Source organism: Platalea leucorodia, assembly GCF_965183815.1.
Source record: "Platalea leucorodia genome assembly, chromosome: 2".
Lineage (NCBI taxonomy): Eukaryota > Metazoa > Chordata > Aves > Pelecaniformes > Threskiornithidae > Platalea > Platalea leucorodia.
Window position 1 is genome coordinate 394,297 of NC_138824.1, and position 71,446 is coordinate 465,742.

The window sequence follows — 71,446 nt, forward strand, 5'->3', positions numbered from 1 at the left end:
AACTTCTTCCCCCAAAGGGCTGTCAGGGCCTGGCCCAGGCTGCCCAGGGCAGGGGCTGAGTCCCCGTCCCTGGGGGGATTTAAAGGACGGATAGACGTGGTGCTTGGGGCCATGGTTTAGTGGTGGCCTTGGCAGTGCTGGGTTAACGGTTGGACTTGATGATCTTAAGGGTCTTTTCCAACCTTAATGATTCTTTCATTCTGTGATTCTATGATTCTATGATTCTATGATCCTTCTGATTTTCATCCCAGATTTATTTATCTCCTGACTCATTAGAGGAGAGGCACTACCTAGGCACACATTGATACAGGCATCAGAAATAAATCTGGCCTGCAAATCAGAAGAAATTTCCCAACTGTTAGGTAACTTGGTTGCTCCGGGTAGTGCAGCAGGGGTGAGCTGGGCAAGCTCTTTTTAACATGGGGCTGTGTTGCAAACAGGAATATACGTGTGCCGGTAAGGCAGGGTGAGTGTCCGTGCCTGGGAGAGCCTTGCCACCCCGTGCTCCTGATGGGTGGCGAGTGGCACACAGCCCTGAATAGCAAGTGCTGCGCAGAGCTGGGTCCCCTCTGTGGGTCCCCCATGCCTGTACATTTGGGTGCAGCACACACGGTAAAGGATCTCTGCTTACTGCAGTACGCCTGTGAAATCTCACAGCAGTGTTGACTCCAAGGCGTCAGTTTTCCCCAGATCCCACTGATGTCCACACTGGAGCAGGAGGACCATTCCTGTTTCTCGTGCCCATACTCTGAGACTCGACCAGCAGAGAAAATAGTGATCAAACCCACCATCGCTGTATTTAGGACTGTTTTTGCATCACTTCTCAGTGAACTGGAGCCAGAGCTGCAGGCAGTGACGATGAGAGGGCTGTGGGGTCAGCAGGCAGAGGGACGGGTGCCCTGCGCGACCGCCGCTGCACCCCGCAGGGAGAGGGGGTGTTGGTGGCAGTGACGGAGGGACGAATCATGGGGGCAGGGAGCGATCTGGCGTTGGTGCACCGGCAGGGGTGTGCGTGCCAGTGCATTCTGTCGAAACAAATAATTGCAGAGGAGCTCTTTGTTATTGCAAACAAGAGTGCTGGGGATTTGGAAGTGCTCTTTTCTTGGCATGCTGTCTGCAAACAGAAACCATACCACATCCTTTGGGGAGTTACCATGTGGCATGATTAGCGGATAGGAAATAAGCACTCTGCAAATGTATCAGAAGATTTTTGATTAAAAGAAAACTTTTGTAATTTAGAAAATTAATATCAACATCAAATAACCTGAAAGCTATGAAAAAAGGTTAAACAAATGAAGTTGTTGTTCTGGTATGCACCTGGATTTTTATATTGGCTCCATGAAAGTTAGTCTTTGAATTTTGCAGGTGAAGAAAATGAGCACCAACCTGGGGACCGTGAAAACTTTTTCCAAGCATCACACAAACAAGAAATAAAACATGGGATGCTAAGACAAACTTAACTCCTTTTGGCTTTGTTTTGAAACAAACATCAGCTTTCTCAGCTGGATGAAGGAGAGATTTGTTCTGCTAATGGTGCTGGAGTGTGTTTACTTTGTGACCATGGAATTAAATGTTTTAACAGTATTCACAAGGATGGTGCAAAGTGTATTGAAATTGCACAGCCTGCGTAACCCTTACCTGGGTTTTTCCCCATCGGGGAAATCTTGGGGATAAAACTAAGATAGCTCTGTGGTGCTGGTGTTTCTGAGTTGAAAAGGTGAGGGGGCTGGGGCTGAAGAAGGGGGATATTTCCTTCTCAGACAGCTGAGATCAGGGGTGTCAGGAAGGCGGCAGGGATGGAGACTGCACTGCTAGGAGCCTGCAAGAGGAGAGGGCTGACCCTAGGTGTGGGTGCGCAGGGCTGGCAAAACCACAAAAGGCCCCAAAGGCTGATGGGCATGGGATGCGAAGCTTCAGGGTGCTTTGCATCCCTGAAGCAAACCTGGCAGGAGGCGGGCGTTCATTGAAACAGGGGAGCAAGGTCCAGAGTGGACAGCGTGGGTGCCTGGGAGTTTGCAATGGGGTTGACGATGCCAGCCTGCGAGCGGCTGGGTGCAGTGGTCATCTCGAATGGAAATGGTCCTGGAGTCCCCTGAGCGCCGATTTTCCCATGTCGTGGTCTTTCCCGTGCCCCAGGGACTGGGTTGGCTGGGGACTGTGGAGGCGAGGAAGCCCAAGCTCAGCTCCGAGGGAGGTGCCCCCCCTCCAGGCCATTGCTGCTCACTCTGACATCAGCGGTGATGTCATAGCACAGGGATGGCTGCATGACAATTCTATGTGGGCAGGAGGCCACAGCGGGACAAGGATCATGGGGGGGCTGCTCAGGTGGTGAGCGAGCAAAGCAGCTGTGCAACATCTGGCTGGTATGTTCATTTGGTCTGCACTGCGGGGAGAGGCGGCCCTTGTCCCTGTGTCACTTCTCCCTCCTGACAGCTGTCACCATAGCAGGGGCAACAGCCAAAACCTCCCTGTTTCACCCTGTTGATTCCCAACTTCTGCCAGCACCTCTGCTTTTCAACAGACCAAAGCGCAGTCCTGGTCTCAGAACCACCATGTCTGAAAGCAAAGGGGCAGCGGAGACTAGTCAACCTGTTGTCACCATGGATTCCTCAAACATCATCAAAGTGACTGTGAAGACCCTCAAGCAGAAGGAGCAGTTTGAGGTTGCTCAGAGCAGCACCATCCAGGAGTTTAAGGAAGAAGTTGCCAAGCGTTTCAAAACACTCCCTGATCTGCTGGTCCTGATATTTGCTGGGAAAGTCCTCAAGGATCAAGATACTTTGAGCCAGCATGGAGTTCACAGTGGGGTCAACATCCACGTGGTCATCAGATCCCAAAAGAGACCGCAGGACGGCCTGGCAGATCAAGGAAGAGCGACCACCCTGATGCAACCTCCCAGCCACAGTAATTCCAACTTATTCTACTTGGGAAGCATAGCTGATCTGCAAAACCCATGCTTGATCCATCGTAACGTGTCTGAGCTGTTGACCTCCAGCCAGGAAATAGTGGCCCACACCATGGAGGACCTCTTGTCTAGGATCCTCAGTTCAGGCCTGGATCTGAACACCGTCAACAACAATGCATTTTTGCTAGGGTTCCTCCTTGGGGTCACAGGCGTACATCTCCTAGGCCTGGACTCAACAGACATGTTGGACTTGGTGAGTAGCATTCAAGAACAAAATGTGTCTGTGCACAGCTTGATAAGCGAGATGATGCAGAGTACCTTTGTGCAGAACATCCTTGACAATGCCAATCTTGTCAGGGATCTCATCATGTCCAACCCTCAGATACAGCAGCTGGCTGAAGAAAATCCCGAGATCGGTCAGATTCTCACCAACCCGCACACTATCAGAGAAATATTAGAGGCCTCCAGCAGTCCTGCCATAATGCAGGAGATGATAAGGAACCGTGACGTGGCCATGAACAACCTCGAAAGCATCCCTGGTGGGTACAGAGCTCTGGAGCAGCTGTACAGGGAAATTGAGGAGCCTATCCTGGATGCTGTGCAGGCACAGCTGGGCAACAACCCCTTTGCTTCCTTGGACAGTAGCCCAGCCCTGAGTGGAGCCAGGCTACCAGCCCATACCGAAAACCGGAGTCCATTACCCAACCCTTGGGCTCCGCAGTCCAACGGAGTCAGTGATAATGCAGGTGACTATGATGGCCAATTTCCCAGCAGCAGCGGAGGTGGCAGTTTTGCCTCACTGAGTTTGGGTCCTGCAGCAGGTCCAGTGGTACCCAACTCAGGGGAGGTTCAGAGCATGGTTCAGCAGCTAACAGGAAACCCAGAGCTCATGCACAACCTGCAGATTGCATTAACAAACCCCAACAGCCCAGCACAAATGCTGCTGAACAACGCTCACATATCAAGTGATGGAAATTCTCCACCTCAAGATCAATGGGCACAGCAGCTGCCACTGGAGATGGAGAATGCTGAGATTTCGTTCTTGCTGAGAAACCCCAGAGCACTGCAGGCATTGCTACAGATCCAGCTGGGATTACAGACCCTCTCAATAGAAGTACCAGATTTTATACTTAGTCTGGAGGACTCGCATGTGGAGCTGGATCTGGAAAGCATGGATGACTCGGAACAAAGCAGTAAGTCTGAGGATGATGAAATTTTGGTGTCAGATGAGGATGAAGCAGAATGTCAGACAGAGATGGATGAGGAGGCACCACAGACCAGATTTGAGAGACAAATGGAGCAGCTCAGTGCCATGGGCTTCCAGGACCAAAGTGAAAACTTGCAGGCACTGATTGATGCAGAAGGAGACATCAGTGCAGCAGTGGAGATACTGGCAAAACCACCATCATCAAACAAGGTACCGTAACTGGTTTGTCCAAATGAACCAGTTATAGTACCTCATTTGTTGATCACACACTAAAAGCAGCAGGGTGCATATTAAGAAGTTGTGTGCTGTAGCATTCTTCCATCTATGAGAATTAATTTCCTCTTGGATTTCTTGCGTTCAAAAGCAATAGACATGAGGACCCTTCTGTGCTGTGGAACTGGGAGAGCAGGCCCTACCTGAATATGGTGCTGCCCCTTAACAGATAGAGTCTGTGATCCAGGTGTGCATGCAGAGAAAAAAACACGGCAAGAAAAGACACCAGAGAGGGAAAATATGCTTTTTTACAGGTTAGGAACTGAGATCCAGGGATGCTGAAGACCAGGTGATAAATGAGCTTGACTCCCATTTGGACTCCAAAACAAACAGTGGCACAGCTGCTTTTTTTTGAAATCTGGCCCAACAGAAGAGAGGCAGGGAGTATCTGAGCCAACTAATTCCTGTCACTGCGGGCATCAGCCTTTCTGCAACTGAGCAAACACTGTTTTGAAAGTCAATCTGTCATTTTTGCCACTGCTTCTCCTACGGGAGTGAAGTCCGTGAGGGTTATGGTAATCATCAGCGATAACTGTAAGTCAGGTTTTCATCCCGAATGTGTTTACAATTGTTGCACAGACATTTTTAGTTTCATGCACCAGTTCAGAGCTTCTCCCATTAGCAAATCCTAAACCCTTTGTGCTTTGCTGAATGTCACACGTGGGACCAGGGGCTAAAGCATCTTCTCCAGACCCTTCCTCAGGACCAGAGCTGAGTGTCTTTGCAAGTCTTGTCCCCTTTGCTTTGCTGTGTGTGAGCCTGAGGCTGCGAATGAGGTTGTGCCATATGCAGCCATAACAGACTGTGGCTGGAAAATGCCCCTCTCTCGTGGCAGAGCCCATGTGTGACTATGCATGTGCCAGCAGCCTCTGACCTGCTGGGATAAAGTTAATTCCCTATGACAACATCAGCCGCTGGCAGCAATCGACAAGCTGATCTTGGTCATGGCCTCTGTTTACTGATGGAGAAAAGCTTCAGCCCCTCGGCCACAGGGATATAGCTTGTCCTGGGGGTGGTGATCACAGGTTCGTTGGGGTCTCCATGCATCAGCCGTGGCCTGAGGAGTGTGTTAGCTGCACCAAGTCGAGACTTTGCAAACTTCCCCAGTAGTTAAAACCACCACTGATGCTTCAGGGCAGTGCTGCTGTGAAATGCCCCGGCTTGGGGCCATGCCTGAACACTCAGATGGCAACGGCTGCCCCTGCAGTCATGAGAGGCTGAACATGTGTGCAGAGCCTATGTGACCTGTGTTGGGCTGTTTGTCTAAGGCTGATGCTGGAGTGAGATAGGTGGAGGTGGTAGACACCAAAATGTAAGGATCTAGATGCGAGTTGTGCATCCAGCCTCCTGCTGCAGCCAGCGGAGCCCTTGGCATGGCTCCGTTCTCATGCAGAGGAGCCCAGCACCACTGGAGATGCCCTTGGGCATCTGAGACATCCACATGGGGCTGGTAGATGTGACACAGGACCTACAAGACACCTGTGTCCCTCTAGATCAGTGGCTGGAGATGAGGAGGAATAGAATAGGGCATCTCAGAAAGTGCGCTAAAAATCAATGGAGCATTTACACACAAAAGATTGGTGGAACCAAGTATTTCTTTAAAATGCTTGTGTTTCAAATTCAGGCAGTTTTAAGGTTTCAGTTACAAAAAAGTGTTAAAATAATTTGCCACTTTAAACATGTTTTTACTTTTTATTCTTATAAATATTTTGGTAAACCTGGGAGGAACTCATGACACGTAAAGAAATCACTGAATGTAGATATTTTTTTCCCACAGAAACAACCTCCTGACTTTGCTCAGCTTCTGTATGGGGTTTTTGGTGTGACTTGGCAGTTGCTGGAGGACTGTGGTCCCTTGCAGTCTGTGTAGCGGGGAGTGTAAGGACCATTTATGCTTGCAGGGCAGCATGAGCTCTGCTCTTGTTTTCACGCCCTTCTCTCTTCTCCTTGTCCATGGAGGCAGCTGGGCTGATAAACTTCAGCTAGCTATCTTGTTAGCAAGCTGGTTCTCATCCCTGGGAGCTGGGCTTTTTTAAAGGTGGCCGGGCACCTGAAGATATGGGAGCACTGCTGGGAGCCTGGCAGGCACGGAATAGCCTGTGTACGGGATGCTCAGCACCCTCCGAATCAGGGGGCTGATCCAGCCCTGGGCACTGCCAGCTCCTGCGCCCGGGGATCACTCGAGAGTCTGCTGGCTGCTGGCTGCAACCTCCCTGGGAAATGCTGTACCACGTATTTGTACAGATGGGTGAGCTTAAGTGCCCACCCGTGTTCCCGGGCACTGGCTCCTTCCCTGGCACAGGCAGCAGTGGTGGACGATCTCCAGCCTGGCCAGGACAATGAATATCATCTGCCCAGCATCATCCTTGATAGCACTAACTGTGCTTTTCTAGGTCCCTGAAGCAGTGATGCCACTGCAGCATCGATCCAGCCATCCTGCAGCTCTCTTGGCCGCCTGTACTGGCCCTGGGCTCTGACCCAGCCAGGCATCACGCCTTATTTTGTGTAGCAATCCCAAATACCTGCAAGGCCTGCAATCCTAAGCAAGGCTTAGCACGGTGGGACTTCTGCCGTGGGGGCTTTATGTGTGTTGAATGCTGTGCTCCACAAGTGCTCTTGTGGAATTATTTTTTTCATGGTCAAAATCTTGCTGTGTTTCTTCAGGTGTGGGTGTGCTGCTGAGCCCGTGACATCCACAGCTGCCTCTGCTCGGAGGCTAATTTGTATTGCAATGATTCAGCCTGCAGAAAATAGTTCCTGCAGACTAATGTGTTTCTAACCCTTTGCATGGCGAGATTCCTGAGGGGCTGAAGGGAGCGGTGGTCACCGACTGACCTGGGAACTGGGGGCAGTGTCCCGTCATTCATCCAAGGAGGGGTCCTAAGCCCCAAACTCTTCCTCCCATCCCCTAGAGGAGCACAGCCCACAGATTGCCTCTCTCATTCCTATGGGGAAACTCTTCCAAATTCCTTTTATTGCATTAATCACCAAGAGTGTTATGTATCAAGCTCAATAATCTATTCAAAACATGGATTGCTATTTATACATATGTGCTAAGATATTTGCAAAAGTAATTGCATCGTGTTTGTATGTCTGGATGCTCGGCACTTTTGATAAGTCAGACCGCTTTTTTAGGATTTGTCATGCCTGTTTTTCCAAAGCTTGACTGTGTCTTGCCACAACCTGCAGCTACATCACGTCAGTCCAACCAGGGCCCCGAGGACACGAAATGCAAAGCAACGCGGGTATAATTGTGTGCTTGGTGGGAAGGGAGGCAGGGAAGACACAGAGCCACGCATTAGGGACCTGCAAATGTGTCTGCAGAGCAACACGCTTATAATGTGTGTGGTGCAAAGGTGGGGCTGGCGGAGTGGGGGACGACGTCCCAGGGCACGTCTCCTCGGCTGGAGGGCACTTACAGAGCTGCTGAGCAGGGCACAGTGCTTCCTCCGTCCCCTGGGATCCTGCAGAGAGGTAAAAGTGCCCCCACCGCCCCGGCTCCGGCACCGCAGCCCCTGCCCGGAGCGCAGCCGGGGACCTGCGTTCCTCTTAGGGATCTGGTGAGCTGTTTGCATTATGGATTTGGGGCCAGAAGGATCTCTAGGATGTTGAGAGTCTGGTGCAGAGATGCCAAATTCCTGATTAACAATCAATATGTGAAGAGCCTTCCCTCGCCTACCTGTGAGATCAGCCACTCTCTAACTGAGATTATGTGGTTTTGAGAGCTGGGGTTGCTGAGTTAAAGATGACAGGGCAGCACGAGCAGGCAGGAGCAAACCACACACAGGATGATGTACGTGAAGGCAACGCCAGCATGGACTGCCCCGGCCGGTGCCCGCAGCTCGCCTGGGTCAGCTGCAGCGTCCCACGTCTTGCTCCCGCGGGAGAGCTGCCGACGGGCTCAGGCCACGCAAGAGAAATACTTCTATTATTTTCATTCTCTTGTTAGGAGACAATGAATCACCAACAAAACCTTTCTCTCCCACCCCATTTTCGTTTCCCTAACCTCTCTCCTGAAGGCCGATTATCTGTGGGGGAGGCTGCCCCCGTGGATGGCAGCGAGGGGGGCTCCAGCCCCTCTGCCCCCGCAGCACAGGGAAGCCGCGTCCTCATCCAGAGCCCTTGTGCCGGGTGCTGGGGACGCGCAGGGCAAACCAGAGGTGCTTGCAGCTAAAGCCCTCTGCAGTGATGCCGACAGACTTCTGCAGACCTTTTTGTAATCCTTAGGCAGCTCTATAAAAATGTGATTTTTTTTTCTAGGTTATAACTTTTAGTTTAAATTAGGACTAAAAGATTTTAGGAAAGAAGAATCCAAGGAACTGCTCAGGGTAGCTGTAGGAAATGCATCCTTAGAGCTGTATCTGTATTAATACAGTTTTAGGGTGGTGATTAGATTATGGAGGAAGGGGTCTAATGCTGAGAGTCTCCTCTGGTGCAGAGCTCCTGGTTGCACTGAGATTCCCACCTGCAGGTGCAGTGGATCCTTGTTTATTTGCAGTTTAACCTTTGTATTTTGCAGGAGATGCTAGCTTCTGGTATGGCAGCACAGAATATATATATTATCAGCATTAATAATATTTTGTCTGTTAATATATCACATATGTTTTCATTTCATGCAATATTTATACTGAATTGTTTTAAATAATTTACAGAATTAGATAGTTATTATTTTGACTAATTTTATTTTTAAAGACAGTCCACTGTCATGTTTTGTTTCTATGGAGCAAGATCCTTGGACTTTATTTGTTCAGGATGTTTTAGACGTGAAATGTGTCTCTCTCTCCCTAAGTGTGAGTAGGGAAGCAAATCTGTTGTTTAAAATACAATTGCTTTCTTATAGATGGAGTCAATATTTTGGTATGCAGCAATCTCACAGTTTTGTTTTTAGGTACTTGCATCACTTTCTCATCTCGGCTGCGTTATGGGTAATTCCTATTTTGAGTTTTGATATTTAAGAGCTGACTGTTATTGCAGAAGCTGCTGGAAAAAAGTCACATCCCATTTTAACTTGTGTGAGTCTGGGCCTGATCCGGCCTCCAGTGCCCTTTAGACCTCCCCAGGGCAGCAGTGCACCCCTTTCTTCGGCTGGTGGGGGAGCTCCATCTCACACAGGCTTTCCTCTGACACAAATGTCTTTCCAAGTGCCTGGTTAAATTTTATTTCTGCTAGATTTGCACTGAAAAAGAGGTGCAGAGCAAGTTGAACTGGGTCCCAGAACCAAAAGGAAAGGGAGAGAGAAGTTTGGAGATAAGGAAGGAACATGGGCAGCCAGCTTCAAACCTAGAGCTCATTTTGTTCTCTAACCTAGCGTGTCCAGGTACCTTAAAACTCCCAATTATCCCCTCTGCAGTTCCTGATGTCTGAGAACATCTTGTGCATCCCTGCAAACACTTGACCTTTCCTCTCTCATTCCCGACTTCTTCCTTCTACTCTGGACTTACAAGAACATCAGTTTAAGGCGTTTGTGCAATAAGAGTTGATTCTGTCTCCATTCATTCTGATCTAAGTGGAAGTACATGGAAGAAAAATACACTTACATTGTGTTCAAATCAAGTGAGGAGAAAATTTGGACATTGCCGTTCACACATAGTAGGAGTATAAGTACATGCTGCAATACATTGCAGACCACGGCTCTTCATTTGGGTTCATACCTCTGGCTGTGGCTATTAGTAGATCAGAGAAGGTGATACAAGGCATTTGATAGTGATGGAAGAGCTTAAGCGTCTAAAATAATTTTCTGCAGTGTCTTCTGCCTTTGCTTTCAGGTGAAACATGCCACCATTCAACCTTACCAGCTTGACACCAGCAACTTTCATCCTGTCTGGCATCCCAGGCATGGAGAAGGCGCACATCTGGATCTCTATCCCATTCTGCTCCATGTATCTGGCTGCCTTGCTAGGAAATGGTGTCGTGTTGTTTGTCATAAGGACAGAACGTAGCCTCCACCAGCCCATGTACCTCTTCCTGTCCATGCTGGCCATCGCTGACCTGATGCTGTCGACCACGACTCTGCCCAAGATGCTGGCTGTGTTCTGGTTCGGCGCCGGGGAGATTTCCTTCGGTGCCTGCCTGACCCAGATGTTCTTCCTGCATTTCAGCTTCTCGGCAGAGTCGATGATCTTGCTGGCCATGGCGTTTGATCGGTCTGTTACCCGCTGCGGTACGTGACAGTGCTGACCCGGTCAGTCGTTGTCAAAACTGGGCTGGTGGCTTTGCTGAGAAGTTTCTGCATCATTTTCCCATGTATATTTCTTTTGAAAAGGCTGCTGTTCTGTGGGCACCACGTCATCCCACACACCTACTGCGAGCACATGGGCATCGCCCGGCTGGCCTGTGCTGACATCTCCATCAATATCTTGTATGGCCTCGCAGTGCCTTTTGCAGCAATAGTGGTAGATGTTGTGCTCATTGCTGTCTCCTATGTCTTAATTCTTCTGGCATTATTCAGACTCCCTTCCAGGACTGCCCGTCACAAGGCTTTCAGCACCTGTGGCTCTCATCTCTGTGTTATATTACTTTTCTATATTCCTGCTTTTTTCACTGTTTTAATGCACCGCTTTGGTCGGCAAGTCCCCCAGCACACCCACATTCTGCTGGCCAACATGTACGTGCTCTTCCCCCCGCTGCTGAACCCCATTGTGTATGGTGTACGGACACAACAGATAAAAGAGAAGGTTGTGAAAGTGTTCATCTGCCCCAAGAGTCATTTGCTGCAAGAATAAAGTGAGATGTCGCTATCAGAAAGTGATGAACACCTTGGTGGGACTTCAAGCTTCCCACCCTAAATGCTCTCTTTGCACTGTTTCAGGCAACGTGCCTAAGTCTTCTGCGATCGCAGATCACCCGACATCCCCGCATCACTTTCCCCAACAGTTTGTAGAAAATGTAAGACAAAGACAAAAGTCAGGATCTCTATTTGGCGGTGGAAGGAAAGTGGCCAAAGAAATGAGAACCTACCCCAGGTACGTCACTTGTGGGAAATCCCCTACAAGGTGGAGGCAGGTGGCTTTCGCTGCAGTGTGACAATAAATCTACATCTCAGCCGTTTTCTCTGGAGTCAGGTGGAAAGACATGCAGTGAACTTGTTCATCTGAATCACAGGTGTGTAATGGAGTTCATTTTAGGAATTGCTTCTTTATTAAAATTCACGGTATTGAAAAAGTCTCCAAAAGGAATAACACAGAAATAAAAGCAAGTGTTGCAAGTTCGCATGCATGGGGTCTCTTTATTCCTTAACTATATTATTTGACCATACTTTGAGTAAACACGTAGGTGAAAAACTGTTCCCAAAAGAACACCTGTAAATTTATTTTTTAATAAGATAGCTTATAACAGAGGAAGGGGATGCTTCAGAGGCATCAGATTGGGCATGCCAGCTGTGCCTTTGGCCATGTCAGCCAGGCCAGAGGGGAACGGCTCCTCCCTCCCGCCTCTCCCAGGTGTGTGCATGGTCGGAGGTGAGCAGCCTGGTCAGGCCACCGAGGTACCAGACACCCTCCTTGTGGCTAAAAACGAGCAGCTTGGAAACTTCACCCCAATAGAGGAACCTTTCCAGATGTTTGTTGCTAACCAGATGTTTTTGCTGATGCCCAAACCCCACCAGCACCTCGGGGAAGCTGAGTGCTGGCCATTCATTTTGGGGTTGCTCGGGCACCAGCGCTGCCAGAGCAGGGAGCCAGTGGAAGTCTCAGTGCTGCAGCGAAATGTCCTGCCGTTGGTGGCATGTGCCGTCACTGCTGGCACTCGATGTACACCCACGTCCTGTTTTTTGGGTTTAGCAGTGTGCTAAAATGGGAACATGACACATGGACCACATCATGACAAGAAACGAAACCGCGACTTACCTTTTCTTCTCATTCACTATATAAATTTTTATATTTTATGCAGAAAGTCATACAAAAAACCGTGTATTTTTAGCTTTTAGCTGCCTTTAGCTTTAAACTGATAATGATTACAAGCTTAAATACCCATAAAGAATATGTTTGCCTGAAGAAGCACTCATTCAAGCATTGCTTAAGATGCAGTAAGAATAATTTTGCCATTCCTAATTTTCTACTAATACACAGGGCTGATTGCACAAAGTGTGCTGCAAATCAGAAATTTGAAAGGGCAGAGTCAGGCTAGTTCAAAAGGGAATCTGACAGCCTGTGGCTAAGGCTGCTGTCTCCATGGCTTGCAGGGGAGCTATTTTGTTTTGCTGCTTGAACATCTTCACTGTGTTGGATCCACAGAAATATTTCAGGCCATCTTTCAGCCCTTACTGCCACGGGCTCATCTGAAATGGGGAGGAGAATGATGATGTGTGACTCCCTGAGCATCCCCATCTCCTCAGTGGGGTTTGGGTGGAGAGAGGCTACCCGGGGCTGTTTGTGACTGCCACTAGCAAAACTTCCAAGGAAAGCTTGGTTAGAAACACACCAGGCTTCAGGTTTGACAGATGAGGCCACGTTGCCCTTCTGGGTTATCTTTAGGATATGTATCCTGGTGTAATTCAACCCCCCCTGGCTGACCTAAAGAACAAAGTTGCTCAAGGAATTGCAGTTAGGGGCAGAAAGGGGAAAAGGAGGCAAAATATAGAATACTGATAAGATTCAGACATGGCCTTGAAGTACATGGGCATGGGCAGGAGGCTGAGGATGGGAACATGGGGTAGTGAGAGCCCTCTCTTCAGAAATGGTTCTTAGATGCTCTGAAGGTATTTGTGCAGGCCAGCATGGTGATACCTGCAAGGTTGTCCTACAAGTGGTGGATCACACGGGATCCTGCAGGATCCAGTTTCAGGTCAGGAGCAGAAACCCCGAGAATGGATAATCCCATTCTGGTTCTCTCTGGCAGGGCCAGGATGGGGCACAGCTCACGTGTGGGTTGAAAGCCATGGCCAATGGTGCCTGAGCAGCTGTCACGACCTGAAGGGTCGTGCTCACATCAGCAGCGTTAGGGATGACACAGGAGGAATGCTGGTCCTGGAGAGAGAAAGTGCTGGACAACATCCCCCCAGGGCTGAACTGAGCCCTCCATTAGCAGCTTGACGGGTACCAGACCTCATCTTGGCTTCAGAGGTGTTGCGTTGCTGCAGAAGGTCTAGACAGAGTGTCTGTAAATACCAAGTCCATCCTGAGTATTTATTTGATTTGCAGATCACACACTTGGAGTGTTTTCTTCCATTCCTCTTGCCAATGAGTTTTTTTATGGTCAGTTTCTGCTAATATTGGTTTCCTATCAATAAAGGCATGACATTTATTGCTATTACAGAATAAGCCAAAGATTTCTCCTCCATTTGAGAATACTGATGTTAATTTTTTGCTAGCACCTGTGGTGCATAAAGTATTGTTTTCAATTTTAGCAGCACAAAGACAACTGTGGATGATTTAGTTTTGCTTCACAGTTACAGTGCCTCCCAGAATTTCCTTCCATCAGCTCCTTCAGTTTAACTTGTCTCTTGGCCGTCCTTTCTCAGTCATATCTGGAGGTTACTTCTTCCATTATGCTCAAGTTCCCTGCATAGTTCACCTCTCCAAAAGGCCCTTTTGTGTCTGCTTCTTGAGTTTTGGAGTAAGCAAATGTTACTTTAACTTTGATGGGACCTAGCCGCACAGTTTATTTCTTAATTTTACTCCTGTTATTCACATATTACCTATATATATTGTTTGTATAAAATTATTTGTGAGCAATTTGCTGTAATGTTAACACTTTCAGCCAGCTCTTCCCTGTTGCTGGTGTTGGGACCAGGAAAACCAGTGATGGAGAGGATCCTTCCCCTCTGCGCAGCACTGGTGAGGCCATACCTGGAGTAGTACCGTGTCCAGTTCTGGGCTTCCCAGTACAAGAGAGCCATGGACATACTGGACTGAGTCCAGCAAAGGTCCACCAAGATGCTGAAGGGACTGGAGCATCTCTCCTATGAGGAGAGGCTGAGAGAGCTGGGACTGCTCAGCCTGGAGAGGAAAAGGTTCGGGGGAATCTTATCAAGGTGTTTAAATACCTGATAGGAGGGAATGAAGATGAGGGCACCAGACTCTTTCCAGTGGTGTGCGATGATACAATAGGAGGTAATGGGCACAAACTGAGATCCAGGAAGTTCCTTTTAAACACAAGTGAACACCTTTTTACGGTGAGGGTTGTCAAACACTGGCACAGGTTACCCAGGGAGGTTGTGGAGTCTCCATCTGTGGAGATATTCAAAAGCTGTCTGGACGTGGTCCTGGGCAACTGCTCTGGGTGGCCCTGCTGGAGCAGGGAGCTGGCCCAGATGACCCCCAGAGGTCCCTGCCAGCCTCAACCAGTCCGAAGCTGCGATGCACTTGCCTCTGACACCCACAGAGTGGATCAGACAACTGGCAGTCAGTGGCCATACACAAACCAGAAAAGACCAAAACCACAGCTAATATAGATTGACTTAGCTCCTCAAAAGTCTCTGAAGGCACCTCAGATCTTGGCTGATGAAGAAAGATATCTAAAGAGCCTTTAAACTGCACCTGTTCTGCTGCCTAGGTCTTGCTTCACTACACAGAAATGCTTTTTTTCTGAAAATTTTCTACAGCACAAGGAATACTCAGTGCTACACAAGCAGTTGAGAAACTACCTAAATCCAACAGCTGCTCTGCCTTAAGCCTGATCTGTTGTAATGAAAACTGCCTCCAAGCTCTTGTTTTAGCACTTAATATCTTTCTTTTCTGTTGCTGCAGATCTTGACATTCCTTGTCTTGCTACATGTCCCTGATTTCAACAAATAATTAAAAAAGAAACTATCATCTCAATTCCAAAGCCAATCAAGTCTCACTTGGTTCCTAACCTTGCAAAATTGATGTGAAGATGATCCAGCATGGTCACAAAAGGTGCCAGGGAGAAAGAAACTAGTGCTACGACACTCAGCAAATGGCACATTTACAGCATTGTCCCCAGTTCCCTTGTAAAACAGAGATGATGCATTTCTTTTTGCCAGGAATCACTGGTTCTGTACAGTTTTGAGGTAAGAAACAAATCTAAGTTTGGCTTTGGTTTCCAATGTTTGAGTTGCATTAGGTCAAACTACTAATTTGGGTTTAATTTATACTGAAAATTCTGCATGTCTGCGATCTTCATATAAAACACAATAATCTCTTTGCATGTATGTATCAAATCTGGGCTGATATTTTGCAGTAGGTGTGTTTTAGGAATGTGTGCCCTGTCCTGAACATTGCTCCTTTAGAGAATAATAAAGGAGCAATTTTCCTGCAAGGCTGGAGAATTGAATAAACAACACTTCGCTGATCAATAAAACCCTTTAAATTCAGCTGGCGAACCCGCAGCGGTCTAATTGCCAGCAGATACAGCCGTGTCACTGACCGCACAGCCTCTGCAGAAATGTTCAGGGGGAATGATTCCCTGCGTTTTCTGAGTGAGTGAAGTATGTGGATGGCTTGGCGGGGTCTCACCAGCGGGACCCCACCGAGCCTGGACCTACAGAGCAACTGTATGAAACATCACTGGGGTCCCTGAGTCACCAGCACTGCTCTAGCAAATTAATGCAAATCCACTTCTGTCTCAACTCTATTAGTGGTTTGAATCAATAGAGGTCAAAACTGAGGTGAACGCAAACCCTGGACCTTAATTTGCGACATTATTGACACCTCAAGAAATGCCAGTCCCGGCTCCCTCAGCAAGGTGTGTAGCTCTGTGCGTGGGAAAGCAATCTTGCTCACCCGGACGCCTGCTCAATTGGAATAGGTCCTGAGCCAACACTAAGGCAAATGATGCCCTGTTTCTACTTAGTCCATAATTACTTTCTGTAGTAGTTACCAAGCTGTAGACTTGTTTCAGTGTACACGTCATGCAGCATACTTCTCCTGCTCACTCTGGGCCGTGTCTAACCAAAGCCAGGTTTACATCAGCCTGGCTTGTCTGTGGAAATTGGACAGTGTGGCCCTGGGAGTGCCTGCCTGTGGTTCAGTTCATCTTCCAGGGCACACACAGAGCAGGCAACATCACAACAGGCTGCTCAGAAAGTGATGCTGCAAATGGAAGTGCTTATAAGGAGAAGAATATGATTTTGTTTTATTATCTCCATTAGTTTTCTCTTAGACTTGAAAGACTCACGATACATACACAGAGGCTCATTGCCAGAGGCTTATTTTGGGGACAGGCTTTTTAGCAGGGCCTGTAGTGATAGGACAAGGGGTGATGGTTTTAAACTAAAGGAGGGTATATTCAGACTGCATATAAGGAAGACATTTTTTACGATGAGGGTGGTGAGACACTGGCCCAGGTTGCCCAGAGAGGTGGGAGATGCCCCATCCCTGGAAACATTCAAGGTCAGGTTGGACGGGGCTCTGAGCAACCTGATCTGGTTGAAGATGTCCTTGCTCAGTGCAGGGGGGTTGGACTGGATGGGCTTTAAAGGTCCCTTCGAACCCAAACCCTTCTGTGATTCTATGATTCTAAAGACTCTGCTGGTACTTGGCTCAGCTGGAGAGCTCTCAGCATCATAGTCCCACCAGACCACTCTGCTGTCTCCTGGGTTTTACTAGAATAGAATAGAGTATTTCAGTTGGAAGGGACCTACAACAATCATCTAGTCCAATTGCCTGACCAGTTCAGGGCTGATCAACAGTTAAAGCATGTTGTTAAGGGCATTGTCCAAATGCCTCTTAAAGACTGACAGGCTTGGGGCATCGACCACCTCTCTAGGAAGCCTGCTCCAGTGTTTGATCACCCTCTTGGTAAAGAAATACTTCCTAATGTCCAGTCTAAACTTCCCCTGGCACAGCTTTGAACCATTCACTAGCACGTTGGGAAGCCAACGTGTCTCTTCTCTGGGACACAGCTCAGGAAGGACCACTTGGCTCACTGCACCCGGCTCCCATCACATCCCACGCACCACAAAACTTACTGTGGACATTTGGTCCAGGAGGGACAGAACAGCGACTTTGCACTGCACAGCATCTGCACACTGCAGACAGAAATAGCCCTGCCACCATGGGGTAAACTTAAAACCCTTGAGGAAAAGCTGAGAGCTATGGGAAGAGGACAGAAAGCCTGGGGGCCAGCAGAGCGAACCCAGGGGCTGCTGTCCAAGGGCAGTGGACGTCCCTGCAAGAAACAGCGTGTGGCACTTGTTCCACACCTCGGAGGACACATTGCACTGGGCAGCGCTAGCAGGTCTGACTCTTGGACAAGCCTTCTCCTGAGAAAGCTCCCCTCTCTCATGCAAATCCTCCTGCAGGCATCAGTCTTTAGTCGTCGCTGTGCTGGGTGTGAATTCCTCTTGGCTGGTGATGGTGGAACTGGGGGTAACCAGACCTACACCAGAAAGATGAAAGTGCTTTTGTCAGCGGGCCATACAGGGCAGTGCAAGCCAGCAGGCAGCACGTACTGACGCCTAGGGAAGGAGACGTGAGTGTTGCGAACACTGAAGATTGTGTTAGTGCCGTTACCCAAAGGAGAGGGAAGGAGCACCATGCTTTGCTGCGGACAAGATCCTAACTGCAGTGGGAGCCCAGAGACAAAAGAGCAAGATCTTGTGTTACACCAACATTAGGTGTCCAGACTCGTGTAATAAGGGAGACTTCAGACTCTCACTGAGCCCTTGGAGGAAAGGGAAACACAAAGCCTTTGGGTGGGAAGGGGAGGAAGAGGTCTCTGGCACAGGGAATATGGACAGAGACATCCACTGAAATGAGCAAGTGAGAAAAACCCAAGGGACTGGGTGGGATCATACCGGTCTGTGAACTCCTGCTGACATCTCCAGAGCACCCAGAAGAGAGCACCTTTCACCATCAAGCGGCTGTCTTGGTACCGCTCCTGGGGTTTGCAGCCCCCCAAGTGGGTGGCAGCTGGCCAAGGCTGGTCAGGGGCAAGCCCAGATGTTGTTTTGGGATATTACCCTGATGATTTCCTTATGAATTTCCATTGTTTCATTGGTGTAAATGATGGGGTTTAGCAACGGAGGAACAAAATAATAACGTGACTGTGAATACAGAGTTAGCAATGACTGTTGGGCAAGAAGAGGGCAGAGGGCAAACGCAAGACATGAAGTTCAGAGCTTCAGGTGCTGTGCAAAGGGCTGCAAGACTGAGATTGAAACATGATTAGAAAACCAACAAAAAAGATGTGCTTGTAAGAGTCATACCAACTTAACTGCCTGTCTTCAGGTCTGGAGAGGAAAGTCTGTGCCTGAAAACTTGTCCCGTTTGTCCATGTGCACAAACCTACCTGCAGAGGGGAGAGGTTGCCCAGTACATGAATGAATTAACCCATTGCAAAAGAAGCTTTCCTGATTTTAGAAAGGCTGAATGCACAGTGTAATTTCTGTCAGCAGTCTTAGCCTGCCTCACTAGGACTTAATTTGCCATAGTTGGAAATGTCTGCTTTTCAATGAGTTGCCTGCTGCTTTGTATGCAAGCAAGCGAATAATTGGATTCACGTCTATGCTTCTGGGTCTGCATCTTTACCCCTGTGCTCACAACCTCAGTTGCACAATAACAAACATAACCTTAAGGTGGTCCAGTTTACTATCTGCTAAAGGACACGGGAAAGGTCAGACTGTCTTTTGATGTGCCATAGGGAAGGGGAATTTCCTGCATGCAGTTTATTGGAAAAGATATTGTGGTTTTCAGGACTTTATGCTAGTCACAGGGACCTTTAGTCCTTAGGTTTCCCAGCCCTTGACATAAAGACAGTTGGAGAAATTAATTGCAAACAAGACAGTCATATATTGTTTAATTACCAAGAGTTGGCAGGGAAAGTGTAATGTACTTGGTGATCTGCGTTGGACTGCAGATGGAATGGTGGCACACAACACTGCAAAACTTGGCAGCTGGTTATTCAGACACGAGGCTGTGGTGGGGCAGCGATGGGCAGGCACAGTACTCCCAAGGAATGCTCTTGAAAATCAGTGCAATGCTCTTGTGTAAATCTGGCGCAGTCATTGCTGCAAATATGAATACCTACTGCAGAAAGCTGTTTGCAACTGGATTGAACCAACTGAGGAGCAAGGTTTGGTGACTCAAACATCAGGGAAATTATGTTTTTGTTAGTGCATGTGCTATCCAGTGGGCTTGGCACTGCAGGTAAGCGGTCCAGGCTGTGCTGGCTGCTGCTTGGAGCAGCCTTCCTTGGTCTTGTGGCTCCTGGAGCACTTCAGTTGCACAAAAGATCCGAGTGATTTAGGCCATTAGCATCCCAAGCTGTCAGACGCTGGATCTCTAGGAAAGAGAAGCAGTCTTAATGCAGAAGTAAAGCAAACTGTTTATTTGTAAAGACTGTTTATAATTTACAACAGCTGCCTCTGGCCCTGTGCTTTGGGAGGGGCAGGTAACCTCCAGCACGCAGCCTGGCTGAGCAGCATCAGCGTTTTGAATTTTTTTCTCACAGAGGCGTCCTGCAGATTTTGAACATTTCCTTACAAGCGTAAAAGGCTGGTTTTCCTTCTATGGCCCATATGTTAGTGTAGGCTGAGGCCAGGATGTAAATGACCGTGAGGTGGGCAGGGACAGAGTTTCCCGGTGTTTCAGGAAGGTGGGACATCGTGCAGGCCAAATGTAAAAGCAACATCTGCCTTGCTCATCGTGAAGACTCGATTAGAGACCGTCGGTCATGGACGTAAGTCCCAAAGAACTCGCGAAGGGTGCTGATAAAGAGCATGGTTGTGCACACTGTGCAGCAGTTTACTGCTCTGCATTCTCTAAGAATCGTAGGAAGCTCATCCAAGCATCCTCCGAAGTACGTTAAATGGTCAAGGAAAGAGGGCTGAAATCACCTACTACAGACCGTCTTAAGGAGTTCTCCTGTCTACGTTATTTATGATGCTGCAATTTCTTATCACTGCAAGTGGGCTACTTTAAATGCTTCCAGGGTTCTTGTTCTCAGAAAAAGAAGTCCAAACAAACTTTGCGTTAAAACTCTTTTAAATTCCATTTTGTCAAATTATAAAATTCTGCTCTGTGAAATGAAAAGGCAATTTTTCCTTCAGATCTGCTACCTAACAGGCAATGTAACAACATGTTTCTTTTTTCTTCTTTTCTCTTTTTTAACACATTTTATGTGTTAAATGTTAAACACATTTTATTTACACTGTGTAAATGAAAGACATAAAAGCTGGCATCACAGAATCACGTGAGTCAACATCTTGGGCAAAAAAATATGAAATTTCTTTCACTGAGAAGGAGAAAATGGTGTGCAACAGATATCAATTTCCTGGGTAGTATGCCACTCCGAATTTTTAAATGCAGCCTCTCAGGTAATGTAATAAAAATGAATAAACAAATAGGTTCTGGCTCTAGAAATCATACAGGAAATATTGTTTAATAACTTACTACTCGTATTCGTCTTCTCTTGTCATATTCTCATTGTGTTTACATTGATTTGATGTACAAGGCAGCTGTAGTATTTCACATTTCCCAGTATTCAAGAGTATAAAGTATTGATAAAATACACATTAAAACCAAATGATCTCTGCAATATAGAAAGAAATACAGGTAATGCTATTTTCTAACGGCTGAGTCTAAAGACCAAGAGAAGTTTGCGGGCTGGTTAGACACATCGGTTTACTGAAAGCCCAATTAGTGGGATGATTGCAAACTGCAATGCAGTGCAGTCATCCAAGTGTTGTGGGTGCAGGGTGGCTGCTCTTAGGGATGCAATCTCCTCCCTGCGGGATGGGGAGAGGGGCGAGAGTCCAGCACCCCCCAGCCACCACTGCCCCACGGCAGGACGCGTGCCCGTGGCCCCTGGCTCCTGCAGCCCCTCCTCGCACGCCTCCTGTGCCTGCAGCTAAGGCTGGGGCAGCCCGTCAGGGGTACACGGGTCATCCGTGCCTCAAGGGCAAGTGACACCCACGGGCGTTTGACCGGCTCCTCCAATTCTGCTGCTTAACCCTACGCAATGAGTTGGGCGGCTGCTCCTGAGCCGGATTTACACCGGTCTGTGGCTGATGACCTGCGCTGCTCGGCCATGCGCCTCCTGCCCCTTCCATGGCTGGCCAGCCGAGTTCAGGACAGCACAATGGGTTTTATTTCTTTGTAAGATTAACTCTGCACGAAGATGCATAGACCTTATCTGCTCACCACTTACCCACCCAGACACGAGCAGTACAAAACTACTGACTGAACAGACTTATAAATGAGAACTACAAACTCTCTCTCCTCTGTTGGTTAGAGACAGCTTCCCAGGAGAGTAGTAGGGACAGAAATCCCAATTGTTCGAGGTGGAATTCAGTTTCATTATAAGAAGGACTGTGCTCTGTGGTTCTCTGTGACAGAAAGAGTCTGGGCTGAATTGCCTGAATCCCTCCAAACTTGCACTCCTAAATCACAGGCAGTTTAGGTCTGCTGCCTGGAGGTCATCCTGAGGATGCCCTTTCAAATATCTTTGTTGTTCACAGTGTAAATGAGACAGTTGAGAACAGGAGACAGAGAGAGGTTAAGTACTGGACATCAGAAGAAGATGAAGGTTCTCCCCAAGCCAGAGTATGGTGGAGACAGCAGAAACACGGGAGACAGAGGTCCGCAGGGCTTTGAGATGCTGCCCTTGAGATGTGTCACTGATGATGGTTGTCCAAATCATAACGCAGGAGATGACAATGAGCGGTGAATCCATTCCAAAGACTAGGATAACAGCACACAGGCCAGGCCAAATATGGAGAGAAATGTCTGCACATGCCAGCTTCATTACGTCTGGGTGCAGACAGTAGGGACGAGAGAGGGCTTTGGCACAGCAAAGGCAGGCACCTAAGAAGAAAAGCCAAGGGCGACAGCACACCAAAGCCTCTCACTGCAGCAGCCAGCCCTGTGCCCAGGATCCTGGTGCCCGTGAGGGCGGACATGCGGTGCAGTGGGTTACAGAGGGCAATGAAGCAATGGAAGGACATGGCCACCAGCAGCCCTAAGGAGACGGAGTGCATGAAAAGTATTTGGGTCAAACAGGCTCTGAAGCCGACTTCTTTGGTCAAAGCAGAAGGTGCTGTGCACTGTGGGCAGGGTGGGGAATGAGATCCTGGGGTTGTGGAGGGACAACATGCAAAGGAAGAAGTACGTAAGTTGATGAAGTCAGTCGTCTTGTATGATGCAGAGAATGGTGTAGTTCCTCACAACGGAGATGGTGTAGAGGGTGCAGAAGAGGAGGCCAAGCCAGATGTGGACAGCCTCCAGGCCAGGGGTGACTGAGGAAGGCAGCGGGCTGGGTGATGGTGATGATGAGGGCTGTCATCACAAGTATTGGCTGAGCTGGTTGCACCGGATCTCCCCACAACAAGAAGTTATGGATGTGAGTTCTGGTGTGATGGGGTTAAAAGGAAAGGCATCATGAGCTAAAGACCTGCAGTCAGAGGGTGTCCCTGCAGCATGAGGGATATGTTTCAAGGGAGATCTTCTCCGGGGGGCTGGAGAGGCAGGTCCCGAGACCTTTGCGGGGCTGGGTGGCAGATGAAGTGTCTTCCAGCCCTTTCACTGCACACAACTTTTACAATCATCTGGTACCTCTGTGTTTACAGCAGACCTGTCCCAGGGAATATGAGCGCATCGGAGGTGTTGGGATTTGCTGAGCCAAACCAGTCCCAACGTTTAAGCTGTCTCCCAGATCTCTGTCACATACAGTGTTTGTCTCCTGAACCACTGGTAAAACAACACAACAGTCATTAACATGAGCTTGCTTTCTCTCGGAGCCAGTGTGTGCTCTAGTTTTACACAGAAATGAAGGAAAATGCCTCTGCTCTCAGAGGCATGCAGGCTGAGAGCCAGGATGACCAGGGAACACGGTGTGTCCGTCCTTCGGACCTGCGGGGGTACAGCTGCATGTCCTTGTGGGCAGAGTGCGCCCCAAGTTTTCCAGCATGCAGCAAGGGGTGGTGAGGACATCATGTGCATGTGTGCGTGTGTGTGTGCACGCTGTGAATGCCAGCTGAGATGTAGTCCCTGCCACGGTGATACCTGAATTAGCTCTCTCGGGTACCGTTAGCGGCTGCAGCACCAGCAGATCCATCTCCCACCAGGCACACTACCATCGTGTGGGAAGGATCTGCTTACCACCCATCACTCTCCTTCCTCTGGTTCAGCAGTCATCTAGCTTGAAAGAAAAATACAAGAAAGATAATGAGCTATCTTGGGCCTTCCTCATCCTGGAAGGGTCTGGTGACCATGAAAACAGCCCAGCAGTGTAGGTCTCAAGAGCAGGGAGGGGAAAGACACTGGAGCACAACCTGACTTCTAATGCCTGGGATGAGGAAACGTTGTACTGGGCAGACCGTGCCTTGTCTACAAGCTGACCTCTGTTTTTTCAGTCTAAAAGGACGAGAGAGGTTTGCTGGCTTTGCAAGGCTGCACTGCGTTTTCCCAGGATGGTTCTTCTGGCAGACATTAAAAAGCCGAGAAGGGGTGAGGACAGGTAGACTTAAACTGACCCTCCCAGAGAAGTGAAGGCAAGGCACCCACCTGCAGTCTGACCTGGGAAAAAGTTTCCTGATGAAAGGTAAACCCTTTTTTTTGTGTCCTGATTATAAGCTTTAAAAAGAAAGCAAAACCATCTCACAACTGAAGTGCTCCTTATTCCTGTTGAAAGCCAGAATTAGAAGTGCCAATAACTCAAGCTCCCCGTCTCACCGACCCAGGGTGATTTGGCTGTCGCAGTCATTATGCAAGAAATAAACCTGCGTAAAGAGCTGCCCTGGCCTCTCAGACACCATCTCTCAGGTTGGTGACTCCCACGTTCGTAACGTCCTTGAAACAGCGCCTTGGGGACTGGAGTCTAATGGGAACTTCAGGAGAGCCTGGTGTTTCCATGTGTAAAATCCCCACCGTGGATCTAGTCCTACAGCAAGTGTTAACCCTTTCTGGGTCCTTTCCCTTGGGTACCTGTCATTTTGTAAGCCTGGACTCTAGGCTTACCCTATAGACATGGCAGTGTCCAGGCACTGCAGTAACTGGAGGTTGTCTGTATCTGTTATCTTGGTGTATTCTGACTTTATTTCCAGTGATATTATGCGTGGGGAAACTGAAGATACGTGAGCATACAGCAGTTATATGTTTGAACTTAGCAGCCCTGACGTCAGGCAAAGCACAGAAGGTACAGAATTCATCTCTTGAAGCCCCAGATTTTGTTATTATTGCTGGGTTTTAATGCTCTTTGTGGTCATATAATGGCCTAAATGTTCAAAAGTGACTAGAAATATTTGCTATCTCATTGTTTCGGTACTCAGCTTGAAAATTCTTCATATATGCTGGTTTTCAAAAAAGCACTCGGATCTATCTTCAGCATTGGATCACCGAGCAGTGTTTCGGTTTGAGTACCATGACATTAATCCACCCTAAATCACCAGGAACTTCTGCACTTTGAAGATACAGCTCATTTGTTCTTCAGCCTAGGTACTTATAAAAGCAGATGCTATTCGAATTGAGGCAGGTCTCTGCTGTCATTCTCACACGCTGCTCCATCCCTCGGAGGTGCAACCTGGCAGGCTGGAAGATGGTGCCGCTAAGGGCTGTCACCGTAAACAGTGGTTGTATAAGCTGCTCTGTGAAAACAAAACACACACACAGGTCAACCTGTCATTAAAAAAGGGGGAAGATGTGTAAAATCACAGAATCACAGACAGAAAAGCACAGAGCAAGAAAGGCAAGTTCTCCTGGGGAACGGATTCAAATGGGATGGATCAGTCTCCAGCCACTTCTTCAGGCTGTGAGTTCGGGTCTCTGGGCTTGTTCCCAAAGGAGATCCCCAGCAAACAGATGGGTAGGGGGGCTGCAGCTCACAAACCTTTAAGTATGGTGCTGCTTTTTTTTTTTTTTTTTTTTTTTTCTGGAGGTTTGAGCTACCACCTTCAGCTCCAGGATGTCTTAGTCTAACTGAGAAAGCTTAAATCATGACCACTCAAAGAGGACTGCGCTTTGCCTGTAGAAGGGAAGCAGGCAGATGTCGTCTATTAATTTCAATGTCAGCTTAGTTGAAATGGATGCAACAACTAGAGAACGGCTTGCAGTATTCTTTGAGAGGTTTCCCCTTTGTGCATGAAGCTTACCAATTAGCAGTGTTGTGGCTTTCACATTTTAGACAGAGATTTTCAAAGGTATTTAATGGACTTTAGGTGCCAAGCCTTTCATTCCACTGGCTGCTAGGCAATAGACCTTATTAAACCTCCCCAGTCCAGGTGCAAGTAGAGAGCAAATACACATTGAAATAGAGCCTGTTGCATTCCTTTTGGGCAACATCATGACAGAAATAAATAACGGTCTTATGCTAATGAATCATGTCTTCCAGAATTAAAATTTGCTCATTTTTGTTTCTGTATCAAGTGTGAGTCATCGTGACTAAGGCATATATGCATGTCTGTGTGCCTAAGAGACGCCTGAAATAATGTGCTCCTTACAGAGGAGCTGCTGGGGCACACTAAGGATTTTATGTTGCTTCAGTTCAGAGTGACTTCATTACCCCGACATGTGAAGTGCGGAAAGAGATGTGGGCTTGGGAGGTGGGTTGCTTAAAGTGCTTAGGGACTCACCTATCTCTGGTGGGGCGTTTATGAACCACTGAGTCAGGTCTGGGCACCCGGCGCTTCACAGGGCTGAGCCCTGTCTAAACAGTGAGAAATTGCACCTGCAAATTCTCAACTGCGTCCCATGAGGTTCATAAAAAAATGCAAATTCCTGCACCTGGGACAGAACAGCCCCTGCAGTGGTACCGACTGAGACTGCCTGGCTGGAGAGCAGCTCTTCAGAAAGGGCCTGGTAGACAGCAGGCTGGACATGAGTCCTCGGTGTGCCCTTGCAGCAATGAAGACCAACTGCAGACTGGACTGCATTTGTGAGAGTGCAACCAGCAGGTCAAGGGAAGAGATTTTTTTTTTTTCCCTTTAATCAGCAAGTGTGTGACTGCATCTGGAGTACTTTGATCAGTTGCGGATCCTTCCATACAAGCAAAAGTAATGATATACTGGAGCAAGTCCAGGTGAGACCGCTAAGACGTTCAGGTGGCTGGAGCTCACAACACACAAGGAGAGGCTGAAGCAACTGGGCTTTTTTAACCAGAAGAAAAGGCGGCAAAAGAGGTTTCTAATTAAAGTCTTCCGATACCTGAAAGAGATTACAGATAAAATGGAGTCAGACTCATCAGAGTTGAAAAGACAAGAGGACGGGTACAAAAGTTGCAATATGGGAAAATTCGGTTGGACAATAAAGGAAAAATTCTTCCTCATGGGGGCGGGACCTCAGTCCTTGGAAATTTTAAAAACTCCATGGGACAAGGGCCAGAGAAACCTGATCTAAGTAGACATTAAGGCTCTGAGCCAGTTAACTGAACTGTATAAATTCATTTTGTGCTGGCACATTTAACCTACTGGGGGAAAATAAATAAAGACAGACAGTTCTCCAACAAAACGTGTATGGAGTCAACCCCTCATCCGGACCCTCACAGATGTGCCCCCACATAATGCCACAGGCATCAGGGAGTCTGTCTGCTTCAGGGGACCCATGGTAACGCCATCCCAATTCCCAGCTGTATTAATGAGTATGCACAGCTTTCCAAAAGAAACTCTTCTATTAGATTACAAGTCTAAGATAAATTTGTGCTGTTACATACTCAGGTACAGGATGCTAGGTGCACCCAGCACTCGTTCTTCAGACTGGAAGCGTGTTTGATCTTAAGGACGTTATAGGTTTCAACTATAAAACCTTGTTTCCCATTTTAACTTTCTATCCTTTTCAATCGAGACTGGTAACTGCTTCAGTACAATCTTTCTCATGTATCTGCCACTGCTGGGAGCTCTCAGAGGCACTCAATCCCTCAAGTGACTGATTTTCTTGCTTAAAGTATACAAAGGTATTAGATATGTCATAACAATAACTTAAAAGCAGGAACACGTGTGCCTTATAGATTTTACTAGATAGGGCATTCTTTGGAGAATCAGCCACCCAAAGTCTGCTGCACAGTTTTTCTTCCTGCTAAAGTGCATATCAGACACATGGAGGCAGGAGCGACGGATGGTGTGCTCGTTACATAGGGAGAGTGAGTGCACATCTGCATGGCTTTATCACATGGCCGTCACAGCTTCATGATTTGAGAGTATTTATGGTGTACCATTAAAGCAAGCCATTTAGCAACCACTCTGTTCCAAATTGTGGGGCAGGTGCTGACAAGGTGATACCAGGTTACTGATCCATTCACCCAGGTATCCTCCGTCAGCCAGGGAAAGCAGACTGCCTCCCCCAGGCCTCCTGAGCACAGGAACAGCTTTGACTCTTGTGGCATGGTTTTGGGGTTTTGATTCTGCTCCAGATATAGAGGTCATTATCTCTTGCCTTATTATCTCTTTTACTATTTTTTTGACCCTCCTTTTCACTGCCTTTGACTTTTCCTTTCTCCACTCCAATCTTCTCCCAGGTAAACAAGTTGCCTCTCATTACTTTTTTTCTCCATTGGCCCCAGTTCCGCTACATCACTGTCCAAATTTGATATTTCTGATAACATTACCTAAGTCATCCTGACCTTACGTGGTATTACTGATGAGGTTACCCAGGTACTGCTTGCCTGGTAAGACTATACTCCCTAAGGCAGAGTTGAGCATCCATGAAAAACAAGTGGGCAAATACTCATCCAGTCACCCATCCATTCATCCACCATTGCAATCACCCACGTTTAGGTAGGATACAAAGGAGTTTAAGACTTGTGCTTTATTTGATTCCCAATGGCTTCATAACTGGTGACTGAATGACTTCTTACTGGGTGAATGCAAACAATGTGACTAATCACATAGATTTAATCATATGTTCAATTATTTTCTAGACTGCAGTTTAATTCTTCGTTGCAGTACTCATTAGAAATACTTGAGCAAGACATGTTACAACCTCAGAGGCCATGAGAAAAAAAATCTTGCATATTTAAGTTTTTCTGGAGCATGAATTCCTTCAGTGGGCAGTGGAAATACAACACGCCTCACAGAGTAGAGAAAATTCTGTGATAAATCACAGAATAAAGAAGCATGGACAATGACTTAAATTAATTTGAATATTCATTGCTTCTATCTTCACCCAGAAGTATGCATTCAATTAGTAACAATGGTGTACACAGCATAATGAGTTCATCCCACTAGTTTATGGTGAGCAGTTAGCAAAAGTACTTTATGTGCTGTGGTGCAAGGCAGAAGCTCTTCCTTGGCATAAGGACCTTGAGGATGCCCCTGTTTTTTATGCTGTAGATGATGGGGTTCAGCATGGGGGGAACCAGAAGGTAGACATTGGCCAGGAGGACATGAACGAGAGGGGAAGCATGCTTGCTGAAACAGTGAACCATGGACAAGCCAACCATGGGGATGTACAGGATCAGGACTGCCAGGATATGGGACAGGCAGTTGTTCAAAGCTTGAGATGCTCCCTTTGGGATGCGATGCTGGCAATTGTCTTACAAATCATAATACATGACAAAACAATGAGCAATGGGTCTGGTACCACTATGAGGATGACCACAGCTATTGAATGTGATGTCTGCACACACCAGCTTGATCAGGTCCTGATGTAGGCAGTAGGTGTGGGAGAGCACATGGGACTGGCAGAGGGGCAAGCTTCTCCGCAAGAAGAGTGATGGCAGCCCTCCTAAGAGGCATCTGCAAAGGGCAGCCAGCCCGATCCTGCCTATCCTGGCACTGGTGAGGATGGAGGAGTATCTTAGCGGGTAGCAGATGGCCACATAACGATCAGGGGCCATGGCCAGAAGTACCAAGGACTCCATGAAGGAGAAGGAATGAACAAAATAAAGCTTAGCAAAACAGGCATCAAAACTCATTTCCCTGTAGTTGACCCAGAAAACACTGATCGCAGTTGGCATTGTAGACAGAGACAAAGCCAAAACAGTGATGGCCAGCATGGATAGGAATTGGTACATGGGCTCGTGGAGGCTTGGATCGGTCCTGATGACAGAGAGGACTGTGCAGTTCCCTGCGAGGGACGCAATGTAAATGCAAGTGAAAGGGATGGAGAGCCAAATGTGGGAAACCTCCAGCCCCGGGATGCCTGCCAGGATGAACGTGTAACAGGAGAAGCTGGAGCTGTTGACAACCACATGATGGACCGGGGAGCATCTACACCGAAATAAAAAAACCTCAAAAAATAAGTGTACTGCCCACAAACCGGAAAACAGACTTACGCATACTTATATATGCAGATGATACAATTTCATAAATTACCCAAGTTCATAGCAGTGGGTAATGAATGTGCTGCTGATTATTTTTCCCTTTTCATTGATGACTATGGGATAAAATATTCACGATGAGAGAAAAATTTAGACAAAAGCATCAAGGAGTTTTGAAATTTACCAGCTACCTCAATATGTTAGAAGTTCCCAATAGCAATGTTTTTTTTAAATACTACTGGTTTAAGGCCATAAATCATGATTAGGTCACACACGTCCATCCAGCAGTGAGTTAGACTTCTGCACGCCCCGTAATCCAGATTTTGTCTTGGGAAGGTGGATTACAGTACTGAGGATGTTTTAATTTACTCATGGTAAATATAACTTGTTATCCAATAACACCTGCAATTGTTCATCCAATAGATAAGAGTTGAGTAATGTCTTGAAAAAAATCGAAATATAAATTTAATGCAAATTTCACCTGAGGTATCAGCAGAGAGAAAGATCTTTCAGAAAAAGAGAGCTGCAGGAATAAATCTTGTGGCAATGCAGAGTGCCCCATGTGCGACATGAGGAATAGCCTGGACGAGGCAGCCAGTGCTGGTGTGTGGGACGGGGAACCGGGGACACAGGGCTTGCTGGTTCATCTCTCCCGAGTGGAAACCCTTGAATCCCTGCATGACAACAGAGTCACTGCTACAAGGGAGAGATCTTTCCAGGGAAATGGAGGTCCAGAAACTTCAGGAAGAGTGCTGCTGATGAACATTATATCAGATCAAACCTTGCAGAGTTATACAGAATAGAACAGACGATGTCAGATGGAAGGGACCTACAACGATCATCTAGTCCATATCAAAGGAGAGAGTTTTTTCTTATTCTCTGGGGAAAGTCTCTTACTGAAGGACTTATTTAGTTTAGACTACGTGATTGGCAAAAGAAAAGCTGAATTGATCTAAAAATTGTCCACCAGTCGGTGCGTGGTTGACAGTGATGACTCTTCAGTATAACCCACAAGCACAACATGACCCAGTAACTGGAAACTGAAGTTACACAGAAATTGGATGAAATGAGACACTGCTACTTTGCAAATCTGAAAATAAAAAAGGACAGATGACAAATTCTTCATCTTTTGGAACCGTAAATCTAAGAACAGAAATTCTTCTGAGATGTATGCTTTGCCTGAAGCCCATACGATGGTTTTGATGAGTAAATTGGTTATGAAATTCTTCTGGAAGTGTGATGCAGGATGTCAGAAGAAACCATCACAGTGATCCTTTCTAGATCTAATATTTTCTAACTCTCCTGTAACTAGGATAAAAACCCCATGAGTTAACATATTAATTAGAACAGAGAGAAAGGATTAAACACTATTTCCTTACTTTGCCCTTGAGTACCATGTAACGAAACCTCTAAGCATCAAGATCAGGCTCTGCAAGTGCCATCTGAGGTATGAAACCTCATGGCAACGTTCCTGCCCGTCGCATTTTGGAAACTTCCCAAATTCTGCTGCAGCTGAGGCTCAGTTTTGACTGTGGGGAGAAAACCCAAGCCAGACTTACTGAGTCCACAAACAGCCACTTATGAGGTCTCTGAAACCCACCACGGACCGTGAATAAAGGAATTTGGGGGAACAGGCAACCAACAGGGAATCAGAGTCAAATCTGCTTTCAGCTGACAGGCGTTGGGGATCAAGTCCCCCTGCGCAAGGAGCTGTACATACAGGCGCTAGAGAAACCTCCTTGCACTCATGCAATACAAGGTAGCGTTGGGTCTAAATAAGAAATAAGTCTCTTGAGCCCTGGCTTTGCCTCTGCATGCATGGAAGAATTGCTGCAGTCTGCTGGGTGACGCCAAGCAGCAGGCTCACAACCTGCTGGGGGTTGGGAGCTGAAGCCTGGGGTGGGCAGAGCTAGTTCCACCTGCTGTTGGATTTGCATGGCATTTCAGGTCCATTCATGTGTTGTGGCCAGATGAAACTGCTGTATTGATCTGCTCTGATCACCTGCAGGCCAGCTGCCCCTGTGGTATTGTTGCACACAAATGTGTTATGTGTCTCCTCTTTGCTGCCAAGCAGAGATGTGCTGTGGTGTGGGTAGCGATAATGCAGACACACTTCATCTGTTTCCCCCATTTTGCGTCTTACCCACTCTGCAGCACCTCTCCGTTGCTCATCTGAAAGAAGCCCATGCCCACACTGGTTTTACCTGGTGGTAGTCGGACCCTCCAAGGACAGCAGTCACCCCATTTGCGTACGTGCAGTGACCCAGCGCTTGGTCCCAGCTCTGCTGGAGGAGATATTCTGGGTGAAGTGTCTGCAAAATGCACTCTGAAATGTCGTCCATATCCTGGCTAGTCCTCTCACAGGCTGACAGAAGCTTGCACATGTATCCTGCTTTTTTTGGTTCTTATTACAAAGGTTCCTCCTCTAATGCGTTCACAAGGGGAGAAAGTGTCAGATTTGTAATGGGATGGATAGGAAATGCAATGTTGTCTTCTGTGGCCCCACAGTCGCCACCACCTTGCTTGCCCTTTCTTCCTCCTGCATCAAGGTCTCTTTGCTGAAGCTCTGGTTATGGGGACAGATTTTCTTATAATAGCTTGAATGACCAAAATGGGGTAATGCTTTCTCGGATGAGGTTTGCACGGCATGCTGCATGCTGACCAGAGACCCATTCCACCCCGCACAACTCGGGGTTCCCAGCATCTGAAAGGATGTAAGATTATCTATGCTGTCCTCTCTTTGTAGTGTTAGCGCTAATAAATAACATTTTAAATGATGCTTTACAGAGTCTGAGTGCCTTGCTGGCACTGGGATCATCACAGATGAGCCGCTCCTGGTGCAAAGCTCCTCTGCAAGGTGAGAGGATGCAGCGGCAAGGAGGCTGTTTCACCATGGTTGTCCAGGGCGAGATGACAGTGAAAGACTCCCGCCTTCCAAACTCCATGGCCTCTCCTAGCCCGATGTCCTGTCTCCTTGCCACACACTCAGACATGCTCCACGGGGCTGGACACGCCTCCAGGCTCCAGGCAGTTTCTTTCTCACTGTCCTTGGTTTGGGATGGGAGGTGCTGTGGTTGCAGAGTGGTCTGCTGCTCCTTGGGCAGGTGAACAGCCCCTGAGGAAGCTCTGTGCTTCTGGGGAGAGCTTCAAGGTCCAGCCGTCCGATGCTGTGACCTGGGCAGCGTTCAGGAAGGGAATAACTGCATAGCAAGCACAGGGGGATCATTTCTCTGCTAACTTCTATCGATCTGAGGCTCCGGAGCTTCCTGAACCAAGAGCAGTGTTTTGTCTTGAATATTCCTTAATGGATTTTTTTTTCCTGTGGATTTGTCTTACTGCTCGGTTGAGCACCTGCAGACTTTTGGTGTTTGCGGTCCACTCTGACAAAATGTTCCAAAGCTTAATCCTGCTGAATGAAAAACACCTCCTGTAATTGGTTTTAAATTTGCCACCTGCTATTTTATTTAATGTGTCTCAGTTATTGTATTAAAAGAGACGGCAAGCAATTACACCTGAATGTCCTCTTCAAGTCACTCAAGATTTTACAGAGCCCTTCCCCATCCCTTCCATCACCCCTCTTCCAGACTGGGGAGTCCTGGTTCACCCAGCGCTTCCTTGCTTGGAAATTATTTTAAGCCTTTGGTGGTTTTTGTTGCCTCTTCCCCAAATCCTTCTAGTCCCCGCAAGGGTATGTGGAAGGTGAGAGCATCTGCTTCGTTGAGGTTGTCAGGTCAAGACCTTTGCAGCTCAGAGGGAAGAGAAGTACCAGGGGAAGACACAAAACACACAGAGGAGCAAACCTGATAGGTAATGGAGACAACAGCAAAGACTAAAACTTTCCAGCCACTAGTTGAAGGGCCACTGAGGAACTCCAAGCTCAGCTTTGGAGAGGGTCAGCCTGGCCTTTGTAGTTGATAAGAAGTGGGAAATGATGGACGAAAGGGTTTGGGATATCTGAGGGTCCTGTGGGACTGTGCAAAACTGATAAAGGAACCCTCAGGGCAAGGGTCAAAGGTGGGAAAGGGGTGTTGGGGAGGACAGGGGTGGGGGGAAATCAAAGGGATGGGGTACAAACGGGGCTGACTGCCGCCGCACAGGTCAGACACCAGAGCAGGCTGCAGGACCTGCCCTGCCCCGTGTTTCGGCGGTGCAGACCGGAGGTGGGGTGCAGCAGCAGCCCAACAGCAGCCGTCGCAGCTCGGTGGCACCTGAGACCCATTCAGCAGGCGACTGGCACCCACGGGCGTCAGCGACTCCCTGCTGCAGGCAATAAAGTCTATTTAAGGCTACATAGGACCATAGAAAGTGAGCTATGGGTCAGAGCAAGAGTCTTGCAAGCTCACCGTTTTCTGTCCGAGCATGTTGAGAGGATATGCTGCTTCGTGTACACCGTCCCCTCCATGCTGCTGGTCCCAGTCCTGGCTCGGGCACAACGTTCCTCAGCCTGCTCACGTTTTCCTGGACACCCTGTGCGTGCAGCTTCCACCCGCACTAAACCCCCTCACTTCTGGGATGAAAACCAGTCAGATCTGGGAGAAATCACTGAGAATACTTAAAATGCTACTCCTTAACATACTGTTAACATACCCTTAACATAGTACTTCTGAAATATTTCCTTGACCATTTCCTTCATTGTTAAAAGCCACACGTAAGCCCTGGGCCCCCATCCAAAGACACTTTCAATATTGTTTTTCAGTGGACCTTGGCTTACAGTCATATAGGGAGACAGGCAGAAACTACATTTGGTATATACCAGAAACCTTTCTAGACTGGTCATGACTCCATATGCTCTCTCTGAATTGAACTGTATTGAACCCAGCAGCTTGTTTTTCTCCAAATCATCTTCCAAAAAGTTATTCAGACAAATTCTAAAAAACCTCAAAAGCTGAAGAATTCAGCATGTTCCTAATGCTTCCACTAACTTCTTCCAGTGGTTAAATATCACCACTGCAGAACGTGCACCTGCTTACGCGGATTCCGAAGAAAACTGCTTCTTGACCTCCACCCCGGGACTCTTTCATTCTGCTGGAAATGGGGGGAAAGCAAACTCACCCAGCAAGATCCCTCCCCGCTGGGGTCGCTTTTGAGCTCTGCAGAGAAGGCAGCGAGCTGTTGTGCCAATCTCCGCAGCATGGTTGTAAATACAGAGTTAAATTAATGTGGCTGCTGGGGTTTGGGAGTCACAGGGACGTGAACGAGAGAAGCGTTTGGGTTTAGTAAGATGCATTGCATGAAAAAACATCTTGTCCCTTGTGCAGAGGAATGGGTGAACCTTATGACTGAAACTAGAAGAAAATATCAGATTCCCATTCCCCTGAGCCCTTTCATCCTCGATTCATGTGTCTTTCTGCCTGAGAGCAACTTCTGCACAGCACAGATGGAAGAAGTCAGACGGCTTGGGTAACATGGCAAGTCTAGCCTTGACAAAACCTAGCTCACCGGAGCTGACTGCCTGAGTGCTCCCAGCTTCTCGGGAGACACTCTCTGCCTGCAGTGAACTCCGTGCTGTCACAAAATGCCAAATGCTAGCTGGAAGGCTGTTCAGCCTTGCCTGTGCTCAGCTGCAGTGACAGCTGCGCCAGTGCTGCAAACACACCTGCAGACCTCCCTCCTCGCAGGGCACGTGTCCCGTGTCGCTGATGTCCTGCGCACACGCTTGCACGACATCCGTGCCACAGCACGGAGCAGGGAGCTCGCGTCTGCTCACGTTGCGTCCGGAGAGCGGCCATGCAGATCTTCCCTTCATTTCCCCAGGCTGCCCTCGGCATCAGGTATGCAGCAGGAGGCTGAGGACTGTCCAGATGCTGCAGGAGGTGCTGAGCCTCCTCGCGGTCCCCGTCACTGGGTGTAGATACACCCGCAGGTTACAGAAGCCCCCCTGTGGTGCCCGAGAAGGGCCCTGCGTGCTTAGGCTGCAGCTGGAGGAGATCTAGTGGAGATCTGCACAGGTGTGAGTGCTTGGACAGCAGCTCAGGTCCCCAGACGCCGCGGATTTTGGCTGAGCTGAGGTGTTCTCCAGGCTGCATGCACAGCCTCGGCTGGACCGCAGTGCATGTGCAGGCATGGACATGGAGACACAGTGACAGACACATCTCCAAGCTGAAGGAGCAGAGGTAGACAGGGTGGCTTTGAGGCTGCCAGTGGCGAGAATGGGGCCTCTGCTGCGCACGCCTTTGAGCATTTGAAGCACATCGAGCAGGTGAGATGCCAGGTAGGTCTGTGCCTGCTGCAGCGATGGGGCAGTTTGGGACCTGGATGTCTTGGTCCAGAGTTGTTCTTTTGGGTAGCTATTATGCTTAGGAACTTTTTCACCTTAAACTGTTACCACCTCACCAAGACAGGAAGGATATCAGCATCTTATATGCGTTCTTTGGCACAGAGGACATCTCTCCATTAAAAACACAGCATCAACCACATCACTCTCTGGCATGGGGCTAACTGCCTCCCTCATAGTTATGGGGGAGAAATAAGCATTGCTGAGGGATTGTCTGTCCCATCCTAAGATGCCCAGCACAGACCAGGTAAGCTCCGGGCGGTGTCTGACTCGCCACTGGATGAGGAAGGTAACTACATGCAACTAGATGGACATCTTTTAGAGGCTTATGGCATTTGGCCCCAAACAAGTGAGTTTTTCCTAAAACCTTTTTTTCCATTTTGTGCTCTGATTGTTATTTCTATCATAATTTATTGACAGGAAAATGAGAGCACAGCATCTGCCACACTATGATGCAGAAGCCTCACAAGCTGGCCCTTTCATCCCAAGCACAGTTAGTAGACGTCGGTGGATCTATGCACTACGAATGTGTGTGTTTGTTCCTGTTTTCAGCCTGTTTGTTCAAATCGGCGACTTTTACGATCTGCCCAAGGTGCATTCAGCTGTGACTGGATAAGTAGTTTCCCAGTGTAACCCAGGAGAAGAGCCACTCTAAAAAGCAGAAGCTGGGAAGCGGAGCACAGCAGAGTTGGACTCTCAAGTGTCCAGGACTGGGGAAACCTCCAGGAAAATCCCAGATGGCACCTGGCACAAGGGGAAAAAAAATCTCAAAACCAGGGCACATTCACATTGTTCCTAGGCTTTTCTTTTTAACCACGTTCCCATTTTGGAAATCAAGACCTTCACTTTTGCGGGGCTGGAATTCATACCCTTCAAGGTTGTTCTGTGACCCAAACTGAACTGGGTAGTCACAGAGTGTATTGCTCCTCCTGGAGCAATGAATGCCAGTTGTTTTGCATATGGGATACTAAGATTTGGGCCATATTCAATAACCTGAGTGCTCGGTGTAATTTGCTCTGACAGCCAGACTGGGGGCTGCTAGTGCTAGTTGACAGAACCAAGGGAGAAGTTTCCCTGCTATGTGTTAGCTATATCTGTCAAGAAACAGGCAGTACTGAAGCAAACCCATCTGATGAGAAAATAGAAGAGATATTGGATAGTAAGATCATGTTTAAGATAGTGGGGTGAGTTTTCTGAAGCACTTCCTTGGGTACAGAAAACCTGCTTTTGGCCACTTTCAAATTCAATGCTTAACTGCTATTTTTGCCTCTCCTTCCAGGTGCAATGACATATCCAGCTGAAGGATGATCTCTGTCCAAGTGGTCAGTGTGATGTGGGATGTTATTATCCATCTTATCTCATAATTACTCCAAGTTCTGGGAAATAAACCCTTATGGGGCCCCAACGACATTTATTGCTGACCTCTGCAGTGCCCCTGACACTGACAGTCATCAGATCAAGGTGACTCACCCATTAGAAAAGGATAGCTTCCACATCAGTAATTATTTCATCTTCATTCATCAGGAGGACACAGTTTTGCTATTGGGAGCAATGGATTCAGTATTAGAAAACGGTTATGTATAATTTTTTTGAAAAGCCGATTGCTTTAATGCTGGGCCATTTTTACCTCCAGCAAACAACAACCATTAATGACGCAGTTTTCTGAAAAATGTGGTTTTATCAGATGTTAGCTGGCTGACCCTGCCTTTTGTTTCAGAAGAGAGATAATTTCTTTTATTAGCCCCAAGGATGTAGTTGGAAGATGAAGCTTGCAGAAGAGCCTTCTTTCTATAAAATGTGCTGATGTAAATAACAGCCTCTGATAGCACTCAGCTACTACCCCTCTCTGCTTTATCATTTGTGCTTTTAGGGGTCCTCATGGCTTCACAGAGAGAGGGGCCAGAAGGGGATACCTTGTCTGCATGGGGGTTTCCGATGGGAAACTCTGTGTGCATCCAATAATAACACACAATATTACTGTAATAACATTTCTGCTCAAAGTCAGTCGGGTCCTCAGACTGAGCCTGGGTGAGAGACTCATGGGGCACAAAGTCTGGCTTAAACCCAGGGTGTTCAAGATAAACAAACAAACACACCTTTATGTTTAACAGCTGAGAAATCCAATCTGCCTATGTAATTTGCTGACAAAAATACAGGAAGGCCAAGAGTGATGGTGGGTCTCTACCAAGAACCAAGTATTTAATATTACTGAAATAATACCAAGGAGTTCAAACCCCTGTATCACTGCTTAGTGAAAATCAGCATCTCACTAGGCAGAAGATGCTATCCTATATGTAGATAAGGAATATCAAAATACACATACAACAAATAAGGTGCATAGGACAGTGGTGTGAAATATACATCTAATGTGAAATTTTCAATGGAAACAGGAAAAGTAGGAATAGAAGGAACTTCAGGAGATCTTGTAGTCCATCTGCCACCCTAAAAGGCACCAGCTTACCCAAACCAACCCAGAAGGGTATTTAGTAAATCTGTTCTAACATTCCTGGATGGCACCTCCATACCTCTCCAAAAAATGTCATGCATGAAAGGAGTCATCATGCTTCATATTCTGTGGACTTTGAATTATTTTGTTGCTCTCCTTTTGCTAACGGGTCTTTGTGTTCCTTTACAGAAGGTGCCCCCACCTGTGGGTTTGGTGCTGAGAAGAATGGCAATGCTACTCCGCGTGCCCTGGGTACAACACTCCTGCTCATACTTTCTGACATAGTCTTCACTTTAGGCTTTATTTTCTTGTTTACTTTAGCAAAGCGTGACATTGTTGACTCATGGTTGCCTTGTCATCTCTGGTACTTCCCAAAGCTTTGTTACAGAGGTGCTACTCTATTTCTATTTTGAAAAAGTAATATAAAAACCCCTGTAGGTTAATATCACTGCCAGACTAACCAGTTTGGTACTAGTGTTTACTGACATAAATCCTCCCATTCCTACCAGCCCAACAGCGTGAATTTTATTTCTAGTTTCACATCCAGCGTGTCAGGACAGTTCTGAATTTCAGCCTTCTCCCCATTGTACTTTCAGTCCTCCTGCCTTGTTCTCACTGACAAATTAATAAGCAGTATCCCTATCCAATTGCCAGAAGGATGCTGGAGTTAGACACAAAATTTTAAATAGTCAGGCAGAATAATAAAGAAGACGTCAGCCTGGTACATTCATATGGAATACACTGATTAAAGGCCAGATCTTTTAAGCAAGATCAGATCTATGTACCCAAAGTGACATAACAATGACTACATTCAGACCCAAAGAAATCTCTATTTTCTTAAAAGCTCATTAATGAAAAAAGTGAATAACTGCAGAAATAAGATAGCTTCCTTCAAATCCCTGTTTGCTTCATCTTTGACAATGAATAATTGATAACTTTTCTTTGAAAAAGTCTTTTTTCCAGTGAGTTTTGCCTCCACTCTGTGGTGGTTTCATTTAGATCATTCTCTCCTTTCTTGTTTGTGAATATGTTATGTGAAATGTGTCAAAAGCATAATTACAGTCAAGGCAGATTTAATTTTCTGTTTCTTCCCTGTCAGCAAGGCGTGTTACCCCATCTAAGGGAAAAATTACATTGCTTTGTCACAATTTGTTCCTAAGAAATTCATGGTCACTGCTACTTATTTCCTTGATATGCCATACGTGCTCCATAAATATTTGGTTTGTCTGTTTCAGTATTTTTCAGGAAATAAATGTTAATCTGACTGGTTTCTAATCCCCTATGGCTTCTTCACCCTTTTCCACCTTTCTGAAGTCAGGCCCTAGGGCTACCTTCTTCCAGCCTGGTTTTCTTTCTCATTTATCTTCCATTCATTCCCAAAGATATCGGCCAACCTTTGGACCGCTCCTGCCCGCTCTCTACGTGCTCTAAGGGGAACGTCACCCTGCCCTTACACTGCCCTTGTAATTTAAAGCCATCTGTTTTCTTAACTTTCAAACTTTTTTTTTTTCCTGGTTCTCCTGATTTCTTACTTTGCTGCTGATGTTAGACTATTTCAGGGAAAAATAATTTGTAATTTAAAAAAATGATAAATGTCATGCATGTTCATATCATTCATCATTCAATATGCTTCCCTAGCATTTGAATAACAAAGCAGTTCTTACATTAATCTGTGTGTCTAACTAAATGCAAATTTCTTCTTGCTTTCCCCTTCCTTTCTGTTTTTGCTTTATATGCTCTTGCTATTTCTTTCTGTAAATCATTCCTAGTTTGACCAAGCTCAAAAGCTCATGGTTTTTTTCTCATGCTAGGGATCACTGCAAAGGTGGTGATTTATGCATGATGATTTTTAGTGCCCTTCTTGCTTATTCATTCTACTGACGGGGTTTGAAAAAAAATGCTCTTTTTATTGCATCTTTAATGAACTGCATAGCTTCCCGAAAAATATGCTCCTAGACATTTTCCTCATGAGATATCACTATCTCAGTTTTACCAAGTCCACTTTGCTGAAGTCTAGTGCTTTCAACTCCAAAAAACAAACAAGCAAACAAAAAAAAGAAAATAAAAACCCTACAGAATAAAGATCTTTAAAAAGTTGTAGTTCTGTTCAGTGGCACTGCTTCTTTCCTTGAAATAATTACCATGGACATCAGAGGAAATTTAATATTCCTGTACATGTCTATAGAGCTCTTGGTTGGGCAAAGCCATAAGCCCTGGACAAAAGCCAAACATCACAGCAGAGTGAAAGGTATTTTGGGACAGAGCTGAGACCAAAAAGTTTCTCTTCATCTTGCTACCAAATTCTCCGTCCCTACTGGCAGCTGCCCACCTCTGGCTCTCCATCCCCGCCTGCTCCGGCAGGCTGCAGCCCTGGCCACCACTGCGGCTCCAGTCCTGGCCATCCTTGTGGGGCACAGCCTGCCCGAGACTGTGCACATCTTCCCCTCCGTGCTGCCGGTCTCATCCTCAGCTCTAACAACATCCCCAAAACATTTCTCATCCAACAACCTGGGTCACAGCAGTCTTTTGCAGACCAGCCGCCTTCTCGTTTTCAACCCATCGGTTTGGGCACGGCATTCCTCAGCCTCTTCACATTTTCCTGGACGACCTGTGTGCGCAGCTTCCACCTGCACTAAACCCCACCATTTCTGGGATGAAAACCAATCAGATTTGGGAGAAATTACTGAAAATACTCAACCCCTAGAGTTCGTTGTCCTGCAAGGTCTCCAGCGATCATCCCATCCTTTCAGAAAGCTGCACAAACCAAAGCGCAACCTCCAACACGGCCAGATTCACTGACCTTCCTCTTCCACACCCCAGAAAATCGCCTGCGGAGCCAGGGTTTTCCAGATCTGCCCCAGCCCGGGGCACTTCAGCTTCCCCGGCGGATGGAGAAGCAGCAGCTCATCTGCAGTCGGAGGCGAGAGGGAGAGCACCCACACTGCTCAGACTGCTGTGGACGTGCTCGCTGCCCTTTCGTCTTCCTCTCGCCCTCGGCAAACCTTTCGTTGACATCTCTGCTGCACTGGCATTTCCCTGAATATCTTGACATTTCCAAAGGAGTCAGTGTGCAAAAGCAGCCCCCATTTTCCCGACCCCCACGCCCACCTCGTCCCGATGCCTGCTTGCTGCCTGGCTGCCCTCCTGAGACATCGTCTGACTGCCTCAAATGGGGCTTTTTTTTTTTTTTTTCCTTTTCATCTGAGCTCACTGTCAAAACACTGCCCACCTCGAGGCTGACCGCTGGCTCAGGGGATTTCCAGGCTGGGATTTTCAGAGCCTGTTTGGTGGCTGTGTTCACGGTGCCCCAGCGCAGTGGACTGGGGTGGACCCACACTGACAGCATGAATTGCTCAGACCTGTTTCTATGGACAGCAGTGCAGGGACCCCACTACAGTCCATCTCTCTGGAAGCTTCTCCCAACCCTTGGTCTCTCCTATACACATCTCCCAGACCCCTGGTCCCTCCAATCCAGACCTCAGACCCCAGACCCCAAACCCTAGACCTCTCACTCTCCCTGCTCTCTGCTTTGGCCAGAAGTTCACTGGTGGATTGCGCATACCCGCAAACACACGTATTCCTTTAATAATCCCTTAATAATTCCCAATAATTCCTGCTGTCAGCCCTTCCGCTAAACATCCCGTGATAAATCCTGTACGGTTCCATAATTCTCTTGTTCAGTCCTCAAATTCTCCTGCAGGCAACCCACAAAAATCCTATACCCATTCAGGCAATAATCCAGGAATTTGCATAGTGTCCTGGAGAGAGTTTCTTCTGATGAATTGCTCTAGTTTCCAAACAGGGACAATGGCTGAACCAACGCCTTTGATGGTCTTAGGAGCAGTAGGTGTAGAGGAATGAGCCTGGTTGGTTTTCCCCACCTTGTCACTGCCCCTCTGGTCTCTGTCTGGCCTTTTGGTCACTTGAGCAGACATTGTCAGCTATCCTTGCACGTAGACTCAGTCAGCAGAGCCCCTAATGAATCACAGGGTATCACTAACGTAGGAAGCATTTTCACCCAGAGGATGCGCAGTGGGAAGATGTGTGCATTTAAGATGTTGACTGGGCCCATGACACACAGGTACGTCATACCAGGGCTCGTCCCACAGCTGTGACCTGTCCTTGCCTCATACAGGGATACCCCGGCAAGAGGACCATGAGGATGCTCCTGAAGAACTGTTTCATTTTTACGCCATAGATGATGGGGTTCGGCATGGGAAGGATCGGCAGGTGGACATTGGCCGTGAGTGAGAAGGCAAGCATGCTGGCCATAGTGGTGAACCATGGACAAGCCAACCATGGGGATGTACAGGATCAGGACTGCCAGGATACAGGACAGGCAGTTGTTCAAAGCTTGAGATGTTCCCTCTGGGACGTGATGCTCAGAATGGCCCTAGCAATCAGTATATATGACACAAAGATGAGCATGGGGACTAAGGTCAGAAAGAGAGTGGCTAAAGCGAAGCCATACCAGTTATTGATGTGATGTCTGCACACACCAGCTTGATCAGGTCCTGATGCAGATAGTAGGCGTGGGAGGGGACATGGGACTGACAGAAGGGCAATCCTTTTAATAACACAAATGGGGGGACAGTTGTTAAGGCACATCTGCACAGGGCAGCCAGCCTGATCCTGCATATCCTGGCACTGGTGAGGACGGAGGAGTATTTCTGCGGGTAGCAGATGGCAACATAACGATGAAAGGCCATGGCCAGAAGCACAGAGGACTCCAAGAATGAGGATGAATGAGTTAAAAAAGATTGAGCAAAGCAAACATCAAGACTAACCTGCCTGGCATCAAACCAGAATACACTCATCACAGTTGGCATTGTAGACGGAGACAAACCCAAACTGGTGGTGGCCAGCATGGATAGGAATTGGTACGCAGGCTCGTGGAGGCTTGGATCAGTCCTTGCAACAAACAGGATCGTGATGTTCCCCAGAAGTGACACAACACAAATGAAGGTGAAGGGAAGAGAGCCAGATGCTGACAGTTTCCAGCCCTCAGATGCCCGTAAGGATAAATGTGACTGGTGTGGAGGTGGACTTCTTGAGAGATATGATGTACCAGAGATTGCCTGCAGTGAAAAAGAAATATCAAAGAAATCAAAGTAACACGTCTAAGAGGACATAGCAAACACATGTAAATGTGACAGATGTGAAGCCAAAGCTGAAAGAACACAGATGTCAAATAGGGACATGGACCAGACGCCACAAAGTTCAGGTCCTGGAGACCCCAGCAGATGGGTGCTCGGTTATCTTAAGGTAAGGTCATACACAGAAGACATCTATAAAGCAGCTCATTTTGGGGTTCTCCTTCTCTGTATCACATGAGCTGCAGCATTGTAATGTAGTTTTCAGAAAGAGTATGCTGCTTATAAAAATAGTTCTGCACATACTAAACATGGGAGATTTGAAAACTGTAACTGTGTCTTATCACTATTTTAGAAAAACCTTAGTTCAGTGATTGGCACCAAAGAGCTCTTGCAGTTTTCTTGCTCTAAGCATTTGGACAAAGACTATGATCTTGGCAGTAGGTCTACAGTTGGGTGAGAAAAGTTCCCTCTTACACATTGGTCCAGTGGCATGGAGCAGCCCGTGGAGCCCCTGGGGAGCACTGGCAGCACCCGCAGAGCTTCCTACCAGTACAGCTGACCCCTCCTTTATCACCCCTGCTTTGGCCAGCACTTGCTGCAGAGCCAGACAGAGCAACGGGCGTCTCTGTGCCGACTGCCCAGGGTGCTGGATAAGGTCCTCTGGCAGAGGGCTCATAGGAGAGTTGTTTTCCCTCTGTGCCTTGCATGTAGGCTGTGAGAAGAGAGCTCCTTTGGCCAGAGGCCAGCCCCTCCAGCAGCCTCTCTGACCAGGAGCCTTACAGACAAACGTCCACAGGTAAAGCTGGTGGCATTCCTGGTCTCCATGCTGCCCTTGCAGTGGAAAGGGCACTGCCAGCCACCTGGCCTGCAAGTGCTTACCCGTGGGTTGATGCTCAGGACTGGAAGCCTCTGCTGTGCTGGGGCTCCTTGTTTACATCTCTGTGGGGTCTTGCTGTGCACTGGGCTCCTCCCGGCCATGTTCTGCCTCTACTCCCCAGTTTGAGCATCTGGCTTCTCTATGAGACATGCAGAAAGCTTTGTGTGCCCCAAAGCATGTCTTTCTTTTATGAGTAGAAGTTGAACTAGATGAGCACTGTAGGTCCCTTCCAACTGAAATATTCTATTGTATTCTATATTAGGAGGACAAAAAGAGATGTTACAAACTTGTAGCAGACCATCATAGCTAGAACTACAGCAGCATCTTGTCAACTCTACTGGTTACCTTCTCTCTTGGCTGGAGACCAAAAGGAGCCAAACATCCCCCGCTGGCTGATGTCCCCGCTCTGCTTTTCAGCTCTTGCAGTTAGCTCCTGAGACCCAGGAGCCACATCCAACGCAGAGCCTTCCTTCCAGGTGATCTTGGCTTGTATGTAACCACAGCAGGGACTGCTCAGGCTGCAGCGATCAGTTACATACATGCATCCAAAACTCCATAAAAAGGAGAAGAAACAAACCCGCAGACAGCTTGGAAGCACCCTGTGACAGAGCAAGAGCAGATGGGGAAGTGGGGTGATGCTGCTGTGCGCTTGGACTGAGGGGAATCAGTGCTCCTCACTCCCTGGACCGAGGCACTGGAAAGCACAGGCAATTTACCTTATGCAGTGTAAGAAATCATGGTCCACAAGAGCCGTGTGGAAAAGAGGAGATTCCCAGCCTGAAGATGCAGCAGCAGCAACAGCAGCGCACGGTCTGTAAGCAGAGGCATTTTGGACAGGACTGGAAATCTGCCTCCACGATCAGGTCCCCCTCCAAGAAAATGAGGGGGGACATTGCAAGCTTGAGTTGGCAACACCCCGCAGCCATGGCTATCGTCACGCGGAGCAGGCAGGTACCTGACCCCCTGCAGATGTACAGTCTCCACCTCTCTGACAATGGGAACGCCACCGCCAGTGACAGGAATTAGTACAAGCATCCTACGCAGGGAGAAGGTCCCCCAGGAGCTTGCTCACGCAGCCTGGCTATGGTGAGGAGAGTGCCAGAAGACAGAGCAGCAGGATGCAGCATGAAAATGCAGTAGGAAGAGCTCCTTCTTCTAGCCTGATGCTTTCACCTTGCAGCCCAGACCTTCCTGAAGATCTGCCGGGCGAGCAGGGTTCGGAAAGAGAGTAGGGAGTCACTGCCAGCCTCCCTCACTGGTCTGCCAGTACATGGCTGCTTATAACTGTTCTGTGAAAGCCCCACGGGCAACCCAGTGATAGCCTGCAGAAAGTGAAAATTTTCCACTGAGCAGAACTACAAACCACCTGTGCTCCGGAAAGGAATTTGGGAGGGAGATAAAAGATATAAGAGTATTTGTTTAATTAACAAATTGTAGAAAAATAACAGCTATACCCTTGAAGAAGAGCTACTGGACTGATGAAAGGGAACATCTTGGCACCAAAGACTGGATGGCGGCCAGAAAACATGAATTCTGATAAAACTGCAGTAACTGGGTGAAAGGTAAATGTGGCAAGGGGAGATCGCGACCACCGACTCAGGTGAGGACTGAAAAGACTTGCCCCCCGCACCTGAATGGAGCATGCATGCTAATTCGCATAGCAAGTGAGGCTAATTTTAACATGCTAAACCAATAGTGTATGAAATGTTAATCACTAACCAATAAGTGTAAAATTAGGCGGGATTATACTAATCATGTAGTAAAATAAATATTCTGTAGTTTTGTACGCAGGTGTGTTAGCTTTGTGGATTCACCACCTAGCACCCATCTCTGCGCAGACATGGACTAAAATACCTCTGCTCTGTGTGTTAATTGGCGTCTGCACACCGGGCGAACGACCCCGCTTTTGGGCCAGCACCAGCATTGCTGTGCCAGCCCTGGGGAACGGGCCAGCCCGGTCGCAAACAACGGGCAAGCCTGCAGCAGCCCGCCCGGCCCCTCTTGAGATGCTGCTGCCGACAGCCTGCAGATTGCTGGGTCCACAGAAAGGGGACACAGGCCAGGCAACGGCTGCATGGGACGTCGGGAGGGCTCCTGCATGTGCTTTCAGGGTGGCAGAGCCAGGTCACCAAGCGATGGCCTGGCTTGGCATGAGCCCGGCCGGGAGCTCGCACTGCCCTTGTACGTGGCTTCGTGCTGAGCGGAGGGACACGCTGCTACAGCCTGGGAATGCTGTGGTAAACAGCCACGGGGCCAGTATGCCCCTGCCACCTCCCCATGACCCTGCAACTCAGCCCTGAATGGCCCGGACAGACTGGTGAGCTGGCAAAGGAAAGGGCATGAAAATGGACTTTTTTATTTTTTTAAAGGCAATGGCTTGTGAAGAGCCTGAATAGGCTCTGAGATGTTGTTAAAAATGTGTTATGTGTCAAATACCTCACTCCAAAGGACTGTGGTTTGAGTGGGGTGTTGGACCACAGGCCCCCAGACCTCCCTTCCCAGCCTACATGATTCTTGACTTTATGATGCTGTGATCCTGGTGCCTTGCTCCTGTGAGGAAGGAGGGTCCCGGCTGGAGGGGGTGGCAGGGAGCTGCCTGGGAAGGATCGGCTCGCTGAGCAGATCCTGGAGGTGGCTACAGGCTCTTCCAAGGAGTCCCCGAAGGGCTGTGGAACAGGAGGGAGATGCAAGTCCCAGTCCTCTCTGCAGCGTGATTAAGGAGACCCACACCACAGCTGAACCTCTTCCTGACCCCAGCGAGCCCCAACCCACACAGCAACATTGCCCAGGATGTTTTCAGAGGGATTTAGAACTGTCAGCCCAGCATGCCCACAGTATCCAGGATGATCCAAATTAATGTGTGGTGGCAAAGAAAACATCACCCAGATCTTGCCCTAATTCATCTTGATCCTTGAGGATACAGAAAGAAAATGGATGTTATTCATTGCACAAAGGGGCACCTTGTAAGGTGTGCGTCCCACGTGAAGAGCACCCACCAAGCACACAGCCTGGGACAGAGCCAAGGGAAAGCTGAAAGATGCTGTCAGCCACAGCGAACCCTGATGGGATCGGCACAGGGACAGCAGAAGCCCTTGGCCCCTGCATGCTCCGAGAGCTGCGGGACAAATGCAAGTGCATTGGCCAGAGGGAGAGGAGTAATTTCTAGCTCCAGCTAAGTGATAACTCATGTGAGGAGAACATGAAGTGAGGTGATGTGCACAGGCCCCAGAACAGGGCTACAGAGGTGAAACCAATTAGCTGGTGATCTGCAGCATAGATTACAGGAGCTCTTTGCTGAAGCAGAGCCTCAGCCCTCCTGCAACACAACTCACAGCTGCTCTAGCAGAGACATTGGGGGAGCTCCTCGGTCTGGTTCACCCCAGTGGGACAGTGAACAGCAGAAGGGGGTAGACAAAGACACTGAGGCAATGTTGGGCCAGCCTGATGTTTCAAGACATCATGAGCAGTGTAAGGTCAGTGCTTCCCCATTGCAGACTCAGCAGTCAGCGTTTGCTATTTAGAGGAAAGGAGCATATCTAGACTTACAGATGGAGGCGGCGACTGTTCCAATGGTTAAGGAGCTAAACTTTTGTAAGGTTTTGCTATTTGTAAAAATTCTCTTTAGTTCTCTCAATTTCTTGACTTCAAGAGATTTTCTTTGAAAACAGTATCATTGAAATAATGAGTGAACAGTGATACTTAGCATACTAGGATTAATACACAAAAGATTGCAGAGTCATAAGTATCACAAGAAACAATCAAATACAGAGAATAGCACAGGTGAAACATTTGGCCTTTTAGCTCAACTCAGGGCTGAGCAGATGAACTTACACTGTGATAAGAGATGGACAGCTGATCTAATCAGCCTCTTCTCTTCAAGGATGCCTTTTTCTAGAATAGCTTCAATAAAGCAAAACCTTTCTATAGTACCCAATGAATGATCCCAGCTCAAGTAATAACATTGAGTTGCTGACTCTGCTCACCAGACACAACAACTCACTGCGTAGCCCAACGGATACCACATGATAACTCAAGAAGTCCCCATCCAAAACATCCGCAATGCAAGGAAATGCTAAAGCAACGACAGAGCTGAGCTGCCTCTAAACTGCAGTCCCATCCCCTCAACTCCTCCCTCAGTCAGAAGTTGCTGTGTCTGTCTCGGGCAGAGCTGCCTCTGAGAGGCAGATCCTGTGGATCTCTTTAGTTTTTATGCTGTAGATGACGGGGTTCAGTATGGGGGGGGACCAGCAGGTAGACATTGTTCGTGATGTGAATAAGAGGGGAAGCATACCAGCAAACCATGGACAAGACAACCAGGATCAGGACTGCCAGGATGTGGGACAGGTGGTTGTTCAAAGCCTTGAGATGCTCCCTCTGGGATGTGAGGCTCAGAACGGCCCTTGCAATATATGGCATGAAAATGAGGATGAGATCAAAAGTCAGAAAGAGAACGGCTACACCAAAGCCATACCAGTTATTGAATGCAATGTCTATACATGACAGCTTGATCAAGTCCTGATGCAGACAGTAATGGTCACCTTAATTGCAGAAGTGGAGCAATGCTTGATGAGACACCTGGACCAGCCCAGGACACCACCCTGAGCCTGCCTATCCTGGCACTGGTGAGCACGGAGGAGTATCTCAGCAGGTAGTAGATGGCCACATAGCGATCAAAGATCATGGCTGGAGGCATAGAGGACTCCATGGAGGAGGAAGAATGAATTAAAAAAAAAGGTTGAACAAACCAAGCATCAAGACTAACCTGCCTGGCATTAAACCACAAAACACTCGTTACTGTTGGTATTCTAGAGACAGACCCAAACTGGTGATAACAGCACAGATAGGACTTGATACAGGGGCTCACAGAGGCTTAAGTCAGTCCTGGTGACAAACAGGGTTGTGCAGTTCCCCGCAAGTGACAGAAGTAAGCAGAAGAAAATAGGATGGAGAGCAAGCTGCAACCATCTTCCATCCCACCAATGCCAATCAGGATTAACACTGATGATCTGCAAGCCCCTGCTGTTCCATAATGTCATACTGTAACATAGATGCTCTGCAGTACCATCACTACAGGGCATTTTAAATGAAGATCCCCTCTCTCTACCTCACAGAAAGAATTCAAGGGTGTAGCGTACCCTAGCCTGGGAAGCAAGAACAATTATGCTGCTGTTGGCAGTCTTAGCAACACGATTCTCTTCCAGCAAGAATCAAGGGACAGAGGGAAAGAGGAACTAATTGTTCTGCAGACCAGCTTGCCCAGATCTCATACTGTAGCTTGCAATAGGCAAAATTACCCTACTGTTGCCAAGCATGGGAACAGTACCAACAGGACTGGTGAAGTGTCCAGGGAGCAAGTGTCTGCAACTGGAAGTTTTTCATAAAGAAGAGATGCTGGCTGCGGTATCACTTGCAGCTAATCCCAAAGCAACCTTCAAAGCATAAAACTGAGTGGCTGGAAACAGTGAAGTCAGATCTCCCTCCAGGGACAGGCCTGCAGGCAGGGTTTTCACATTGGTGCAGTGCAGGAGGACCTCACACCAGCCCTGAAGGGGATCCCAATATGCTTCTGAGAGACAAGGACCTGAGCATTATTTGAGGCACAGTGGCAGAGCTGACCAGAGCCTGCATAGACAACGAGCCTGTGGACAGTGGGAGCTGCCTGAAGAGGATTTTCCTTAAACTCAAGCAGCCTCACCTTTAGAGTTGAGTTATTTTTGTCCTTTATGGAGATCCATGTCACAGTAATCGGCTCCAGGCGCTTCCTCTTCCCCATCCCTAGCCAGGTCAGGCAGGGCAAACCCATACCCCGCACGTGGGCTAGAAGACATTTTTGACTTTAATCCAGGGTCAGTCCTAGGACAGCTTCAGCTTTTGCAGGCATGTTGAAGTTCGAGGGAAAGAAAAAAGTACTTCTGTGTTTCATCTCAAGGAATAAGTAACCAGCTACAACAGAGGCTGTATCATTAGGAGCATTTTAAAAATCCAATAAACCAGAAAAACTTCTGGGAATAGCTGCTTTGATCTAAAGGCTCCTTAAAGTATTTGAAATAATATAAAAGCTCTGCAGACTGGACAGCTGTGGCCTTTGCCTAATCTGAGCAGCCCTGTGCATTTCCCCATTGCTCTCCCCTTTAGCAACTTTTGAAAGGAATGGCAAAGTTTTGCCAGAGGCTTATTTTCACTTCTGAGGAAGAAAAAAAATAAGTACAGCAGTGAGCCTTTACACAGCTACTTGTGACATCTGCAAGTCCCATGTGGGAGGCTGTGAACCACTGCCCCCAGGGGAAGAGAAAGTTTTGAAGCAACACAGCCAAAACCAGGTCATCGGCAGGAGGAGGAAAGCTGTACCAGTCAACCTGAACTGCACAGCTGTAGCAAAGGAGAGGGAACTTTCCACATACAGTCTCTGGACAGCTGCAGGACAAGGACAGTTCTGCTAAGATGCTCCTCAGAAGCACTTGCTGGGCTGGAAAAGCAGGTGCCACTTGCACTGGGCTGCAGCAGCAATTTGCAGTTAGCTCCAGCAATCCATGCACAGGAGGTCAGGCTGCTCCTGCACCCAGCTTTGAGAGGCCTGGCTCAGAGGGAAGAGGAAGAAGCACGGAGGAGTGGCTGTGACTAGGGAGGAGACATTACAGATGCTTCTCACGGCTAGCTGTGTTCTGCGGCAGGAGTCCCAGTGTGGACACGCAGGCAACTCCGCGCCTCCTCCAGCAGGATGGGGCAGAGCACAGCAGCTGAGTCATCAGGACCCAGGAGATCTACATCTACCCAGGAGGCTACATCTTCGCTACCCCCAGGCAGACTCCTACATGTACAGACCCCCACACCCACCACCACCCAGTCCAGACCAGCAGCCTTGTTCCACCCCCAGAGCACTTCTACCTCCTCCGTCGTACTTAACTTCAGTACAGCAAGGCTGATTCAGAAGAGTATTTTATTATCATCCCCACCCTTCAGGGATTCAGAGCAGTCTGAAAGACCAGACACCAGAGCCCAGCTGAGGGCCTTGAACAAGCACTGCCAACTCAGCACACAGCCACGAGGTGGGAACAGATGTGAAGGAGCTCCTACATCAGAGCAAAGACACACAGTATTGCCCTTCCTAGGATGGCAAGGAAATAACTGCCTTTGCCAGCAGCTGAAAGTAGAGGCAGGTATCAAGGTGCAACAACATAACTCATGCAGAGCACTTACTGGGGTGTGAGACCAGTTTGGACAGACAGACTTAAGTTACCTATGCCAGCTCCTCTTGTAGGGCAGCTGGAGCAGTCCAAGCCGCGTCCCTACAGGGAGCAGTCACAGGGACCCCCACCCATGGGATCCACAGCCCCCGGCTCCCTCAGGGACCACCAGGAGGGCCAGAAGCAGCAGGACCAGGACAGGCCACGGCAGAGCACACGCAGCTTTGTCAGTCTCAGGAGTCACGTTCTCCATCCAAGCAGGGGAGGATCTCTTTTTCCAAGCGTAGTACTTTGCCACAGCCACATTGGGATTTCCCTGGGCAGGGTCAAACCACATCTGGATGCAGCGCCCGCTGCCCCGGTGCTCTGTGGTGTATTTGTAGGAGTTGGACCAGATTTTCTCACACAGGTCTTTTGGTCGGGGGAAGACTTGGCTGAAGGGTCTGCACATGGAGCCCCAAGGACAGCGGTTTGTTCCTGAAGACAGACAGCACCAGAAAGCTACGTGAGCTAGCACACTTCACTTGTGTCCTTTCACCTGGGAGGAGCAGGCCACCTGCCCACAGCCCATCACTGCATCTTAGCAGATGGATGGTGGCTTGGCCACCTTCTAGTCAGCAACCCCACAGACAGGCAAGAGCAATTAGGGGTCTTGGCTCCAGCCACCAGGCAGGCAGCAGCGACACTGCCCGGGGCTTGCCTGCAGGGGCGAGGAGAAGCTTGCTCCACACAGCCCACCAACCTGTTGCCCAGTTCCAGCCCTTGTGCCAGTTCTCTTTGCACGTGACGTAGTCCTTGCAATCCTCCCACCACTCCTCGCAGTCCTCTTTGCAGAGTGGCACATGAAGAATCCTCTCCCGACGCCAGCTGCTGTCAGCCTGCAAGAAAACAGGACCATGCACACCGATGCTGGCGCCTGAAAGTTAAGGGGCAGGATCTGCCACATCCCGGATTCCCCCTCGGCCCCCTCCATTGGGCTCCAGAGCTGATCTCAGAAGAGTTGCAGCCCCAGCAGAGACATGCCTTGACAACAAGCAATTCTTCCATCAGCCTGTCTGATTACCTAAGCAGAGGCTGGCGAAGTCCTTTGAATCTTTCCACCCAGTAGGAAAGTTTGCAGTGTCCCTGGAAAGCACACTCCTATACATGCCAGGAGTATACTACATGGGGGACCAGCGTATAACATATCATGTGGCCAGCACAAGCCCTGTTGTCTTAGTCACAGCAGATCTGATCCTACCTGATCAATCCAGGGCCCCAAGTTGGGTGAGCACTCATACAAGCACGTGTCCTGGATGAAGTGGCGCTTGCACTTGGGTGGCATCAGCCCACAATGGTTCCAGTTGAAGTTGTACAGGTTGGATTGGTCCTTGTGGGCTTCTGAACTGGTGTTGGCTGTGCAGCAGGCATTGTCCTTCCAGGGAGCACACTACAACAGAGCAAGAGACAGGCTGGTCAGGGAGGGCAGGCAGCAGCTCAAGGGAGTTGGAGGATGCTGCAGGTGCCAGCTCCCCGCATAGCCTACAGCAAGAAGCCTTCAGCAGCAAGATGATTTTCGCTCCTCCAGCAAACCCTTGGCCACTGTGGACTGAAGAGTTCAGGGCTGCAGCAAGGTAGAGTTGGAAGAAGAGCAGGAGGAGGACTCTGAAGGTCAGATCCTCACCAGGAATTAGTGCCAGCCTGAGGAATAGAAGCAAACGCCCTTCTCTTGCACCCTGGCTTGCTCTTAGCCCCATCCACACCAAGGACCTGGGGGCAGAGCTCTTCAATTAGCAAGAATAATCTCTAACACTGAGAGGGAGCAGATGAGAGTGTCTTTCCTTGCCATCCTTTACCTTGTTCTGATCTGGGGTACCTAAGCTTTGGGAAGGGGAGGCCTCCTGGTTAAAGAGGGGTGACAGTGAGCTGACAGAAATCTTCACACCACTGCATCTGCCCTAGCCATTTGCTAGAAGAAAACAGCAAACTAACAGGCCTCATACCCAGCACAGGCTTTCTTCCTCAGGCAAGTGGTTGCTAAGCCCAAAGCACCAACCAGCCCCTATCACCTAGGGAGGTAGGCACAGGGGACCCAGACAATCCCACCTAACACATCAGCAGAGTCATACCTGGTCATGCAGCATCCCCTCTGGGCCAGGCTTGGTTTTGTGGTGTTTGGCATCCATACAGATGTTCAGCAACGGGTCCTTCACAGGCATCACCGTGGAGGCAGCCAACAGCACAAGCAGCACCTGCCCCACTCCCATCCCCACAGCCAGCCCAGTCGGATCAGGGGAGCGGGGAAATTACAGAGCTGCACAGAAAGAGGACAGCAAGGGAGAGGTTTTGCCACGAGCAGCAGTAACCAAGGTGCTGTGAGGGCCAGGCACTCCAGGCACGCACAACAGCAGCAAGGACGCAAGCGCGGCCCCCCCTCCACGCAAGGCTGGGAGGTCAGCTACCTGTTGTCCTCAACAGCGCAGAAACAAACAGCCCTCTTAGTGCTTGGCCTGTTCAACAGTTAACCTCAAACATCCCTGATCAAGAAGAGGATGCTGCGTGAGACCCATTCAAATTGGGGGGGCCTTTTGCATTAAGCCACCCCACTGCTTCAGTGCAGAGCTTTCAGCTCCCAAACCTTCTGCGACTAGACATTGCTAGTTAAGGGATCTCTTTAGCTAGTGGTTCAGAGGAGGTAGTTAAGTGCACTAACACACTGACACCTTGTGTGGACCATGAGCTGCAGGAGGCCCACCTTGTTTTTAAGAGCATAATAGGAGAGGAAGGCATTTTCTTTGGTTTATCTGCATCTGTGCCTTTGGAGACCCACACCTGAGGTCTCCAAAGGAGACCTGATTTGAGCAACAAAAGACACTTCAAATAATCACACCTTAGCCTCCTCTGCCCACCTAGAGGCTGATAGGACTTTTATAGTAGTTTACTAAAAACAAACAAAACCCAAGAACCCCCCACCCCAAAAATAAGCCACACCACAGTACTCCCTCACATTCTTTGTCAACACAGTATAAGGATCTAAAACAATCACCTTTTAAGAAGCACTTTGCAAAACACAGGAGCAAGACAAACTACTTACAGCATTAAAATAGCATAAAACAACACAAAAGACAGCAATTACAGAACTAAGGAAGCAGACACATAAATCTGAGGACTAGGAAGTCACTAACTTGCATCATAACTATATATATATATAACCAACAAAAAACCACTAAAAAAACCCCCAAAAACCCCAGCACAAAATCAACCTTACCAGCCCAAATAGCCTCTAAACCCTCTATAATACCTTAAAAACACTCAGCACAGCAGCTTCCTGGGGTCAGCTTTAATAGGAAACCCTTCTAACACAGGTGCTGGCACTTGAACGTGCCCTCCTAATAAGTTTAACGAGGTTTAACTTCTGCCAGCATTTGTTACCTTAGAAGCAGTTGTTTTGATGACAACCAGCTTGTCCAGCCTCTTTTACAAGCAGCACCCTCTTGCCTGGGAAACAATCTGGTGTTTTTTTTCAAAGCAGGTCTCTTATCAGCCTTGACCATTCGTAACAAGGCCTTTTTCCTCTACTCACTCCAGTTTCAATTTAGAATCGTTTAGGTTGGAGAAGACGTAAATGATTCTAAATCAAATTTGCACCATTGCATGAGACAAAAAAGCCAAGGAGGGACAGATCCAGGATTCTGCCGTACGCCAAGGATAAATACAACAGGGCTAATGCTCATCACAAAAAAATGACAGGCAGGAATAAGTGCTATTGTCTCAGAAGGAAGAAGAATAACTCCCAACACAAAAAATAAATGCTGGCTGATGAGGGGAAACAGTGCACCTTGTTGCAAAAGCCTGAGAACAACGATTGAAGCTAAAAGCTAGGGTTTGCTCACAAGACCCCGTGGAAAGCCCTCACCCTCAGCAAAGGGGCAGAGTCTTCCTCCTGGAACAGCACAGGTTTGGGGGCTGTTTTGCTCTTTTCTTCAATCACATCACTGATGTTTTGGTGATGAAAGCACTTGCCTAAGTTGCTCATCTTCCTAAATTTAATGCATGGACACTTTAGGCTCTAGGAGACCCTGCTTTAGTGACTTCCACAGTCTAATGACATGCTGCATGAATAATGACCTCTGTATGTTCATTCTGAACCAGATGCATGCTGTTTTAATTTCTCGGGCTTCTAGCGCTCGTATTGGAAGTGACAGTGAGCAGATCTTCCCCCACTCGTCTTTGGGCCTTTGCCACCTCTGTCATATCTCCCCTCCCTTGCCTCTTTCCAGCGAAGCCACGGTCTTGCTCACTCATTTCCCATGACAAGTATTTTGCTCCCTGAGGCATCAGGACTGCGGCAGTATTTCGGATGCACCGCGCTGTCCTGGCCTTGTTTTCTGGTCCTTGCCTAGGAATTTCTAATATCTAGTTTGTTTTTGGAACTGCTGATCACTGAACTGTGTTGTTGTAACACTATCATAACTGTGACAGCTTGTTCCTGAGAGATAATTGTTAGCCACCAGCCTGTCATTTTGTATCTGAAGTGTTCCATTTTTTCCCCAAGTGCATCACTGTATGTTTTATCTCAACTGCTTTTTTTTTTTTTTTTATCTGTTGTTTCATTGTTCAGTGACGCAGTCTTATCAGGGTCTTCTGCAGATTTTCGCAGATGGTCCTCCTGTTCCTGGAGGAATTTAGAATCATCAGAAACTTGGTTGCCATGCTGTTTTCCCCTGCCTTTCCCAGAAAAAGTTCATTGAAAAGCAGAAATCGCAGTACAGATTCCTGTAGGGGTTCACTGTAAAGGACAGCCATGCACCTTTATTGTATGATTCAATTATTCAGTGATGTCTGGAACTTTACTCTCATTTCATGGCTGCTTATCTGATGACCTTTGGTGGGGACCTCGCTCGGAGCCCTTGGGAATCCAGGTAGACTCTATCACCTGGATCTGCCCCATCCAGAATCCTTTCCAGCCCTTGGAGGACTTGCAATATCTTAGGGAGTCTTGTTTGCATGTTAGAAGAGCCATACTGACCCTTTTCCCATGTGGCGTGCTTCTCCATGTGCCTATGGATTCAGCCTATTCCATTTTCTGCGACCTTTTCCCACACAGATACTATGTTCATGGCTGTGTGGATCGCCCAGTCTCTCTAGAAAGCGTTTTAAGGTGTCCCATGTGAACGTGGAGATGTCCTTGCAGGGGGTGCTTGTACACGTGACAGCGCAGAAAACTGGGAAACTCTCTCCCTCTCACTGTAGTCCTGCCCATATCCTCATACTTAATCAGATGGGTGGGTGGCTGGGTGCATCCGCATTTGCTCCATCCAGCTGATTTGCCTTGTGCAACCTATCTCCAGGGTCTGGGATCGAATTGCTTTGGATGCTTCTTCCCTGGGGTCAGATTTGGGTGAGCAACTGCTGGGTAACTGCTTTAGGGCGTGCTGCGTGCCTCTGGGCACCCCAGGGTCTGCGTTAGCCGGGAGCTCAGTGCACTTGCCTACGCATTGTTGCTTAGTGCCACCGGAGATCACAGATCTCATCAGAGATGCCTGATGGTGTCCCATGTGGCTTCCCACTGCCACTGCTACAGACGGCCATGTGTGTTGTTACCATCAAAATCTCATTTACGGGCAAAAAGCAAATGCACTTTATGTATAAAGGCAAGAATGATTTGTTAGTGTAATTCAAAACAGGCTAATACAAGAATCGTTGTTAGTCCAGATCCAGTTATTACAGAAAAAGAGAAAGAAATTAATATTTCTCTATGGAAAAAGAAGTAGTAGTAGTAATAATAATAATGATAATAATGATGATGATGATAATAATAATCAATTAAGATTGTCATACACACACTTCCCAGTTTCTACCTCTTCCCTGGGGTCATGCTCACCCTTTCACTGCTCCTCTGGGTCCTAAGGTTGGTGACTTCAGTTTGGTGGTGGTGGATGTTACATCAAGTCATCAAAATCTGGAATCCTTCACCGGGAGTATGATATTGATGTTCATGGCTTCTTCTTCCTCACTCTAGGGTCCACTTTGTGTCTTTGTTATGTTTGATAACATGCTTTTACTCCTTGCTTTCTCTTCATTGGTCTGCAAGTCCACGATACATGCAGATGTCCTAAATACGGTGCATTTTATGCATGTTAGATACTTGTTCTTTGCTCTCTTTGTCACCTAAAACCATTTTTGTCCAGCTCCGAGCTTGCATTTCTTTAACTGACCATTCCTGAGTTGCTTATAGCCATGAGGTCCCCAGTACCAGCCTGTGCCCCATGTCTTACCACCTCGTGCCTGCAGTCCTCTACGCCTCATCCTGTGTCCCCACTTCTCGAGGCCCCTGCCATCCTGCCAGATGCGTATTTCTCAGCACTACGCCATTACATTAAAGTCATAAATCTCTCATTCGGCACAGAGTAGCTACTTTTTGCTACTGTCTGCCCAAAACTGAAACTATGGTTGCACCACACAATGGTAAGTAAAAAAGCCATAGCTGTAGTCAGAATAAAAATTGCCATTACTGCTAAATCTGTTGAAAAGAAAGCTCCAGGCAGGTCAGGGCAAGTTCAAAGAGAGCAAATCTGGCACCCCTCAGTCCTGAGACCTTGCAAACTCAGTACAAAGCCCGTGGCCAGCAGTGGCCATGCCATGGTACTGGGCAAGGGGGTCAGCGTGCAGGGCCTGTGTCACAGCTGCCCAGTCAGGCGGATGCTGAGAACATCTTGAATGGGACTCCACAGCAAGGGGAGGCAACCAAGCTGAGCCCTGGGTAGCCACCAGCTGCTGGGGTCTGGGACGCCCCGTGCAGATGGGGACCCTTGCAGAGAGACACCCACCACCAGTACAAGGAGATGCCTCCACAGAGGCACCCGTGTTTAACCATCTCATGCTGGAGCTACATCTCAGTCCCGGAGTCCTTCAGCGGTGAATCAGCGTTTGGCTACAAGAAGAGCAGAGATAACTCTAGGGTCCCTGAGAGAACACATAATGTTTTCTTCCTTTCCCTGAAAAAAATTGCTAAAATGCACTTTAAAAGTGAGTGTAAGCAGGGGATTTCTTGATGCACATAGAAGGAAAGGGGAAAAAGGTGATGTATTTTACATCGGACAGATATTGTTGCTTCAGACTTTTCATTTCATGTACTTGATTATTCCATCCATCAAAATTTTTGTTGTCTAAAAAATTTAGGATTTTGAAGGTGGTTGTTAAAACTGAAATCGGAGATTACATGAGACAACTCTCAGATCACTTGGTCTTGTAACAGGGAATAAGAAGTTTTCTGGGCCCCTGCACACCAGGGCAGCTTGGTGAACTTTCAGGTCAGTGCACGTTGCTAACATTGCTCGTGGAGAATAAGCAATATAAGTCTGTCTAGGTGGATAGCTCAGATGAGAAAAGGAGTTATGTTTGTTGTTTGAAAGGATGCTGGGCACTCAGGTACCTCGAGGTGAGGAGGTGATGGTGGCAGATACAGGTAGAGAGACTGCAAAGGCTAATTTGTTCTGCTGCTGCTCTGCAACAAAAAATGCAATTATTTATTTTACTGGGTAACACACTCACACGTTCTGCTTGCTGGAAGGTTAGGAAGAGAAACTGCCTCTTTTTGATAAAGTACTTTAATATCCCTGAATGAAGAGGCTACAAATATGGAATTAAGTTATATGTGAGCCAAGAAAGAAGAAAAACCTGAAAGAAGCAAGGAAGGAGTAAAAAAAGAAAGGGAAATGATAGTGAGAGACATGTGAATGAAGACAGAGCCACAGAGTGATCTTTCTTAAAAATTAAAGTTCCTACCTGACAATGAAATGTCTCAAAAGCCTCAGGGACTTCCCACCGGAGGCTACAGACACGTTGTCTCAGACCCGCGGTAAGGGCAGAATCTCCTTGGGAGCCACAAAACAAGATGGAAATTGGCCTCTGAACACACAGGCTGGGAAAATAACCCCACGTGCACGTGGGAGTGCCGGGGAAACGCAGGGGGAAGGCAGCTCAGGAGAAAAGCTGAAGAAAACTGCTAAGTTCATCCAACTGCCAAATTCTGTATTTTGACTCTTCTGCAGTAGATCTGTGTTAGCACGGTGACGTTATCTGGATGTGCAGGGGGTTTGTTCCTGTGTCTTGGCCCAGTGCTTGCTCAGCTTATCATACAAACCAACCCTGGAGCAAGCTTCCTCGCCGCGCAGGAATATGTTGTAACACTGGAGTGAGATTAAATTGGACAAGTGAGATTTTAGTCCCCCAAGATCATCCCTGAACACCAGCAATGAAGTATATAACTCCTTATTTTGTCTCTGTGCGTGTCTCTCTTCTTACGCTGCTCTCGGCTCTGCTGCATTTCCTGCGCTCAGAGGCGGCTTTCACCCCCACAGCCCCGTGTGCCATCGGTATTTGAGCCGTGGCACGTCCCCAGTGGGCACACGTGGGTGGCAGACCAAGGCCACCGCTCCTTGCTTCGTGTCCTCCGAGAGGCTTGTCTGCCATCGCCCATTGCAATGGTTCTGCTTATTCCTTGCAGAGCAGCTGTCGAATTGCAAACCTCCCCAGGGAAGGTCGCTGGGATCTGAATAGGGAGGGTACACGACTTCGGCCAATTTCTGCAGGCCATTCCCCTCATAGCATCCCAACTTCCACTGTTGTTTTACTAGTGACAGTAGAGGTCACATCCCCGACTGCTCGCTAGAATATATGTTTATGGACCCATTACTCATTAATTTGTATAATCACCTTTTAAACTCCCTGGTGCTGTCCTCCTTCATAACCGATTGTGAAAACAAGTTCCAGAAACTGCTCTGTAAAAGAAGTTTTTTTGTCTCTGTCAAACCCTTTTCCTACTAGTTTCAAGTAGTTTTGGTATTGGTGACTGCCTGCTGTGCATTCAGCCCAATATTTCATAGTCTCATACATCTACCAAGGCCAGGCTGGCAGCAGCCTTTCACTGCCAAGTCTGCAGAAAAAGTGACCTGTTGCCAGACAAACTGCCAAGGTAATATCAGTGCAAAGCTACTTTATGCATGATTACACAATATTGCAATTATTAGACTATGCAAGCATGGAGATAAACGAAAACTTCTTGGACGCCATTCCACAGGAGCAGCAACATGTGTTTATCTCATCTCCACCAACATCAGCGCTGTCCTGTGCGTGAGCACCCAGGGTGAGGGAGGCATCCTTGCTGCTGATGGTCCCGTGGGTCTCGGCTGATGAAGTCATTATTGCTTTAAACAGCTAGTGGAAAAATGGGTGATTTTGATCAAGCAAGGGAAGCATATGGTCAGAAAGAAGCTGGAGCTAGTGTCCAACCACAGGAGAAACACATCTGCAGTCAGCCAAAGTATCTGAAGGGTTCTCCTGGTATCCACTCTGCTCTGACTAGGTGCGTTAGCCAGCATGCTATTTTCACTTGCCGTTATGGTCTGTTTCTATTTGGAAGTAAATAACTGAGGGAATGGGGAAGAAACCAACCAGCTGAAGTCAGAAGTGCCTGCCCCTGCCACGCTGCGTGCCCAGGATCGCTGGTAAGAGAGCCAAAGTGTGGGACATCCCAGTTACCTGTGCCCCTTTTGAGATGGAGGAACCAGAAGCGCACGAGGTCTGAGTGAACATCGGGTTAGTGCAGCGGCAGAAGGACTGTTCCCTGTTGTTGGTTCCTGTCCTAACCACTATTAGCATTCAGTTTGGGTTTTTTCTTTTAAATCCTTCTGAGCGGTAACCGTGGAGCTGCTGAGCAGGGAGTGAAACAAAAGGTTCAACTGGCAAACCCTGGCCCTGCTTTGCAGTCTCCTGTTGTGCGCTGCAGCATTTCGTGGGCACGGAGAGGCAGAGCTCAGACTTTAACTCAGGTAAGAGACCCAGGGCTGGAGCCTTGTGTTAGTACATTTGTAACAGGCACCTGATAATGCAAAATCACAACTAAAAATGTGCTCCTGGTTTTAATTGAGCAACCAAACCTTTCTGCCTTCAGCCACTAAAATTTCTCATATCTCCCCTGCTACCTCAAAGCGTGCTCTGTTTTCAGAAACCTGCTTCCCAACCGCGATGGCAAATCCTCTCTTAAGTCAGTTTTACCTGCTCAGCATAAAATCAGAACCTGGTGTCTAGTATGAACTATTCAGATTTACATTGCTATGTCTCATTATGCATTACTGCTCTTTAAAAGATATTCAGACTAGAAGTCCTGCGCACCTGCCAGGTACTTGGGAAATTCTCCATGGATAAAATGAACATACAGCATTTCTGTGGTGTCTCAGTGTGGATGCACTATATACTTATAAAAGCAATACGGCTCTCCTGTCAGCTGTTTCTCAAGAGTCTGTTGTAAAGCATGGGCAATCGGTGCAAAGACTTGGAGGATATTCCCTGGCTGTGTTCAGGCAAGCGAGGGGTGTGTGATATAGTGGCACCTGGAGATGTGGTTCCTCAGCTGAGTTGGGCTCCTTGAAACCAAGGCATCAGAGCGTGTGTTGCGTGGGAAGCGGGATGAGAGGAGAGCAGAGCCACAGCTGGCGTGAAACCGCATCTCCTCTGGCAGCGGGACTGGAAGCAGCCAGGGCAGAGTCTAGACAACTCAGCAGCACTGCCAAATTCATCACATAAAGAGAGGCTCCTACTTATTTCTGGAGTGAAAAAACACATCAATGATGCAAGGTCTCTCAACTCCATAACGCAGAAGCCCTGAAATGCCACGAGTGCATGTGAAATTGGCACAAATGTCGTTGCTTCACTCAGTACATTTGATTAGTCATTATTTATCTGGGGAACAACTGCAAACTTTCCTCCCTTTTCCTTAGATTAATGATGTTTATGATAACAGTAACATTGCATGTTGATATTTTTCACAGTAGCAGGTAAATGAAGAAGTTATTGGGCTCATAGGTGTGTGGTATTTATTCTTGCCATAGCAAAGTGCAATGTTTACATCTTTAATGGTATGTTTCTGTATCATCACACTCTCATTTAAATAAAGGCTTGTACTGCAACACTCTGACAGAGCCAGAGTGCATAACATAAATCTGTTTGCTTAGATTTGGCAGATTTATGATATTGGATCATTTCTAGTTCGTGCTTTTTTCTTTGGTTCACTGATTACAGGCTTTAGTTCATCATGTCCTGTTGCAGCAGAACCAATTCATCTCATTCCTCTCATGCTGTTCACCCCAACGGGCATCGGGGGGGTAGAGGTTTCCCACATCTGGCTCTCCATCACTTTCATTTGCATTTACATTGCACAATCCTCTGTCATCGGGGCTGATCTGAGCCCCCACGAGCTTGTGTACTGTTACCTGCCCGTGCTGGCCATCACTGTTTTGGCTTTGTCTCTGTCTACAATGCCAACTGTGATCAGTGTTTTCTGGGTCAACTACAGGGAAATCAGTTTTGATGCCTGTTTTGCTAAGCTTTATTTTGTTCGTTCCTTCTCCTTCATGGAGTCCTCAGTGCTTCCGGCCATGGCCTTTCATCGTTATGTGGCCATCTGCTACCCGCTGAGATACTCCTCCATCCTCACCAGTGCCAGGATAGGCAGGATCGGGCTGGCTGCCCTTTGCAGATGCCTCTTAGGAGGGCTGCCATTACCTGCTGTCTGATCAAGCAGATGTGCAGACATCGCGTTCAATAACTGGTATGTCTTTGCTGTAGCCATTCTCTTTCTGACATTCGACCTCATCCTCATCTTCATGTCATGTATACTGACTGCTAGGCCCGTTCTGAGCATCACATCCCAGAGGAAACATCTCAAGCTTTGAACACCTTGTCCCGTATCCTGGCAGTCCTGATCCTGTACATCCCCATGGTTGGCTTGTCCATGGTTGACCGGTATGGCCAGCATGCTTGCCTTCTCATTCACGCCTTTATGGCCAACATCCGACTCCTTCATATTTTTTTCACCCTGAATACCTGAATAATGCTCTGTTCCATCTAAAGGCCGCACAATCAGTCACAAGCCAATTTCAATGACAGCACGGTAGTCATGGGTGATTATTTGATATTTGTCTTGCTGTTTTACTACAGATGAAGTTTCACCTGTTCCAGATGATTTTGATAAGAGGAGCAACACGAAAATGGAAATATAAATAATCTCAACCCCCTCTGTTTTCCAGCTGATTCTGTTAATGAAATCCATAATTTGCAATATAGCCTCTTGTTTGCCTGGCATCGCACAGTGATACATACAGCTTCTGCAGCCTCTCACGATGACCCATGCTGTTTATTGTTCTTTTTCTCCCCTCATTTCTTTCTCTTCTCCTGTCCTTAGATTTGAAGATCTTGGTAGCAGGAATTGTCTTTTCATTCTACACCTCTAATACTATATTAAAGTATCTGATCTGTGCTGCAATGTATAGCAAAGGTACACATACGAAATACTGCTGCTACCAATTGCTTCTCTTCCTGGGCTACATGACTGAGATGCTAAATAACAACAAAAATGCTAAATAACAACAAAGCATATTACACTTTCAATTGCAAAATTTCAGATAAATAAATATCAGTGCTGGACTTGTATGCCACTTCAATGGCATGTCTGTATCTTGATTTGTATGGATCAGCCATGTGTTATCCAATGAATGAAATAATTATTCAATGTCTGTTGTTCAAAGACAGCTCTGTCACTTCGGAAAATCCAGTTCTTAATTCTTTAGCCTGCTGAGAGGTCTGGAAAGAGAAACAAGTGTTAGCAACTCCTGAGAGCACTGGCAAGCAAAGGAACTGGACACACCAAAAGGAAAGGTTTCTGCTCATAGTAAGTGACATGTCCCGAATTAACAGCACATACTTAGGGTAAGAAAGAGCTCTTCTTGGGCTTGGGCTGGTAAGTAAGAATCTCCTTGGAGAGACTAGTGATGGGAAAAACAGGAAGCAAAAAGCTGAGGTGGTTGAGAAAGGAGGTGAAGACAACGTTGAGATATTGTGGAGAACGTTGAGAACGGTCATTGAGGCATCTCAGTGGAAAACTGTGGTGGTCCAGGAGGGAGAGACAGACAAAGAACGGGGCAGGAGGAGGGTGGTTGTTCGAAGGACAACAAGGTGATATGACATTTTGTGTTACTGCTCGTTTTACAGCAGGGACCCAAACACTTATCCCATTGATAACGGTGTTTCTGGCAAAACACTGCATGCCAAAACAACGTCTACCTGTGGAATTTTGTTTACATAAATAGAAATAAGAAGGAAAGGTGTAGTGGTTTTGGCTGGGATAGAATTAATTTTCTTCATAGTAGCTTGTATGGGGCTATGTTTTGGACTTGTGATGAAAACAGTGTTGATAACACAGGGATGTTTTAGCTATTGCGGAGCAGTGCTTGCACAGCCTCAAGGCCTTTTTTGCTCCCTACGCTGCCCCACTAGTGAGTAGCCTTGGGGTGCACAAGGAGCTGGGAGGGGGCACAGCTGGGACAGCTGAGCCCCACTGACCAAAGGGATGTTCTAGAACATACAGAATCATAGAATCCTCTAGGTTGGAAAAGACCTTCAGGATCATCAAGTCCAACCATTAACCCAGCGCTGCCAAGTCCACTACTAAACCACGTCCCTGAGCACCACATCTACCCATCTTAAATACCTCCAGGGATGGGGACTCAACCACCTCCCTGGGCAGCCTGTTCTAGTGCTCAGCAATAAAAGATGAGGGAAGAGGGAGGATAGGTTTAATTTACCTATTAAATTGTCTTTACCTCAGCTCATGAGTTTTTGCACTTTTACCCTTCCAATTCTCCCCCCATCCCGCCGGGGGCAGGGGGAGTGAACGAGCGACAGTGTGGGGCTGAGCTGTCCACCGGGGTTAAACCACGACAAAGGGCTTGTAGAAATATTGAATTACTGAGTAAAAGAGACAACTATATTTATCATCATGCATGTGGCATAGCTGCGGCAGACACACTCTGTGGCTTGTGTGGAGCCAGCTACAAAACACTATCAATATCTCTAAAATTCAGCCAATGCAGTCAGGAAACTTTTCCTATCAATAATGCATCCACCCGGAGCTTCAAAAGGGTCATTTCTCCAAGTTCAGGAAAACTGTGTGAGTGGAAGGGCTGGGAGGGTTCCCAGGGCAGGAGTTTTTCAGCAACTTCTCCTCTTTCTGTTCCTTTTCCTCCGTATTAGATATGCTTTTTCTTTCTGACTTGCAGGACACAGCCTTTAAAGACAGCTGAGACGATGGGTCTGATGTCGTCTGCTCCCTCAACTCTAATGTTTCCCCCAAAGACTCTGCACACCACAGAAACTATTTTGTGGCATGGAGATCTTTTAGGAAGACTCTGGATGAAACATCTTCAGGGACAGTGCTCACCACCATCTGTGGGCACTTGTTCCAGCAGCGAGTTATAGTCACGGTTAAAAACCACACCTTGTTTTACCTTGAAAGGTAAATCCTAAAGCCGTTTTGGATTTGCCAACAGGCAACATTAAAATGTCATCTTACATGCAAATGGGCACCAGCCCTTAGGTGTAAAAGATGATTAGCAGACCTGCTCTGTTTAACACAGAAAGGCTCGGAGCACAAGGGAAACCTGCGTCTTGGACAACGCTCCTGGGAGTGGCTTGCTCTAATTCTCCATTCTGCCTGCTCCCAGTGGTGGTGGCTCAGGGCTGTGTAAGGCACTTTCTGTATCGCCCCTGCATCTGGCATCTCACCCTGGAGAGAATTGCAGATTTAAGGCTGCCTTGATTCTCTTGTGCAATCCCTGCATCAATGATCACGCTTCATTGCTCCTTTGCCCGGCTGGTGGGAACTCGACAGGGAGTTCACTCATACCCGCAGATACAGATTTGTATTTCTTCTTTCCTTCAAATAGCCGTAGCCCCACCAGGACAAGGAACCTCCTGGCTGGCTTTGGTCCCCTACCAGGACTCAGAGGGTCCCCGTTTTCCCAGCCTGTGTTCTTTGGTACAGACCGGAGACAGAAGCCGTCGTCCCTGGGGAGGCCAGGAGCGTGGAGGAGAAGGTCAGTGCATTGCTGCTGCGTGGTGCCGTGCGCCCTAGCTCACGTTCGCGAAGGAGAAATACCTGATTGCTATACTTGGTCCACTTATTAAAACTGCACTGAAATGGCAGTACAATGTTTTGAATAACACATGGATTTTTCAGTACCCTTTATTGAAAAATTATTCGCTCAGGTAAAATCTCTGCCTGCTGGAAATGCTTTCACAATTACGTATGCCCTGATTACAAACCCTGGGTGTTATCCTTCAGCCATACTGTCTTTTTCCACCAATACTTATTTTTTTGAATAGTTCTAACTCATCATGTTAGACATTTTTAGCCATTTTAGAAAACCTATGCACCAAGGAAAGCCTGTATACTGATTAATAGTCTTTTTCAGCACAGCATTTCAAAGCAAAATGAAATCCCTGCATCTCAGGGCAGAATTGAAAACAAGATTTTAAACCTCATCTCCTCCAGGTCTCTTTACACTTTTGCTCAGGTCTCCAATCCTGTTTTGCAAGAAGGCCACGCATCCCAAACTAGGATGAATCTGGGAAATAAAAGATGCACATCCCTTCCTTCCCTAACAGTCCGTAATCAAATGAATGTGAAACACATCTGACACTTTCCTGAGCATCTGTCGACATGCTTTACCCTCGATACCAACCAAAGCATCCTGCACCAGCAAGTGCAAAGCAAACTGCTGGCCACAAGACCCCAAGAAGGACTCTGGGGCCTTTGGGGAACTACGGGCAGGACGGCTGGTGGTTGTACCCGTCAGACTGCAGAAACTCTGAGGGTAGAGCTAGCAGAGGTAGTGGTTGTTGTAGCTATAAAAATATCATTATAAATACATAGCTACTGTAAGTATGTAGCTGCAAATATGTCAGACAAATATAGTTTGTGGTGAGAGGTGCTGCCTTTTATTAGATGAACTTACAGTCAGAAAAACTATAAAAATCTTTCAAACTTGCAAGCTGCTCTTCCAGTCTGAAAGGTAGCAATCTTCACAGCTAAATATAGCTTAAGAACAACTCTGAGATTTATGGAACATATTTCACATTTCTGTTTAATGCCCATTTTTAGCACCCAGTGGAATCAGGAGTTTGCATTTTTATGGGGATTTGCTGGTTGCCTTGAAATCCAGCTCTGAGCTAAGGTGAGGTTTCCTGTGCTCTCCCACGTTTGTTCAGGACAGCTGCCTCTGGGCCTTCGGGGCAGACGTGTGCCCACCACCGCTCCCGGGGACCTCCGGGCAGCAGCCGGGCTCCCCATCCTCCAGAGCCTGGGGCACACATGTGAGAGGCTCCAGAGGACTCAGCTGCCCTGTGGTCCCTGGCCATGTCCCAGGAGCCGGCCGAGGAGCCCCCCCAGGGTGCCACACCATGTCCTCCCCAGTGGTCCCAGCTCCAACCCAGTAAAGCTTCTTCTGTTTGTCCCTGGCGGTACAAGCCCTGAGGGGCTGTTGATGGAGACCAGCACTGGAATCATAGCCTTGGGGATGGACGTGCATTGCCACTGCAGGAGGGACGCTGTGTCTTTAATAACCATTCCCAAGGCAGGAGCTGTAGGAGAAATCTTCAGTGCAGCAGCTACCTAAACCAGCAGCCACCTACCCCGAGAGCCTGGCTCAGCACGGCGTCCCAGTGAGCTGTGCATGCACTGGGACATGACCGTGCAGCCCCTCTGGTGTCTGTAACTCAGGGGTGACCGGGCTCCTTCTCCACCCTGAACACGCTGGGTTTGCAGGCACTGGCATGGCCGTGGTGCCACGCACAGAAACACTGCGGTGGATGTCCCTGCCTGTCAACCACCGGAGCTGGAGGTTTTCCGTTTGCTTTGAACACAAGGTGATTACCTGCTGAAATGCAATGGCAGACACATTCCTCCGTCCCTGGACAGGTTCTGCCTCATCTTCCCTCCACACCCCAACATCCCGGCCATAGCCTGCAGCTCTGTGTCTGTCTCTCTCTCATTTAGGCTACTTGAGTTGTCCTCTGTCCCATCTGGACCCATCCTGGAGGTACTTAAAGGACAGATAGATGTGGTGCTCGAGGACATGGTTTAGTGGTGGACTTGGCAGTGCTGGGTTAACGGTTGGACTCGATGATCTTAAGGGTCTTTTCCAACCTTAACGATTCTATGATTCTATGATTCTATCATCTCGGTCACTGTGGGTCACTTCGGCTGTTAATGCTGTATGCCATGATGGGGTCCAGCTGCCTGCTGCACCTTGGGAGGGTGGGACAGTTGTGGGACCAGCTCAGGAACCTCTCTGGGGCAAGCTGTAGAGCCCGTGGAGTACTGACATCCCACCATGGGGCAGGAAGGGAGCAACAGACCCAGCCACTCATCTCAGCATTGTTCTACTCAACCTGTATTTAGATTAAAGATTGCTTTGATCTTAACTTGGGCAGCCAACGTGCAGGGATCCCAGCATTTGGCCACCTGCTGCACGTTGCTGGTTTCCCCAAAAGGCAGGAGGAGGGAGGCTGGCAGACATCCACCCCAGGGGATGGAGGGCCATGGTAGGGGAGAGCTCGTGCATGCAGCAAAGCGTCCTCCTGACGTGCAGGCAGGAGCAGTTTGCTTGCTCTGAGCTGGAGCCATAGCTGCCAGTTTACATCTGTGGCTCTAAAAGTGGAACCTGGCCCCTGTGGTGGTGATTCAAGGTCCAGCAGAAGGGCTGTATCTGTAGATACCATAAAGAATAGAATTTTAGCTGGTGATCTGAGTACTGCATTTCCGTATATGTATATAAGAGGCTTGGAAGATCTGAAGTCTGCACGCCTTGGATTTATTAGCGTTACTGACACTGTTAACATGGGAGGTTTGTATCAGGAAGATGTGTAAGTGTATAACGATGTTTGCTTTTCTGTTTAAACAGGGCCGGGGCCTGGCTTGCCTTGCCACAGCCCCCCTTCAGCTGGAGCATACTTGTGAACCACTGGCAGTCTGTTGTATGGTTGGACTCAATGATCTTAAGGGTCTTTTCCAACCTTAACGATTCTATGATTCTATGAAGTGGATTCATCCATTTCTGTCTTTTGCAGTCAATGAGATTGAAAAGAAATTAAGCACAGAAGTTGAAAGAGGCAAAGACCATTCCAGGCTGAATAAACACGCAGGAGTGTTTCACTGCTTGTGCAATGTCAAAGGTCATCTGCGATTTAAAGCGATAAATATCAGCTGAGGCTCCCAGCTGAGTAAATCACTACAGGGATCGCTGGGCTCCATGATAAATCCTCCCTCAGGAGTCCATACACCTCTCATATAAAATGCATTTAAGGGATTTTTAGTGCTATGCAAAAATCATGAACAGCAGAAGGCTTTGATTCTGCTGCACTGGCCACAGCAGATGCTCCATTATTCGTGTAAGAAAACATCTGTTTAGGCATCCATCTATCCAGATGTTTGCTTAAAAATGACTCTATTGATAGGTCTTATCTTTCAGATTCTTCACTTTGCTCTTAGTCATCAACAGAAAACTAACTAATATTTTGCTCTTGAAACTTTTTCCAGTTACTCTTAAGAGTTCGGAGTGGACTCTGTCATTTGCGCATGGTAGGACCTGAAGTGACATACAGAGCCCGTCCTCCCTTATTAGGATTTAGACCCTGATATTCTTCAGTGAAGCTAGCGTGAATCTGGAGAAACGCTGTTAAAGGCAACGGTCCCATTTCTGTTTCACAGAAATACACTGAGGTTGATGACTGATCTCATCTCAGCCTCAAGTATTACTAAAGCAATTTTACCTCATCGCTGCGGTTCAGATACCATGGGCAGGGAGGAAAGAGCAGAAGCCTGGGAAAAGGCAGAGGAAAAAAAAGTCTTTAAAATCAGAAGAAAAGGAGGTCTGAACACTCCAGTAGCGGCCAGTAGGAAAGTATAGGAAGGGGGCCGGCACGGGCAAAGTCTCTACGAGCAAACCGTGGGGACGGTCCCGGCGCAGCTTTGGCCAGAAGGGCCGGTTGTGGCCACTGCCTGTGGAGTTCTGCCCAGTTTAACAGCGCGGAGGCGTCTGGGCTGCGCTGCTCGCCCTGGGGCAGGGCACAGCCCCCTGCACCGCTCAGCTTCGTGGTGCTCCCTGCAAAACCTCCCAGCTGCCGGCAATTCACTGGTTAGGGGTTCCCTGGGATGTCCGTGCTCCTGTGTTTAGACTCTAGGGTAAAATTTAGTCACAATCCCTAGAAAATTTATACATAAATGAATGATCAAGTAATGGTTTTTGGCAAGTAATGAGACAAGCAGAAACTTTTACAAATTTGTCAAATATAAATCATATCAATCAGATAATTTCTTTTGTGTGGAAAGGTGGCAAAGTTTATACATAGGGGAAAAGAATATATCTCTTAATTTTTGAGGTGAATTAGCATGCATATTACATAATATTTTCATAAATGAGCCAGAGAATATTGCTGAGCTTGAACCATTATGGGGAAGTTTCAAATCCCATTTCTTGTGCTACTACAGAGAAAGATGAAGTGAGAATCTGAATGAGCATCCTGGACCTTATGTTAGCCTGGGTAGCAGAGTAAAGAAAATACTTATTACCACAGCTTCTCCAGGAGCACAGAAAAAAGAGAGATTAGTGCCCAGGGTAATCTTGAAAAATTGAAGGAATGGTCTAAAAAAAACCACAAATAGAATAAAATGCACATTCAGTATGGGAAGAACATGGGCAGATAGATAGCAGAAGAGTCTGGAGAGGTTATGGTGGTGTTTATAAATGGAAGAGCAGTCACCGGTGATGTGATACTGAGAGGAGGGACATCGCGCTGGGATGCATCCAGAGCAACATCGCCGGTGAGACCGGTGCGATTGCTCTGCGAGAGACGTGATCTGATCACTGACTGGCTTGGCCTCCTGAGCCTTCCCATTTTTACTTTCTCATGGACAGTAAGATAAACTCAACTCTGAGTATTTGGATTTCAACTCGACTTCAGGTGTAAACTGTATGATTTGGTGAAAAATACAGCAGCCGGCTGTATTGATTTTGTGAGTGCTGCTAGAAATGCTAGGTGCTTTATGAATGGTTATCTATGTGCCTGTCTCTCTGGGAAGGATGGATATCACACTTCTGACAAAAAGGCTTTCAGAATTGATTGACAATCAAGCCTGGTAGGAGGCTTTTTTTTTTGTTCCATGGGAAATTCCAGAACAGAAAAAAAACTTACTTTACTATATGTAACAGAGGGACTCCCA

General features: G+C 47.8%; 3 protein-coding genes and 1 pseudogene across 4 annotated transcripts; 2 read left to right on the forward strand and 2 right to left on the reverse strand.

The window, feature by feature from the left end:
* Nucleotides 1-2,552: 2,552 nt before the first annotated feature.
* On the forward strand, nucleotides 2,553-4,331 carry LOC309586580 (ubiquilin-1-like; the record flags this gene model as incomplete). Its single annotated transcript, XM_082303722.1, has 1 exon — nucleotides 2,553-4,331. The coding sequence occupies one exon, from the start codon at nucleotides 2,553-2,555 to the stop codon at nucleotides 4,329-4,331; it is 1,779 nt and encodes a 592-aa protein (XP_082159848.1).
* A 5,826-nt stretch (nucleotides 4,332-10,157) lies between these two features.
* Nucleotides 10,158-11,107, forward strand: LOC309586942 (olfactory receptor 52B2-like; annotated as a pseudogene). Its single transcript has one exon. The product of its transcript is annotated as an olfactory receptor 52B2-like (transcript).
* A 17,344-nt stretch (nucleotides 11,108-28,451) lies between these two features.
* Nucleotides 28,452-49,937, reverse strand: LOC309587065 (uncharacterized protein; the record flags this gene model as incomplete). The annotated part of the gene is given in 7 exon segments (XM_082304945.1): nucleotides 28,452-28,705; nucleotides 28,708-28,814; nucleotides 28,816-29,421; nucleotides 42,193-42,544; nucleotides 42,547-42,672; nucleotides 42,675-43,269; nucleotides 49,860-49,937. Coding segments are annotated over 7 exon segments (2,118 nt in total).
* Nucleotides 49,938-51,463: 1,526 nt separating this feature from the next.
* On the reverse strand, nucleotides 51,464-53,594 carry LOC309586944 (folate receptor gamma-like; the record flags this gene model as incomplete). Its single annotated transcript, XM_082304675.1, has 4 exons — nucleotides 51,464-51,825; nucleotides 52,091-52,226; nucleotides 52,589-52,777; nucleotides 53,457-53,594. 4 exons carry the CDS (start codon nucleotides 53,592-53,594, stop codon nucleotides 51,464-51,466), a joined length of 825 nt encoding a protein of 274 aa, XP_082160801.1.
* Nucleotides 53,595-71,446: the final 17,852 nt, after the last annotated feature.